At 35.2% G+C, this 71,483-nt stretch overlaps 6 protein-coding genes across 12 annotated transcripts in view; 4 read left to right on the top strand and 2 right to left on the bottom strand.

Moving 5' to 3' along the window:
- LOC107037719 (ER membrane protein complex subunit 8) overlaps positions 1-11,741 on the top strand; it is a 14,969-nt gene extending 3,228 nt beyond the window's left edge. Inside the window, exon 6 of one of the 2 annotated variants that reach the window (XM_015256416.2) lies at positions 11,285-11,741. The gene's annotated coding sequence lies outside the window, so the exon portion shown is untranslated. Of the gene's footprint in view, positions 200-11,284 lie in introns of those variants that run through there. The other variant, XM_015256415.2, reaches the window with a different exon arrangement.
- LOC107037718 (dual specificity protein phosphatase 15) lies at positions 2,625-18,998 on the bottom strand. Of its 2 annotated transcripts, none has more exons than XM_015256412.1 (8): positions 18,695-18,998; positions 13,217-13,512; positions 8,178-8,294; positions 7,986-8,110; positions 7,685-7,856; positions 6,319-6,497; positions 5,918-6,115; positions 2,625-4,165 (listed from the first exon to the last, which is right to left on the bottom strand). In XM_015256412.1, the coding sequence occupies exons 2-8, from the start codon at positions 13,235-13,237 to the stop codon at positions 3,928-3,930; spliced, it is 1,050 nt and encodes a 349-aa protein (XP_015111898.1). In that variant the 5' UTR covers positions 13,238-13,512; positions 18,695-18,998; the 3' UTR covers positions 2,625-3,927. The 2 variants fall into 2 exon arrangements, with proteins under 2 accessions (XP_015111898.1, XP_015111897.1); XM_015256411.1 differs by having other exon boundaries at positions 18,752-18,998.
- A 1,321-nt stretch (positions 18,999-20,319) lies between these two features.
- Positions 20,320-23,787, bottom strand: LOC107037680 (transmembrane protein 42). Its single transcript, XM_015256340.2, has 3 exons — positions 23,545-23,787; positions 22,154-22,300; positions 20,320-20,525 (listed from the first exon to the last, which is right to left on the bottom strand). The coding sequence occupies exons 1-3, from the start codon at positions 23,653-23,655 to the stop codon at positions 20,379-20,381; spliced, it is 405 nt and encodes a 134-aa protein (XP_015111826.1). The 5' UTR covers positions 23,656-23,787; the 3' UTR covers positions 20,320-20,378.
- A 2,068-nt stretch (positions 23,788-25,855) lies between these two features.
- On the top strand, positions 25,856-37,360 carry LOC107037745 (protein phosphatase 1 regulatory subunit 16A). Of its 5 annotated transcripts, none has more exons than XM_015256472.2 (8): positions 25,856-26,210; positions 28,508-29,074; positions 30,003-30,145; positions 30,220-30,345; positions 31,417-31,492; positions 31,562-31,779; positions 32,419-32,587; positions 33,968-37,360. In XM_015256472.2, the coding sequence occupies exons 2-8, from the start codon at positions 28,543-28,545 to the stop codon at positions 34,180-34,182; spliced, it is 1,479 nt and encodes a 492-aa protein (XP_015111958.1). In that variant the 5' UTR covers positions 25,856-26,210; positions 28,508-28,542; the 3' UTR covers positions 34,183-37,360. The 5 variants fall into 5 exon arrangements, with proteins under 5 accessions (XP_015111958.1, XP_015111957.1, XP_015111959.1 ...); XM_015256471.2 differs by having other exon boundaries at positions 33,875-37,360; XM_015256473.2 differs by lacking the exon at positions 33,968-37,360 and adding an exon at positions 33,700-33,874.
- Positions 37,361-40,541: 3,181 nt separating this feature from the next.
- On the top strand, positions 40,542-48,021 carry LOC107037651 (peptide methionine sulfoxide reductase). Its single transcript, XM_015256304.1, has 5 exons — positions 40,542-40,837; positions 40,924-41,113; positions 43,077-43,197; positions 43,666-43,802; positions 47,355-48,021. The coding sequence occupies exons 2-5, from the start codon at positions 40,956-40,958 to the stop codon at positions 47,590-47,592; spliced, it is 654 nt and encodes a 217-aa protein (XP_015111790.1). The 5' UTR covers positions 40,542-40,837; positions 40,924-40,955; the 3' UTR covers positions 47,593-48,021.
- Positions 48,022-49,871: 1,850 nt separating this feature from the next.
- LOC107037669 lies at positions 49,872-55,757 on the top strand. The gene is made up of 6 exons (XM_015256328.1): positions 49,872-50,044; positions 50,164-50,288; positions 51,714-52,025; positions 53,400-53,487; positions 54,275-54,410; positions 54,496-55,757. The coding sequence occupies exons 1-6, from the start codon at positions 50,005-50,007 to the stop codon at positions 54,704-54,706; spliced, it is 912 nt and encodes a 303-aa protein (XP_015111814.1). The 5' UTR covers positions 49,872-50,004; the 3' UTR covers positions 54,707-55,757.
- Positions 55,758-71,483: the final 15,726 nt, after the last annotated feature.

The following is a 71,483-nucleotide window of genomic DNA, read 5'->3' as shown; positions in this document are numbered from 1 at the left end:
TCTCCTTTCAATACTTGTCAATAAACCCTCACGACACATTTCATCGTGTTCCTCCAACATTTCAGGGAAAAATAAATAGATTGACTTGTTTTTACAAGCAATTGCTCGATGCAGGGCATAAAAAAACCACGGCATATTCACTATTAATTTATAACAATTGCAATTGTTCCTTCGATGAATAAATAACACTGTTAAAATATTCTCTTGAGTCGTTATTTTCACTAGCAAAAGTGAATAAATCTGTTCATTAATTTTTTTTTATTTGACATGAACATTTAATTGGTTTAAGAAAAATTAGAACAGTGTCATCTTCATCTCAACTATTTTCGTAAGCATTTGCTTCATAAGTATTGACTCACGATCAACAACAGCCTGATATTAATTCTCTTATGTTTCCGAAGATCTAAATCGCGATATCTGATATGCAATGAGAATTTTTCGCACTGATATACGTGAAAATATCTAGTGAATGATTTGACATGATCACTGCACGTCGCAGGACACTTCAGATGTATCAAAAATATCAATCACATCTGGTCCAGCCAACCATAAATTAACATCGCGTTTTTAAATTTATTTATTATCTCGAAACAGGTACTCCAATCAAATTGGAACCACTGGAACTCGAGAATCTTACGTTACACAGCCTTTATGATATTGCACAGTGGTTTTATGGTAATGGATGATCCCAATATCATTGAACACGTTTTGAATCCACGAATAATATTAATTTTTGTGGAAATAATTGATTTTTAAGGGCGAATGAGTCTAGATGGCCAAAGTAAATTACGAATAATGCTTGGTGATAGTGGGACTGGATCTTTAGGCGCATATGGAGAACATCATCGATAATTTAATAATGGAAAAGACAAAATGACGAGGAATATGATCAAGAATTCATTCCTCAGTGTTTTTTAATTTTGAGGAGATGATGAGTCACAAATAAAAAAGTTCTGGTAAAAAAATATGTTCTGAAAAATTGGAATTTCATGAAGAAATTGGAGACATTGGAGTTGCTGAAAGAATTTACGTAAATTAGAATAGTTTCAATTAGAAATGTGTGATGAAAAATTCACAATTCCCTTGAATTTTTAATTAATAATGAATTATGAAATTCAGTAGCAAAACTAACTCATTTGTCAAAGAATTTAAACTTCAAAAGTGCCTTCCCTTCAATTTCCACTGAATAATTGACCTGAAATGACAATTAGTAAACATTCACACAAAAAAACCTAAACGTAAATTACGTTTAAGAAGTCGTCTTTTACGCTTGAAGCTGAAGCGTAAATTACGCTCAAAATCGCACGTAAATTACGATTACATAAACGTAATTAGCGACGATTAAATTACGACGATTATAAATCGTAATTTACGACAATTATAAACGTAAATTACGCTTTCATAAACGTAATTTACGATTTCGCAATCGTAAATTACGCTCAAAATCGTCGTAAATTACGATGATTTTTTCGTATTTTTGATAAACGTAATTGACGTTTTAATAAACGTAAAATACGCTTTGTTGAGGCGTAATTAACGTTTTTATTTTGACCGTAGAATACGCTTTTTAAAGCCTAAATTGCGATTTTCGTGACGGAAAAAAAGCGACTAGACATCATATTGACGTTAAGTGTAAATGACGTTTATCAAAACGCAATTTACGTTTAGGTTTTTCTGTGCGTGGGAATTATAGTTGAATGAATTTTCCATGTGCGCCAAAATCGTACCACAACAATGACGATGATATGCCCTTCTCCATCCACATAATCATGTCCCTCCAATTACTCAATAGCACCCTAATCCCTAATCGACTCAATCAACGAATTACCCCTTAACAATCGGGCCCTCCACTCCCCTTTCCACGAATAAAAAACCCCCGATAATGTCTCCGCATTCCCGTAAATTAATCAAATACTATGACTACGCTCAACAATTTTCCTAATGTCATTACGTGGGAAACAACCACCGCCTGCACATCAAATGTGACTCAAATATGTTAATAACATTATAATAATTAATACGTTCTGTTTCGAGGCGAAGAAACTATTCGCCAAGCTTGACACGACTTACTATCGATTTATGCATCTATATAAATAGAATGTCTATCCAGTATCCCCTGAGGAGGGGTCACAAACAGTCATACTAACACAATTGAAATGATAACACGGACGAAAAAATTTAATAGAAAAACCTATCGAATTCGTTAGAAAATTCTATTGAATTTCTATTGAACCATTCTATTAGTTTTTGGCCTATTCTATTAAAATGTTCAAAAGAAAATAATCAATAGCAAAAGTCAATAGAATTCAATTTTTCTATATAACTTATTCTTTTGAGATATTTTCTATAGAATTTCCTCGGCTCAAATTTTCCAAGTTTTTTCGTTTAATTTTCTTGATGAGAAGAAAAGAAAAATAGAGTGAAAAAAACTTGGAAAATTTGAGTCGAGCAAATTCTATAGAAAATATATGAAGAGAATAAGTTATACAGAAAAATCGAATTCTGTTGACTTTCTCTATTGAATGTTTTCTGTCGAACATGTCAGTAGAATCAGCCAAAAACTAATAGAAAGTTTAATAGAAATTCAATAGAATTTTCCAACGAACTCGATAGGTTTTTCTATTAAATTTTTTCGTGCGTGAAATGATGGTAATTAAGGGTGCTTGAGATTATAATCGTGTCGCAGATACGTAATTCTCTTTCATTTCGATGAATGCACCCGGAAAAATGATTTATTCAAATGAAATAAATTTATTTGGAGTGAATGGATCATTCGTAATTATATTTTCGAAATAAATACGAGTTTATTGCTTTCCAGTTGAAATTTTGCTGAAGCAAATTGAAAAAAATTCGAATAGCTATGTTTAATTCATTCAAATCCACCATTTCTCCGAGTAAATGCCCATTTTTAATGGCAATAACCATCGATTTCTTCGCGATTTGTTCAACGCATTGTGCCGAGTGCTATAGCGCAATAATAGTCTAGCGGGGAACTTAGTCATTAGTCGTATGTACAGTTTCTTCTTCTTCAACAGTTATAAAATTTCTACAAACCCTCTTTATGTTTAGTTTATCTGGTATTCGGGCATAACAACTTGGCGGTATTGCTTCTAATGCTGTCATTCAATGAACCAACAATCATTTGGACGGTCTTATATTAAAAAGCAATTTTTTCGGTTTTTTTTACAAATTAATTCGTCGATTATTATTCTTATGGCTGTAGTTATGCTAGTGGTAACGCTGGTAGCGGGCTTTGTTTAGTTTCTGCATCTTTTGTGAGATAAGAGATGAGAAGGCGCGTGCGTAGCACGCGCGACCGATCTCGTATAACGCAAAAAACAAAACAAAATTCAAATTTGTTTTTACAAATTTTAGAAAGTTTCTATTCTGCGGCAAAAAACAGCAAAAGTCCTTGGATATCCCCAAATAGCATGGAATTAAGGGGAGAATACTATGAGTTTTAAAAGTCGCGAACGATTTCTCATACATTGAAGATCGATTATATATCTCTAAAAGTGAATAATTAGTGCGAAGAAATAAATTTTGTACCATTATTGATTGATAAATTATTTGTTTCTGCTTTCACTTTCATTTCTCATTACTATCGCAATGAAAACTACATTTGGTATTATTATTCATTACGAAAAAAATCATAATTCAATTTTTTAAATTAACCATTGACATGGTAATGAAATATTAATAATGGAAATTATTTTCCTGCCGATCTCTGTTCTAGCCATTTATAATCGATCTTATGAGAACGTCTGAGAAATCTCTCGCGACTTTTGAAATTTATAGTAGTCTCCCCTTAAAGAAAAATCAATTGACTTGAATTTGATGTTTCATCGATTGTCGATAAATCTTTGAGAAATTAAAGCGAACCTGAAGGAAAATCTACGAAAAATAATTTCCGAAGCTGTCATAGTGCTATGACATCGAGGAGCTGGATTCAGGTTGCGCCGGTAGCTGGGGGGTCTGTCGGGAGGTGCGTCGTGGCCAGTGCTGGGGTGACGCTGGTGGAGTTGTCCTGGGGGTTGCCGGTGCCGAGCCGGCCATGACCCGCCAGGTACTTCCCACTGCTCCAGATCGTCCTACTGTGTTGAGACTCATACTGCTACTGCTACTGCAAGCAACTGCCGCGGATAAATCCACCCTCGACACCGCTCTGGAAACAATAGTGCATTGAATTTTTTTTTTAGTCCATTGTCAGGTGTCATTGTTGGTTTCCTCGTTCTCAGGGACATTGTGTTTAGATTTTTCTTTTTTATATTTTTTTCACTGTTATTTGGGTTGAAAGAGGGCATTCTCTCAGCGGTTTATAGACATCTTTAAGATATTGAGATTTAATTACGTATTATAAATATTTCGATTTAATTGAGTCAACTGAATAATTAATTATTGATTATTAATTCAGTAGTGAAGTAAACGAAGATAAGTCGACTCATCTCCCAGTTGAGTTTTTGCGGAATATTTCCAAATCTAAGGGAGATAGCGAAATTTTCGTAATCACATTTGTTGTAGCAGTCAATCGGCTTCACAAAAAAGGTTTTAACAAAAATTTTGCCATCTCCCTTAGATTCCGAGATATTGTTTGAAAACTGGTCAATAGTCACAATTGACTTAACTCCTTTTACCATTTCGCGACTGAATTAAAGTGAATGAGAGGAAAAGAGCGATGAATACAAGATGGTGTGATTTAAAAACTATACAAACACACTGGGGTGGTTTATCACCCCGCCATTTTGTCTGAATCAAATTCACTTAGTTAATAACTAATTGATTAAAATTCAGAAAAGACTTTTCAGTTTCATTCAATCAATTTTGACTGGCAAACTAGATGGTGAGGGCATATATACATTTGGGAACAATCCCGCAATCATTTATATCTTGACAATTGATCAATGTTTCCCCTAGAAGATATTTTCGCAATAATCTACAATTCCTTGTTAAATTTGATCCGTCAAATTTATCGACGAACGTTTATTGAAAATTTAACAAATGGTTGTCGAATGAAATCGAAAAATCTTTTTCTGAATTTCTATTAAATAGTTGTTAAATTTCACCAACTAGTAATAATTTTCTCCGTGATAATTTAATGAAAAAACTACGATTTTTTCCAATTCTGCAGGTAGAAAATAAAAAAATCGAAGAAATGTCCATAAATTGAAGAACAAATCGCACGCGATAAGTTCTGATGTTGTGATGGTTTTGGGTCACACACTGAGAGCAAAACGACAAAATTGTCAAACAAGTCTCACTTGTGCCAAGAAAATATTTTTTTTTTAATTCTCAAAAAAGGATTTTTTTGTGCCAAATATGCAGAGAGTGCGCCGGAGTGATAAATTTTTGTCGCAAAAATAGATTTAGTAGTTCAAAAAAAATTGCATTCTCTGTACACGCAAGAAATGTCATTTCCAGCACTACTCCTTCGTTATTCGATACTCCCATACGTATTTTGCTCCCGAAAAATCTTTGTTTTATGCGAAACAAGGGATAGTAGTTTTTCGTTTCGGCTGTCTAATAATCACAAACAACAAATGAACCCTTAAATGAAACAATAATAATGATATGATAGCAATCTTGTAACTTAAGGATAAAATATTTGTTGATAAATTTTCCTCGATATGAGATATTTTTATCCTGAAAAGGCACCGTCTAGTGTGAATTATCCGCCTCTCGAGCCAAATATTTCGTTGCTGTCGAAAGCAAAACAATTATTCACGTTTGAGACTTTCAAATTCAAACCAAACAAATTCTTTTTTGGCAATTTTCAGCTAGCGATTTTGTTGGCCCAAACACGACTTGTTTGACAACGTGTTTGTTTTTCCCTCAGTGTAGTCCCAAAACCATCACAACAGATATTACAAAAACGTTCGAAAAAATGAATTTTTTGATACAATTTTTTTTTATTCTGTACCGTGAGGATGGCGCAGAGCCCGTGTAACTGTTAAATCCAGCAGGTCCACTTCTCGGCCTAATAGCCGAAACAACACTAGATGACCTTGGCATTGCTGGTGAGGGTGGGGCGGACGGTAAAAGACGAGGGGTCTGCGGGGGTGTGCGACCAGAGCCCGAGCTACCCGTACTACTCGTCGATGATTTTCTCCTCAATTGTCTGCGGGGTTAAGAATTTTTTTTTCAACAAACATCGAAAAAAAAAACTTAACACGAACTGAAAAAAAAAAGTAAAAATAAAGGAGTAAAAAAAATGATGCTCTCAGGGTCTCGTCCTTTCATCTACGTAAAGCTCGGGGAGTTTCCTCCCCCATTGCGATACCTCATCAGTGCTTTTTTCATCACTCTGACATGATCCTTTACCTTTTTGAGGGCTGCCGACACAAGCCAGTGGGGCACTGCCTTCCCATTGCGCATTTTCCCTCGCAAACCTCGCGCGCAAGTGCCAGAGTCTCGTAATTCCGGAGAGTGGCTCTACAAGCTTCTGCATCGGATGCAGTTAAAGCGAGCGAGGGAAAACGTTCTTTGAGTCTCTTACGTTCCTTAAGAAGAAAAATTTCAAATATTTTTTTGCGTTTTTTCGAGTGAAATCGTTGGGTTTTAATGAATCAACATTGGGGAAGAATTTGCGGTGAAAAAACAATAGTCATCAGTAATAAATTTAAAATCTAATAAGAATATTGTCATGTATGTAATTGAAAAATCACGTATTTCATCGATTTTCTTATAATTTTATGGGAAAAAATGATGAAAACTGAAAAATTCAGTTCCAATACAGAGGAAAATATTTTTCAATAATGATTTGTTGGAAATTCCAGTGAATTGCGAAATTTACGCCTTATTTTAAATTGAAGCTACACTGTTAGAACATTGCTCTTGAATTTTCAAGTAAAAAATCTTGAAATTTTCAACAACGAATATTCATTTTTTTAATTTTTAACGTGATTTGCCGCTAGGGGTTTGCCACTGGCCGTTGGCCGAAGGTCTTCAGCCTGGTATTTACAGAGATATTTAGTTGAATGTTATGATAATGTACCGTGTGCAATAGAGATTTCTTCTACATTGTAAAGTACATGGGATGAACAACGAATAATTTATATGGAATTTCCATTGATCTTGTTATTGATAAATCAGTCAATTTTCTTAAATATTCACTGAAATTTGATTTATCAGGTTCACACGACAATGAAAATTACTGAAAATCGTGAAAATTCAGGCAACTTCTTCTGAATTTTTAATCTCTTGAAAATTCCATGATCATTCATCATAAAAAACTTAATTTTATTGAATTTCCAAGATAAATCCGAAATTCCGTGAGCAATTTAGTTTGAAATTGAATTCAAGTTCCGAATAATGGCAATTAAAATGCATCTGTTACTTAAATTTCAAAAAATTTCCAACAGTGAATTTAGCTGGCATTTTCTCCCAAAATGAATCATCATTTCAGTAGCGAAGTGGTAAAACGGTTCAAGTCGACTCATCTCCCAGTTGAGTTTTTGAGGAATATTTCCGAATCTAAGAGAGCTAGCGAAATTTTCGTAATGACACTTGTTATAGCACTCAATCGGCTCTACAAAAAAGGTCATAACAACAATTTTGCTATCTCCCTTAGATTCCGAGCTATTCATTGAAAACTGGTCAATCGTCAAAATTGACTTGTACCGTTTTACCACTTCGCTACTGATTTCTTACCCCAACCCTTGAATTCCCCAGATATTTGAATTTTTACCTCCTGCAAACGAGTAGCCTCAAAGTCCTGCAATTGCTGTTGAAATCCAACATTTGGATTAGCAACAGTCCGACCTACTCTAACTACCTTGAGTGCCTCTTTCCACGAGAGATTCGTGATGCTCATGATATAGGCCACCGCAACTGTCACGCTCCTAGACATTCCAGCCAAGCTGTAAAATCGATTCCCATTTTAAATCTCCTCCGTTCCCCCTTTCCATCCCGTAATGAAAGAAAGCCAGAAAAAAAACAAACAAACAAAAATACACCAAATGATCAGAATGATTTATGCCCTCGATTACCAGTGTATGAGGACGTTTCCACCCCGGAGTCGTGCTGCATGGATAAAGTCATTGCAGAGGGGAAAGTATTGGGTCAAATTCTGATCGGGAGTATCAGCTGCCAGAATGCACAAGTAGTGTTTATCCTAAAAATACAAATGTTAATTTATTTGGGATATTTTTGGGGAGGACTTGCCGATTGGTTTTACTCACGGAATGAAGACGACGGGCTGCATCGTGGATGGCCAATATGTGGGTTATTTCGAATTCCTTCAATTGGGCCTCGTCCTTACTGTCTCGGTAGTTGCCTACGTAGAGGCCCGGCAACACCTTCAAATACAGTGGAAAAGAAATTCTGAATGCACGAAAAACTTTCAGAAAAACCTAGCGAATTTCGCTGGAAAATTTCTGTAGATTTGTATTGTATTTTCTATTGTTTTATATAGGCGTTTTTTTTAATGGAAATATTCAATGGATAATATTCTGTAGAATAAATCAATAGAATGAGATTTTTATGTAAAATATCCCACAAAAAAAAACTTAAACGTAAATTACGCTTAAAGTCGCCGGAAATTACGATTACATAAACGTAATTCGCGACGATTATGAGCGTAATTTTCGATTGCGAAGTCGTAAATTACGATTTATAATCGTCATAATTTACGACAATTATAAACGTAAATTACGTTTTCATAAACGTAAATTACGATGATTTTTTCGTATTTTTCTAGAGCGTTCCGTAATTTTTATCTGAATCTCGTGTGAAAAATTACGATACCGTCACTTAAATTTTCTGAGTCGATTCCGTTATCGGTGAGTGAATTGAGTTCCGTAATTTTTACTGAACCTTTCTCTCCGTGTAAAAACGCGTCCTACTATTGTCATAATATGTTTTATCGATTAGTAATGCCCGATAAATACAAAAAACATTACAATGCACCCGTTAATTCTGCAAATTCAGAAGTGATGGTGCAGTGGGTAAATAGGGACTACTCAATTGAGAGGTGATTCTCTCGAATAAAAATAAACTCTCAAACACGAGTCGATCGATGGGAAATAAAATGCTGGGGTGGTGAATCCCTTTATAACTCCGATTTGCATATAAATTCATTAGACCGTTTGATCGAATCACTCCGATAGAACAACACAAGCGGACGATTGGAATTGTCGAGTCGAATGGGAGATTTCCAATCAATCAGGAATTTCTCGACGAGTGCTGGATGTCGCGTCATTCAAATGATTCGTCCTCTTTCTCTGGGATTTTATCCTACGATTTTACTATTTTATCGTGAATTTGCACAACAATTAACGGCGATGACGAATATATTGACTTGTTGCAATTCATTCGAACGCTCCCTTCGACTGACTTTAAATGTACATCAGCAAACAATTGCCAAGTGCATTCGAACCAAAATGATTTGAATGTTTCAAATATTTCTCTACCAATTTCAGTTTTCAAAAAATAAAAAAAATATTATATTTTACTGAAAAGAATTATTATTATTTCAAATAATTGATTTTTCAGTTTTATAATTATTACATTTCATTATTATTATTACTATTATTATTATTATTATTATTATTATTATTATTATTATTATTATTGTTTTGAATTTATTTATTCTCATAAATTTTTTTTACATTAAAAAATAAAAAAATAAATAGACCAATTTCAATTTCTATTCACGCTTTTACTTCATTCCTGTACAGATGATGATGTCACGAGTCTAATATTCTCATTCAATCTTGCACTCCTAAATTAGAAAAGCCGCAGACATTCATCTTTATTCGTTAAATCTGTACTTCTGCGGCGGCCAAAGGAAAGAAGGCTTTTTTTATTTTAAATCGAAGAATGGCACTTGAGAAACTTAAGATCTGACCTGGATTACCAAGTGCAGTAACCCAATTCATCAAACAATTTTTTTTCCTTTATCGATACCGGAAATCTGGAAGTTCCACGCACGATATTTGCTTTATAATAACGAGGAAATAACTCTGATAAAATTGAGATAAACTTCGGAATTTATTAAAAAACTTTGAAACTCATGAGGCTTTTTTATGGGAAAATGAGGAAACTGAAAATTCTCGTTGCCGGGAAAATCCTTTATTTGTTTGTCATCAAAAATTTTCACGAGAAAGAATGGAGGGTGGCTGAGAGCACTTGTGAATTGCTTAGAGGATTTTGCCACGTACCCGAGGAACTGTTACACTCGTTTCTCATGTATTGCTCTCTTTGACCTGATTTTTTAGCACTTTTTCGCCTCGTAAAATCCTCGGCGCTCTCTTTGTCATGACTTTCAGTCTTTCATGAGAAACACTCGGTCTTGTGCTTGGGGATTTGGGGAAGTCGTCAATAAACCGTGGTGCCTCTTCACGCACGAAAAAATTTGATAAAAAAACTTGGCAAATTCGATTGGAAACATCTATTGAAAAATCTATTGATTAGTCTCTCCAAAATCTTTTTTCTCTTTTTACAACCACACGGAGAGAAATGTTCAGTAAAAATTACGGAACTCACAATTCGCTCACCGATTGCGGAATCGACTCAGAAAATTTAAGTGACGATATCGTAATTTTTCACAGGAGATTCAGATGAAAAAAACCGAACGCGCTGGAACAATTTCGTAATTTCTCCGGAATTACGGAAAAGATACGTAATTTTTATTGAATATTTCTCTCCGTGCATGTACGCATTATCCCACTACACGAGAAAAACAAACACGTTGTCAAACAAGTCTTGTTTGGGCCAACAAAATCGCTAGTTGAAAATTCCCAAAAAAGAATTTGTTTGATTCGAATTTGAAAGTCTCAAACATGAATAATTACTCTGCTTTCGACAGCAACGAAATATTTGGCTCAAGAGGCGGATAATTCACACCAGACGGTGCCTTTTCAGGATGAAAATATCTCATATAGAGGAAAATTTATCAACAAATATTTTATCCCTAAGTTACAAGATGGCTATCATATCATTATTATTGTTTCATTTAAGGGTTCATTTGTTGTCTGTGATTATTAGACAGCCGAAACGAAAAACTACTATCCCTTGTTTCGCATAAAACAAAGATTTTTTGGGAGCAAAATACGTATGGGAGTATCGAATAACGAAGGAGTAGTGCTAGAAATGACATTTCTTGCGTGTACAGAGAATGCAATTTTTTTTTAACTACTAAATCTATTTTTGCGATAAAAATTTTTCATTCCGGCGCACTCTCTGCATGTTTGGCACAAAAAAATCCTTTTTTGATAATTTTCAAAAACTATTTTTTTGGCACAAGTAAGACATGTTTGATAACTTTGTCGTTCTTCTCTCAGTGTAGGCACCACCAGCAGTTCGACGAGGTGCCTCATTCTTCCAGGTCATGGCGATCGATTCCCCGGTGACTGGACTTTGACGTTTCATAGGAAAAACCTGAGTGTTAGAGCCCCTTTTCCATATTGATCATCACCAACTCGAGCATTTCGATAATTGATTAGTGTTCTTGCCCCTGGTCTTGCGACTCCCACTGGGCATTAAAAATAATTCATCAACCCTGGAATATCAGCACCTCTGGTGTTACGTGGAGTTGACGGCTACGGATTAGGCCGCAGAGGTGTCAGTGTCAATTTCAAGGTACATGGATGTTTGATCAGCTCTGGTACCTCTGAGGTCTTACGAACACGAAACTGTCGTTTCCGTTTTCATCAGGATTGTGTCCAGGGGAAATTCGGGAGGACCGGTTCAATTTTCAGCGAACGTTCGTAGTCATTTTTTCTTGTTACGGAGTCTCCACCGGTAATTTGATTATGTGAAGGACCGTTGGCTCACTTTTGTCAATTATTTCCGTTCATTTTGACAAGGGTTACACCATTATTTCTACACTGATGAATAAATGTGGAGAATCAAACGATCAGTATAGGGGAGGTTGGGGTAAAACGGACACTTTTGACTTTTTTTTTATGTTAATGAGAGGTTGAAATGTTGATAAAATTTAATATTTTTTTTTCAATACAAAGAACACTTCTTTCCCTTTATGACGAGCCTAAACTGAGCTCAATTGATACATTTGTTTCTGAGTTATGAATAATTTTAAAAAAGTCTAAAGTGTCCATTTTACCCCACCCTCACGATGAGTTTTGAAATTGAAGCTTCCATTGAAAAATCGATGATTGTTCAACACGAAAAACCCAATTAACGAGAATTCTTTAGAATTTCACTAGAATCCCCACAGAATCTCCCGAGAATTCCAGTAGAATTTTCTAGCGAATTTGCTAAAGTTTTCTATTGAATGTTTTTCTAGCAGTGTACGGCGAGAAGGAATAACACGCCTACAGACGCTTCACTAGGTTGTAACAATAATAATTGGAAATCTCAAAATTGAATGAATCCTGAATGAAATTTGTCACCTCAGACAACTGGAACCAATGAGGAATAAGCGTGACAGATTTGCGAGATATCGATAGTTATCGACTTTAAGTGTATGTTCTTTTCAGAATAGGATCGTGCGATCGCAGCAGGACGAAATTTGGACAAGATCGCGTTATGCAGTAAAATCACTGCAATACGCAAGACATCATTCTCCGCATAGGAACGAAATAACAGAGAAACTGAAACAGCTATAGAAGAATTGACTCAAATCATTTGATGAATTCGAATGCGCTTGACAATCATTTTTCGCCATAACTTGAAGAGATAAATTAATCTAATCTCCCAAAAATATACTACAACCCCAGGATTTGACCCAACTTTCGTGACATATGGGGACAACTAAAGAATCTTGCGGTGATAAATCATCGATGGAGCGTCAGCCTGACCCTGGCAGTCAGCCAGAAAAAAACGGCGCCAAGAGCGCGCCAATAAAAACCTCAACTTGCAAAAAATGTTCCACAGCAAGTCAACAAGTCGCGAAATTTTGATAATGACTGCACATGCACTAATGAATCGTTCAGATAGAGATCATTAACGGGGTATGATTAACATTAATCCTGCCAGAAAATCAGAAGCGAAGCGGTAAACCGGGTCAAGTCGACTTCGACTATTGCCCAGTTTTTGACGAATATCTCGGAATCTAAAAGAGATAGAAAATTTTTTGTCATAACCTTTTCTGCAGAACCAATTGAGGGCTATAAAAAAGGTCATGAGAAAAATTTCGTTATCTCTCTTAGATTCCGAGATATTCATCAAAAACTGGCCAAAAGTCAGAATCGACTTGACCCGGTTTACCGATTCGCTACTGAAATCGCGATCATGAATAATAAAAATATTATCTCACCTTGTTCATACCATTCCCCATGGCTCGCCCGGGGTTTCCTTCCAGCGCTGTTAAGAATCTGTCGCCGATGTCCACGCGGTATACCCGCGATAACAATTAATCAATATCACGCTCAATGAGCCGCGTGGTTCATCGGTCTCCCTCATCCTTGTATTACGTTAGACACTTGTGACTTCACTTCGCAGGCATCACTGAATATTTTCAACTCAATTATCATGCACATCGTTTCGATTCGCTCAGGATTGTCTGCGGATGTCTCGGTTTAACTCATCACTCGACTCGTTGATCTCTAACGTCTGAAAAAAGGAACAGTATTTCGCATGCACCGAGAGGAGAAAATAGAAAGGACGGAAAATATTGTCATCGGGTAAATTCCCATGACAATTCCGAAAATTTTGAAAAAAAAAATCTTGTAGTTCAAAAATTGGAGACCTTGAACTGTTTCTAGCATTTTAAGCGTTTTCGGGCAAACGAACAATAAAAAAATTAATTTGCACTAGTTATTCGTTTTCAGATCTATATAATCAATCTTCAACGTATGAAAAGTCTCCCTCGAATAACCCACGACGTTTAAAACTCATAGTAGTCTCCCCTTAAGTCACTTTAGTCTTTAGTTGAGTTTTCCAGAAATATTTCCGAATTTAAAGGAGATAGTGAAATTTTTATAATAACCTTTTTCGTAGAGCGGATTGAGTGCTACTAAAAAGGTCATGAGAAAAATTCTGCTATCTCCCTTTTATTTCGAGATATTCATTGAAAACTGGCCTATACCCCAAATCGGCTTAAGGATGTATTACACCCTTTTCGCCAAAATTCACGTTTTTTTAATTTTTCTGGCAAATCGTTGATCGGATTGACGTGAAAAAATATACCGTTTTTGCGTTTTATCATTACGGACACTTTTGACTTTTTTTATGTTAATGAGAGGTTGAAATGTTGATAAAATTTAATTTTTTTTTTCAATACAAAAAACAATTCTTTCCCTTTGTGACGAGCCTAAACTGAGCTCAATTGATACATTTGTTTCTGAGTTATTAATTTATTAATTTTAAAAAAGTCTGAAGTGTCCGTTTTACCCTACCCTCACGATGAGTTTGGAAATTGAAGCTTCCATTGAAAAATCGATGATTGTTCAACACGAAAAACTCAATTAACGAGAATTCCCTAGAATTTCACTAGAATCCCCACAGAATCTCCCGAGAATTCCAGTAGAATTTTCTATCGGATTGACGTGAAAAAATATACCGTTTTTGCGTTTTATCATTACTTAATGACTCACGAAATTCCATGATCATGCAATCATTTTCCTGCGTTTTTTCTAAAACTTTTCGGAAATTTACAAAACTTTAGAAAAAATGCAGGAAAATGATTACACTACCATGAAACTTCGTGAGTCAGTTAATAACGATAAAACGCTAAAACGGTATATTATTTCGCGTCAATCCAATCAATAATTTGCCAGGAAAATGAACAAAACGTGAATTTTGGCCGAAATGGTGCACATCCTTAAACCGTTCGACCACTTCGCTACTGAATTAGTCCCTTTCTAGAACTGTTTTCCCAGCATGTCATCAATCATTGTCGAGTAATTTTTGTACACATTGTTTGGAAATGACTGAAATTTTTGGATGCGCATCAAGAAATAAACCAAGTTTAGTGATTAATACAGCCTTGAAATCAATGTGACAGAAACCACAGCCGTGACTTTGTCACTGGATAAACGGTCACGGACAGTAGCTCTAACGATTGATGACAAAAAACTGTTGCCACGTGGCGCTGGAATTTCTAATAGACCGCAATTTCAACTCGCAATAATAAACTAATAAAAAGTGGAAGAACTGTAAAGTGACACGATGTCACAATAAAACGAACTATTCCCTCGTCCCTCGGATCGATTTAATTCACTCAAATGAAGGAAATTATCGATGATTTTTTTTTTCTAATCTCAACCATCTCCCGGATTAAATGGATATTCCACATGGAATAGAGTATTACCCCTCGCTGTCAATCATGCCGGCTACACGAAGAAAATGAAATTGTGTCATCGATCCCCCGAATCGACTGCAGCAATAAAATGGAAAAATTCGCGGCATATTTTTGTCAACTCAGTTGTTATTTCCGAACTTTAAATACGTGAAGTTTACATGTGCTGTTGCGCACTCGTGTCTCATCGATTTTCCCGCGGAAAAACAAATGTAAACACCTGCTGTCTAGCGTGCCAAAAATTCTTCCCCGGCCCTTTGTTTCATATTTACGGGTTTGGTGAATGGCTTTGTTTGCGGGCCATCGGACACCTGAGTCATTCGATACGGGGGGTCACCAATGCGGTCATATCTGCGGCTATTTGTTCACGGGGGATTATGTTTTATTCACGCGTAATTGAAGCATTGAGGTCACATTGAGTTGATAAACAACGGGGCTGTTTCAAGGGAACAATGGGGCTTTTTTAATTCAGTGAGAGGTAGGAATTATGTCACGAATTTTATAAATAAATAAATAAATATAGATCTGAAAACGAATAATTAGTGCAAAAAACAATTTTTTTTATTGTTTGTTTGCCCGAAAACGCTTAAAATGTTGAAAACAGTCCAGAGCCTCCAATTTTTAATCTACAAAAGATTTTTTTTTTTAATTTTCGGAAAAATGTGCAGAACAACAATTTCGAGCCAGTTTTTTGAAATTCGACTCCTACACAGTTGATTTGTTTTTTTTTCATATAAAAAATTCACTATTTGTGTAAAAAAATACAAAAAAACAAATTTAGCCATGTAAGAGGCGAATTTAAAAAAAATAGCTCGTAATTGTTATTTCACATATTTTTCCGAAAATTTTGAGAAAAAAAAATCCTTCGTAGCTCAAAAATTGGAGATCCTGGACTGTTTTTGGCATTTTAAATGTTTTCGGGCAAACGAACAATAAAACTTTTTTTTTTTGCACTAATTATTCGTTTTCAGATCTATATAATTGGTCTTCAACGTATGAAAAGTCTCCCCTTAAATTGTTTGACCACTTCACAGAGTGACAATCAGGGATAGCCAATTTTGTAATATTTTATTACGGTTAAATATTGTAGTCATCAACTAGATAACATCACTCTTGAAATTTTTTGAGTACTTAAATATCATCAATTTAAAAATTCAAATTTTGAACTATTTTATCAACCAACAATCGAGGTAGGAAGATTTATGATTACTTGTGAAATCGAAAATCCCCTTTCAAGAAATTTGAATTATTCATTCAGCAGTAAATTTACAGTTTCATATCAACTATTTTTAAATATATCATTATTCGTAAAAAATCAGATTATTAATATTGTATTATTGTTGAAAAATTGAATCAACATATTTTAAAGTAGCTATTATTTATATATTTAGATATTTAGATTATTAAGATTATTTAGATTATTTAGATATTTTCAGTTTTTTAATTTTTCAATTAAATTGCATGGAAAAAAATTGAAAAAAATTCATACTTAGTCCAGTATTATCTAAATTAAATTTCGCAAAATATTGATATTTTTTCAAACATTTCCCTCTTATAAATAAATAATAAAACTTGTTTGCAAAACGGTGGATTATTTTTTATGAGGTGTCAAAAAAATTCTTGATTTTTTCACATCTAATGAAAAAAAAATCAGATTTTAATCTTTGATTACATTGAAAATGTTGATTGTCACATAAGACACTGGGTTAAACCCTGATTTTTAAACATTTCTTCTTTGAAAAACCAAAACGATAATTAAATTGAGAAAAAAATTAGAATTCCGAATCTAATCGAGTTTTCTGCAACTTTTTCGCAGTTTTCAATAATCTTTGAATTTACCGTAAGGGTAGAGCTACTTTAAACCTTCAATAAGGGTCAAATCCTTGTAATATTACAGAAATTTAATACTGATGGGGATCCCTGGTGACAATCAAGAGAAAACGCGCTGGGGTGATGCGTAACCCCATCCATGAGATGCTCAAATTACGCTCAATATTTTCTCAAAAATTGATAGAAATCGGGAAAATTCAGATGAATGTAATTTATAATTTCCAATTAATTGAGCATTCATGGTAATTTGGTCCTCAATATTCATGCATTTCCTTTTAATTTCCATTGAATTCTGTAGCGAAGCGGTAAACCGGTTTAAGTCAATTTAGACTATTGGTCAGTTTTTAACGAATATCTCGGAATCTAAGGAAGATAGTTATGTTCGTGTAATAACCTTTTTTGTAGCTCTTAATTCGCTCTACAAAAAATGTTATAATGACAATTCCGCTATTTCTCTTAGATTCGGAGATATTCCTCGAAAAACTCAGCGAAGAGCCAAGTCGACTTGACCCGGTTTACCGCTTCGCTACTGAATTAATCCCCCGATTCACCTAAAAAAATAACATTTTTACACCTGCGGTTATTCTGCTCATATGAAACGTCGTGACCACACACAGGGTGTGGCATAACTTATTTATTTAATGGAGCGCACAAGTCAATTGTCCCCCCGGGTCTCCCACATTGTGATTTACCGCCCAGTCGCGACAATAAATCCTCCCCTTTCAATCCTTTTTTTTCCGCGAACGGGACATTGAGTAACCTCTCTCCCATTTTTACTGAAACCCCGTTCTCCTTTCAAAGATATCTAAAGTGTCCCATTGAACGTGAAATGCAGATTGCCGGAGGGTGCACAAACGAACGAAACCCAGTGGATCCTCGAACTTCTTGAGCTCATCGAATAAAACAAACTTTGTTGCTTCGCAATACTCGGAGCTAATTGGATTCCACGCTCTCAAATTTGCATCACAAAGCTGTATGATTGAGTGAATTATATATTCAAAGAAATAGTAAAAATAGCCAGTGGTAGTATTATAAAAGTAATATGAGAGGAGTGAAGTAAATCTGTTTTACGGAATCGCAGCGAAAAATTAGGCTCTATAATGGAATGAATTGTCAAATTAAATTGCATTTGATTGCATGAAACATTTACTGCATAAATTCACCCAGAGAAACGATTTATTTGAATTAAATGCCTGGGTTTATTCAAATATCTCGTAATAATGAAAAAAAACTATTATTAGGGAAGAGTGGGGTAAAATGGACACTTTAGACTTTTGTTTCAATTACTCATAACTCAGAAACAAATTTATCAATTGAGCTCAGTTTAGGATCATCACAAAGGGAAAGAATTGTTCTCTGCAATGAAAAAAAAAAAATTAAATTTTATCAACATTTCAACCCGTCATTAACATTTTAAAAAAAGTCTAAAGTGTCCATTTTACCCCGACCTCCCCTATATTTCACTGAAAAGAATTATAATTATTTCAAATAATTGATTTTTCAGTTTTATAATTAGTTTTATCATTATAAAGCTTTTATCCACATTTAAACTTAATTTGCTAGGCATTTTCATTCACGAAAAATAAATATTTTGATGATACACGGAAATTCATTTTCTGGGAATGAAATCATTCATTGAAATAGAAACATGAGTTTGTGAATTACCCCAGCCTGAAGGGGAGAGAATGAGACGTGATTGATGATTGAATCTGTGGGTCCTACCCCAAGAATCCGTTGTTGGGTCTCCAGAGGCATCAACTGATCACAAAAAACCACAAAAAAATCGACTTCTCCAGCGAAACCGGCCGATTACTCTCTTCCGTTACAAAACACTTGGAGTTAAAAATAATCTCGCGGAAAAATGGAGTTGTATCGTTTTGATATCGCGCGTGATGGCGATTGTCACGACCAGTACGGGAAATACAGTCCGGCTCGAGTCGCGGTGGTGGACTCCTCGTGCCAACTCTTGTCAGTGGCCAGTGGGTGCCTGATTGAGGGTGGGAGGGTGAAGTAATGGTTAAAGTGAGACTTGCACGGTCCAGGTTTAGTCTCGTTCCGACTGCCACCTACGCAGGCGCCGCTCGATATCACTCCCCTCCGTTCTTGGGGGGTAGTTTGGGAATCTGGCGGACTGGGTCGACTGCAACTGGGGTACACTTACGATGCAACTCGGGTGGAGTGGATCGGGTTGATTTTACCGTTGGGCTGTGGGATAGAAAAATAATTGCCACAGGATATTATTTTTCTATCCTACACTGAGAGAAAAACACGTTGTCACACAAGTCTCGTTTGGGCCAACAAAATCGCTAGTTGAAAATTGCCAAAAATAGTATATTTCGTAACGAGTGCAAAATAGCATATTTCTTCACGAGTTACGAACAATATTTTTCATCACGCTGTGCGAAGAAGTAACTTTTTAGGCACGCCTCGCGTGCCTGAAACGTCCCTTTTCCACACATTGTGATGAAAAATATCGTTCGATACTCGTGGGAAAAGTGTTTTTGGCTCGTGGGAGGTTTATAGCACGAGCCGAAGGCGAGAGATTCTACACTGAGAGAAAAACAAACACGTTGTCAAACAAGTCTCGTTTGGGCCAACAAAATCGCTAGTTGAAAATTGCCAAAAATAGTATATTTCGTAACGAGTGCAAAATAGTATATTTCTTCACGAGTTACGAACAATATTTTTCATCACGCTGTGCGAAAAAGTAACTTTTTAGGCACGCTTCGCGTGCCTGAAACGTCCCTTTGCCACACATTGTGATGAAAAATATCGTTCGATACTCGTGGGAAAAGTGTTTTTGGCTCGTGGGAGGTTTATAGCACGAGCCGAAGGCGAGTGATATAATCCCACGCGCTAAAAAACATTTTTTCACGAGTCACGAACAATATTTTTCATCACAATGTGGCGGAAATTGGACTTTTAGGCACGCGGAGCGTGTCGAAAAGTTCACTTTCCGTCACAGCGTGATGAAAAGAATTTGTTTGGTTCGAATTTGAAAGTCTCGAACATGAATAATTGCTCTACTTTCGACAGCAACGAAATATTTGGCTCAATTCCCCTTCCTTACTTAATCGTAAAATTTTCTACATATGACTATGAAAACTATTGAACATTGCGGTTTTTAATTGAATTCGAATTCAGGACACTTGAAATTCGCATGCCACTGTTTTTTTAAATTTTACCTCTGGTTCATCAGAGTAAACATAATCATATATTAATAATTTATAAAGATCAATTAATGGATGTCACACCATCGAGTTGATCGAAATGAATTCTTCAACGAAACGTTTCCTGACGATACAAAAGTTTATTACATTTCAAATACATAAAAAGAGTTCCACAAAAATTATTCAATTTTATCCTTATCGTCACTCTTAATCCCTTTATCAGCTGAGGAGTAACAGATGAGAATTAATCCAAGAAGCACCAAGGACGTTCCACACCACCACAGCATCGATGTCGTCTCACCAAATGCGAGAAACCCCACCAGTGCCTTGAACAGTTTTCCAGTGATAGGCATATCAATCAATCATAATTACCGTTAAATTGTGAAGTCAATTTTTAACATGAATCTTAAAAATTTTCAATATTAAAGTAGCCATCAATTTTAAATTTAAATTTCGAAATATTATATCAACCAATAATTTAGGTAGGAAGATTGACGATTATTTGGATAATTGAAAATCAAGTACCTAAAGTTAGAATTAGCTTGTTAACTAAAAAAATTACATTTTAGTATTATCAAATATTTTATTCATCATCAATCGAAAAACTTAGCTAATAAATTCTATAATATTTTAAATATAGTTCAACTTTGAACAATATAAGGAAATAATCCTTTTTAATATTGTCAAAATCTAATATTATCGCCTATCCCTGCAGTTTTCCATAGATCAGAGTTACGGATGTTTAGCCATTTTCGGCAAATCTTATTTTTTCATGTTCAAGGAGAATTCTATAATTTTTTTGGCTGATAGAATATACGAAACTAACTTCTTTGATCTTAAAAAAAATTAATCGCAATAGTCTCGCCGGAAATAAATAAACAAATTTTTCCTTATAGGGGAGGTTGGGGTAAAACGGACACTTGACTTTTTTTTAAATGTTAATGAGGGGTTGAAACAAAGAACAATTATTTCCCTTTGTGACGAGCCTAAATTGAGCTCAATTGATAAATTTGTTTCTGAGTTATGAATAATTTAAAAAAGTCTAAAGTGTCCATTTTACCCCACCCTCTCCCACACGGCCTCTTATGCGATTTATGTTGAAATTGTGCAAAACTACTGAATCGAATGGCCAGAAAAAAATTTGGGGTACCCGCGCAAATGAGGAAATATTTGAAAGATTCTATCCCACATAAGCGCATGTTAGCGCATGCGTTTGGTGGATTTTGTCCACTCCATATCAAAATAATAAACGTGGCTTGGTGGGTTGAAATTTTTATCAAGATGAAGGGACTCACTTCGCCTCTCAGTTGAAAAAAAATCAACGTTTCTTGATTACTTGCGATTTTGAATAAACATCCTTAAAACGTCAGTGAGAGAAATAAAACGTGTCCTGAGTCAAACAGGTTCTATCATGCATTACTTCTATTTGTTTTATGCAATAAAATGTATTGTGAGTTGACGCCTCGTTGTGCATGTGCTCGGGCCTTTCACTCGCTCTGGGTGAGTTCTCGGAATTACATCACCCGGTATCAGCGCATAAAAATAAACCCGTAGCGCGTGATAACAATCGCTGTATTTTTTTTCCAACATAACAGTATTTTGTTCCTGCGTTCTATAATTTTCTTTATTGCTGGGGAACGTGGCATTGTCTAATCGTTAGTGACGGGACAACTCTCAATATTTTCTTTTCGTAGAATGCATTCACTTGCGCAGTAGGGAAATTTTAATTGGAAAGAAAAAGTTTAAAAATCTTTCAGTTCTTCAGGATTCGTTCAAAAATTTGAATCGCACGCAATTTCGAACTAATGGGTGCGCGCGATTGCGCCTTTAGGGGACTCTGGCCCCTCCCACTTCTCACATTCGACCAATGAGGGGCTTCGACTCCGGTTTTGTGACGTCATGACGACTGAAAAATTGCGCTCCGATTTGCTAATGTATCACGTGATTCACTAACCGAGCAGAAATAGTTGGTAGCAGCGCTGACCACCGTGGAAGGCAAGGATGATCCGCAACCTTGAAGACTCCTCACAAAAAAGGTGCAACCAGCTGTGTTGAAGAGAATCATGACTCCGAATAAAGTAATCTTGAGGAGTGCTAGTCCCTACAAAGTTGAGAAATAAAATTCAACGTGACTACTGGCAATTTTGTCGTAGAAATTTCCGGTTTTCAATTGGAAATTCAAGCGGAGACTGAATTTTCAGGTTTCTGGGGGTAATTACGGTCGAATGGAGCAATATTCTTTATGGGACATGGAATATTCTCGTCGAAATATTCAGAACATCTGAAATCGCGCTGTAATTTCATGACACAATGCAGCAATTTCGTGGACAATTAAAGATTGGTAGTCTCAAGAGAATGGATTGTATAGAAATAATTTTTTTAGTTAACAAAATTTTATAAAACGTGACGTACAACATAAAAAAATGAAATAAAGTATGCAATAAACCTGAAAATTCAAAAACATTTAACATTTTCAGCTGTTTTTTCTCGAGCGTTGAAGATCGATTACATGTGGCTGAAAACGAATAATTAGGGCGAAACAATTAATTGCTTATTGTTCGTGTACCCCGCACAGGCGTAAAATGTTAAAAATAGGCCAGCGTCTCCAATTTTTGAGCTACAGAGGTTTCATTTTCTTCCAAATTTTTGAGAAAATTTGTGCAATAATAATTACGAATTAGTTTTTTGGAACTCGACTCCTACGCAGCTAATTTCGTTTGTTTAAAATAAAAATTTGCGTCATTCATGTAAAATAGGCAGAAAAATTATCCTTAAAAAATTTAAAATATATATCGATTCTTTCAGAAACATTTTTCGGACTATTTTACGGGAATGGTGCAATTTTTTTAGTAAAAAAATAACGAAATTCGCTGTGTAGGAGTTGAATTTCAAAAAACTAATTCGCAATTGTTATTGCACGTATTTTTCAAAAAATTTCGAAAAAAAGAAACCTCTGAACGAGAAAAAATTAATTTTTTTGCACTAATTATTCATTTTTAGACATATAGGGGAGGTTGGGGTAAAATGGATACTTTTGACTTTTTTAAAAATATTAGTGACGGGTTGAAATATTAATAAAAATTGATCTTTTTTTTTAATACAAAGAACAATTATTTCCCTTTGTGATGAGCCTAAACTGAGCTTTATTGATACACTTGTTTCTGAGTTATGAATAATTTTTAAAAAGTCTAAAGTGTCTATTTTACCCTGCCCTCTCCTATGATCGATCTTCAATGGATGAGAGATCGCAATTCAATAGCCCGCGACTTTTAAAACTCACAGTAGTCTCCCTTAAAATTTTATAAAAGTGAAAATTTGAATACATGAGTTTCTCCCGCCACTCACCATCGATCCCATCTCCACACTCCCAGCCAGTTTTCCAAAGAGACTTCCCGTAGTCGCGAAAATCCCAGCGACGACGGACAAATGAGCCGAGCCCCCCCTCAGCCCCTTCATTGTCGCTCAAAACCTCGAGATATAAAATCCTGTTATCCCACCGGAATAAGAAACAAACTCAACGAGATGCACCGGTTCTTCCCGGACTATCAGCTAACCTCTCCAACACGCAACACAGATGTGAATTCACCTTGACGCAGTTGCACTGACCCACCGAAACAGTCCGATTGTCGCATTATAAATTCATGAATTCAATTTTGAAATTAGCGAGGTCGTCACACCGCTAATTCTCGAATACAAAAATAGCGACAGAGGAATGAATTCAACAGGGAACACGGGTTAATCGTAAAATACAGGAGTCCTCAAGGACAGAATTATCGCACAAGAATTCAATGAAATTGAAAAATATGACGACAATTCAGTAGCAAAGTGCAAAACGGTTCAAGTCAATTTTGACTATCGGCCAGTTTTCAATGAATATCTCGGAATCTAAGGGAGATAACAAAATTTTTGTTATAAACTTTTTTATAGAGCCAATTGAAAGCTACAACAAATGTAGTTATGAAAATTTCGCTATCTCCCTTAGATTCGGAAATATTCCGCAAAAACTCAACTGGAAGATGAGTCGCACTGTTTTACCACTTCGCTACTGAATTATTCTCGCGAATTCATCTGCATTGAACCTTCAGGCGAATAAACGACCCCAGAAATACTAGATAAATCCTATTAACATCCGGATTAAATGAACAATTAACGGAATAAAAGGTCTGAATCCCTGACGGAAATGATGTTAATCATTTCATAAATTTTCTTTTGGCCAAACGAATTTAATTATTCAATCCCTTTACAAACGAATGAAATAAAATAAAAAAAAGCTAGTAAGAGAGAAAAAAGAAAAATCAAATATATAATGAACTCAATAATAAACAAAAAAAATTCCAGTTGAAAAAAAAATCAACAATTCATTGAACGAAACGTTATAATCGCTAACGGAAATGTTAATTAATTATTCGCCTCGATCCCCCACTAATTACCCCGCGTCGTGAATGTCCATTGATTTTCCCTCTCTCCCCTGCGCTGGAAAAACGACTAAAACAAATTAATAAAAATGTTTAGCAAAAACCTATCGAATTCGTTAGAAAATTCTATTGAACTTCTATTGAACTGTTCTATTAGCTTTGGCCGATTCTATTGAAATCTTCAATAGAAAATATTCAGTAGAAAAATTCAATAGAATTCAATTTTTCTACTCAACTTATTCTATTGAGATATTTTCCATAGAATTTCCTCGGCTCAAATTTTCCAAGTTTATTCGTTTGATTTTGATGAGAAGAAAAGAAGAACAGAATGAAAAAAAATTGGAAAATTTGAGTCGAGTAAATTCTATAGAAAATATATGAAAAAAATAAGTTACATAGAAAAATCGAATTCTGTTGACTTTTTCTATTGAATGTTTTCTATTGAACATGTCGATAGAATCAGCCAAAAGCTCTTAGAAAGTTTAATAGAAATTCAATAGAATTTTCCAACGAATTCGATAAGTTTTTCTATAGAATTTCCTCGGCTCAAATTTTCCAAGTTTATTCGTTTGATTTTCTTGATGAGAAGGAAAGAAGAACAGAATGAAAAAAACGTGGAAAGTTTGAGTCGAGTAAATCCTATAGAAAATATATGAAAAGAATAAGTTGTATAGAAAAATCGAATTCTGTTAACTTTTTCTATTAAATGTTCTCTATTGAACATGTCAATAGAATCAGCCAAAAGCTAATAGAAAGTTTAATAGAAATTCAATAGAATTTTCCAACGAATTCGATAGGTTTTTCTATAGAATTTCCTCGGCTCAAATTTTCCAAGGTAATTCGTTTGATTTTCTTGATGAGAAGGAAAGAAGAACAGAATGAAAAAAACGTGGAAAGTTTGAGTCGAGTAAATTCTATAGAAAATATATGAAAAAAATAAGTTATATAGAAAAATCGAATTCTGTTGACTTTTTCTATTAAATATTTTCTATTGAACATGTCAATAGAATCAGCCAAAAGCTAATAGAAAGTTTAATAGAAATTCAATAGAATTTTCCAACGAATTCGATAGGTTTTTCTATTAAATTTTTTCGTGCGTGTCGCTGTTCACCGAAGTAGCCCCGGAGAAACAAAAATTGTGAAAAATAATCAAACGCAATATTATCAACGCAAAGGTGTCCGGGGAAGGGTGGCGCACTGATCATGCTTACAGGTAGTTTAAAAATGGCCGCCGCCAGGTAAAACCTATACTCCGTGTGTGCGTTGGCATTAACAAAAGCCACCCAATGGTTATTCCCTGGGGTGAATTAACCCATTGCTCCCCTCTCCCACGATTAAAATTCGGTTAATCAGTGGTTGATAACAGAATGGGGCTCGCAGCACTGCTAAACAGACGGTAGTCCACTCTATTTCGTTTGTTTTCGTTTTTTTCGCGTTTTGTGCGGCTGTCGGCCGATAACATTCCACACGGTTGCGATCTAAAGAGGTAAACCGGAGTGAGTGAGAGGAGGCGAATAAGACGAACCCGTATAAAGATAGAACACCAAATAATCGGTGCTGGACATGGAGTTTATTTGGTGATCCCCGGAAATTTTTGTGAGTAGTTTTCACCCATTATTTTATTGTGCACCTGTATCCACGGGCCCGGGCGCATGACACAAATCAGTCTCACCTGCGGCACCTGAATATGAAATTTTTTTTTTCTCCTGCAAAATAATTGTTTGCACGAAGGCATTTCCATTCGCGAGGGGAAATTGCTTTCTTTTTGCGGTTTTTGTGGAGTTTTTTTATTGTTTTTTTTTTGAGCGAATGTAAAAAGAGCGAATTGTAAAATAGGGGAAATGAGGTAGCTCCAACTGTTTGTACAATTTTTTTCTACACGATTTAATAACGGAGAGATAAGGATTGATGATAATTCATGATAAGTTCATTGATTACACAAGACTGGAAGAGTCTATTTCCCTAGGTGCACATTTTGTTGAATTTTTATGGTGATTTAGACGCCGTAAATTATTGATGTGCATAGCTCAATGCGAGGAGAGTCCTCGGAAGTTTTTTTTTTATTTTGTAAGAAAATTTTATTAAACAACTGGGAATGAAAGCTAGGGCATTCGATGGAAAATTCTGGTGGATTTTTATTGAACTTTTATTCGAAAATCCGAGCACCTTTCTGCGCTTTCTTAAAATGGAAAATATTTTGTAGGACTTTGTGTTTTGTGGACTCATTGGGGTCCTCTTCAGGGTGAATACAATTATAAACAATCTGTGGAAAATAACAGAGAAAGAAACTAAAATTATAGAAAGCAGTTAACTACATAAATTATATATAAATAGTCAAATTGAGAGAAAGATTGCAAACATACCAAATACAATTCATTAGCCCATGACGAGCCTTGTCAATAACAGCCAGATTGTAGTATAAATTATTGCAATCGAAATTATTGGGCTAAAGTTTTTTTCATTCTATTTTTCTTTTCTTCTCATCAAGAAAATCAAACGAAAAAACTTGGAAAATTTGAGCCGAGGAAATTCTATAGAAAATATCTCGATAGAATAAGTTACATAGAAAAATTGAATTCTATTGACTTCTTCTACTGAATATTTTCTATTGAACATTTCAATAGAATCGGCCAAAAACTAATAGAACAGTTCAATAGAAATTCAATAGAATTTTCTACCGAATTCGATAGGGGAGCATGGGGCAAAATGAAACAGTGGGAAAATCTCGTCATCTAAAGGAGATAGGACATTTTTGAAGAGGACCTTTTTTGTAGCTTGTAAAATTCTCTACAAAAAAGGTTTTCATGAAAATCCTCCTATCTCCCTTAGATCACAAGATTTTCTTGCTGTTTCATTTTGCCCCACCGTCCCCTAGGTTTTTCTATTAAATTTTTTCGTCCGTGAATACTTCAAATTTCTTGAAAGGGGATTTTCGATTACACAAGTAATCGTCAATCTACCTACCTCAAATTACTGATTGATAAAATACTTGAAAATTTGAATATTTGAATTGACGATACCCAAGTACTCAAAAAATCTGAAGAGTGATGTGATCTAATTAAGAGCTACAAAAGTAACCGCAATAAAATATTACAAATTCGGCAATCCCTGGAAAAAATGTTATAAAAATGTTATTCCGTTGGAAAACGGCTCTCGGCATCGACTAAATAAAACCAAAAATATTCCTCACCGACTCGACTAAAGTATGATTGAGTCAATGTTTTTCATGAATTATCTCAGTGCCATAAAACGTGTCCTGACAGGAGAGGCTTAGAGAGTACAAATATACTCTCGAGCAGACTTGTTGATGTGGCAAGTCTCCCCAAGACATGTACTCCGTGAATACCAGGAAACTGTGACAAACTCAAGAGCACTTGGAACATTAAAGTCGTAAAAAAAATCCATAACAATACCTATTATTCATAAACTCGTGGTTATCCAACATAAACAATTACCTCAAATGCGTTGGGAGAATGAAGAGTAGATTGCACTTGGGTCCGAAGCGTCTTGCTAAACTCGCTAACAAGGCGAGTTTGCAGTCAGGTACTTGAATCACAGTATAAAAAATTCCAAAAGACCCCCGAGTCAGCGTTTATTTCCACTCAGATCCGGAAGCACATGTGCAAATATTGTCAGATCTCCAAGAGAACAATTTAAATTTGAAAACATAAAAAACCCCCACGTCCTTGGTATTTTGTGAATCAAATCGAGTTGCATAAGCATTTGTCATTCTCTGGCGTGTTCATTCACTTGGGGAAGGCATTTGGTAGAGAATGGGGTTCTGGATGTGGACGGAACGAGGTAATGCCCCCAGTCTGAAGAGTAGAATCAAAAGACGAGAATTTGTTGATGAATTTGTCTAGTGCAATAAATATTGTCCCCTTGTTTATCAGCCAAATACAGCTGCAAGAGTCACAAGCACATAGTCATGGAGCACGCTGATCTGGTATCAGAGATGGTGCACGTCGAGAGACTGACGACACAGGAGAGACTTCACCTGGCGCGTCACCGCAGGCTTCAGCAGTTGAAGGTATGGAGACAGAGGGAGAAGGAGTGGCTGAGGCACCAGACGAGGCACTCCAGCAACAAGAGGAGCATCTACTTCGACGACTCGGTGATGCTTCTGGAGGCAGCTGCCAGGAATGACATTGATGAGGTCAGGAGATTGCTGAAGAAGGGGGTCAATCCGGACTCAACGAATGAGGATGGATTGACTGCCCTGCACCAGTGCTGCATCGATGATAATGAGGAGATGATGAAACTGCTGACTGAATTTGGGGCTAATGTTAACGCTGAGGATAGTGAGAAGTGGACACCTCTGCATGCTGCTGCTACTTGTGGGCATCTCCATTTGGTGAGGTATTTAATCGCCGCTGGGGCTAATTTGCTGGCTGTCAATGCTGATGGCAATATGCCTTATGATATTTGTGAGGACGAGAAGACTTTGGACTGTATTGAAGGTAATTTTTTTATTTAACTGTTTTTAACATCCGATTTTTTCAATTAAGGCCCGGGTGGACTATCTTTCGAACGTTATCTCGATGTTTTTTTTCAACTTTCGTCGTCTGAAATTGTCAATTAAGTCCTGCATCATGCAGAAGTTTTGAAAAGTTATGAATGAATAATAAAAAAAAAGTAGAAAAAATTCATAATTTTCATGCACTCACATTCCCACATTTGAATTCAATGATTATATTGACAACATCAAAACAACAAAACTCAATTTTAATGTAAATTTTTCTGTTGGAGATTTTTTTGATTGAATTTTTTTTCTGAAAAAATTGCGGCAACAATCGCAAAAATTCAGTCAACAAAATCTGCAACAAAAGGATTTTCAGTATAAAACGCATTCAACCAAGGCAGTGTCATCCTTGTGACCCTCGTGACCCTAGTGGCTCCTTTTTTTTATGTGACCCTTGTGACTTCGTGACCTTAGTGACTCCTTTTCTGTGACCCTTGTGACCTTACCTCAAGTTGGGAGAGCACCTGATACATAATCGGAAAGTCTCGGGTTCAAATCTCAGTCTGGACTTTCGAGTTTTTTCAGTAAATTTATCTTGTCATCTAATATTGAGAATTATCCTGCGTCCCCGCATCAGTTCCCCTACTCCAGAATCCTATCCAGCAATATTCAGTGACGCCACAAGATGTAGAACGCTATATAAACCTCCGTCTTCTGTGAAGAATCTCTGTAGTTGAGAAGAAATAATGGAGATGGATTTTTTTCATTATTTTTCCCGTAATCCTGGGGAAAAATGATGCTGCAAACATCAGTTAAATCGTGGCGCCAAAGGAATCTTAATCATGCCAAAAATCCGCCCTCAATCAATCCCTGTGACTGCATTTTCTACTCAATTTTACCTGAACGTTTGCTTTGCCCGCAACCAGGGGAAATGGCTAGTCGAGGAGTGACCCAAGAGCTAATCGACGAGACCCGAGCAGCGACTGAGATGCAAATGCTCGTGGATCTCCAGAAATTAGCATCTGTCGGTGGGGATTTAGAGTACAAAGATCACCAGGGAGCAACACCCGTACGTCTATAATTATCCCTCTCGTTTATCGATTGAGGAAGTGACTGAGTAATCAGGGAAATGGTTTATTCCAGCTCCACATTGCAGCAGCCAATGGCTATCTGCGAGTCGTTGAGTTCCTTTTGGACCAGCACGTTTCCACGGACGTGGAGGACAACGATAAGTGGCAGCCGGTGCATGCTGCTGCCTGCTGGGGGCACGTGAGTCACTTTCTCTTTGAACTGAACATTTTTTTAAAAATAGCTCTACCCTTACGGTAAATTCAAAGATTATTGAGTACTGCAAAAAAATTGCAGAAAACTCGATTAGATTCGGAATTCTAATTTTTTTCTCAATTTAATTATCGTTTTGGTTTTTCAAAGAAGAAATGTGTAAAATCCAGGATTTAACCCAGCGTCTTATGTGAAAATCAACATTTCCATTGTAATCAAAGATTAAAATCTGAATTTTGTTTCATTAGATGTGAAAAAATTAAGAATTTTTTTGACACAAAAAATAATCCACCGTTTTGCAAACAAGTTTTATTATTTATTTATAAGAGGGAAATATTAAAAAAAATATCAGTATTTTGCGAAATTTAATTGAGATAATACTGACTGGGTATGAATTTTTTCAAATTTTTTTCATGCAATTTAGTTGAAAAATTTAAAAACTGAAAATATCCAAAAGTACAGCGTAGCCAGGCCGAAGGGTAGAACTACTTTAAGATTGTTCGATTAAACTTTCTCTTTGAACTGAACATTTTTTTAAAAGTAGCTCTACCCTTACGGTAAATTCAAAGATTATTGAGTACTGCAAAAAAATTGCAGAAAACTCGATTAGATTTGGAATTCTAATTTTTTTCTCAATTTAATTATCGTTTTGGTTTTTCGAAGAAGAAATGTGTAAAATCCAGGATTTAACCCAGCGTTTATGTGAAAATCAACATTTCCATTGTAATCAAAGATTAAAATCTGAATTTTGTTTCATTAGATGTGAAAAAATTAAGAATTTTTTTGACACAAAAAATAATCCACCGTTTTGCAAACAAGTTTTATTATTTATTTATAAGAGGGAAATATTAAAAAAAATATCAGTATTTTGCGAAATTTAATTGAGATAATACTGACTGGGTATGAATTTTTTCAAATTTTTTTCATGCAATTTAGTTGCAAAAATTTAAAAACTGAAAATATCCAAAAGTACAGCGTAGCCAGGCCGAAGGGTAGAGCTACTTTAAGATTGTTCGATCAAACTTTTTCCCCTCAATTTGTGTGGAATGATTTTTCCAGTTGGAGGTTCTCGAATTACTAGTACAAAACGGTGCAGATTTGAATGCTAAGAACAAACACGAAGAGACACCAGCAGGTGATGTGCGATGATAGAAACGTACCTTATTTTTGAAAAATGAAGGATACGAGAAAAAGTTTTTTACAGATATCTGTGAGGATCCGGAGATTAGGGAGCGAATCGTCGAGCTGAAGACCGAGCAGGAGAGCAAGAAACTTCGTGAAGCACAGAGCAGACGTATCCGAAGATCGCAGAGCATAAACACAAGGACGCAGAGTGTCAGGAGAACTTCGATCAGAGATAAAGTGCTGACGACCAAGAAGGATGCGCAGGAGGAGGCGAGGCTCAGGATACAGGCGCAACAGGTAATTTTCATTGAACACTAAGTAGATAAACAACATCATTCAGTCTTCGTAGAGGTATTATAATAATTTTGATCAGAGAACCGAATTACCACAATTTCTAATTAAAGAACTAAATTCTCTCTCCTCTTGATGTGATTAGTCAAACGATAACTCATGCATGCGGATGAACTAAGCTCATCCAATCTGAGGCAAGACTCACAACTTTCGCAACAAAAAAAAATCACAATTCAGTAGCGAAGTGGTCAAACTGTCAATTTTGACTATTGGCCAGTTTTCAATCAGTACCTCGAAATCTAAGGGAGATAGCAAAATTTTGCTCATGACCTTTTTTGTAGAGCGAATTGAGTGCTACTAAAAAGGTTATTACGAAAATTTCGCTATCTCCCTTAAATTCGGAAATATCTCTGGAAAACTCAACTAAAGACTAAATTGAACTTTGACTTGAACCGTTTGACCACTTCGCTACTGAATTTACGTTTCAATTTGTTCTTCATTTTTCTTCTTTCGCGTTTGACGCAAACTTACTGCTGTACGTATATTATAAAACACTTTTTGCATATAAATAGGTTATTCTAAATAAATTTGTTTTTTATGATCTGATCCCATGGATTATTTAATCCCTGAAAAATACTCTTTCAGACTTATGCAGGACCAACATCTACGGATGCACCAACATCAAACAACGCAAACACCCAAGAGGCTAAAACCGATGATCCAGACTCAGCAGCACTGACATCATCAGTACGCCGGGGACCAGAAGGAAAAGACAATGATTCATTCGTGAATGAAGACGTTGACAAAGACACAGGTACAATTGGCAGCTTTTCTTGTTTGCATTGGTTGTGGTTTTGTAGGATATTGTGGTAAGAGGTAGCTTCCGCGAGGTTTTTCGTTTATAAAATCAATCAGTTATTATTTTCCACAAGAATCAACTAAAAAAAACATTTTTATACCGCAAACGTGATAATTAATATCAACAATGTTCAGTGGAATTATTTCATTTGAGAAAGAGACATAAAGATCGATATTTTCGTACGAATAGATATTCCAATAATTTATCTGTGTAAATATCGTCAATGTTTTTTATTCAAGAGATATCCCATCACTCATTCACCTGCTCTCTTTTTTCTTTCTGTTCTGTTACCATCAAAAATGCGTGCGCCTACCCCTCTTCAATCACTCGAACAAAAAAAAATTATCTCAATTAAAAAAAAAATATTCACGAGGTTAGTTTTTTACGTAACTTTCTTATTTCTATAATAACACTGAAGACTAACTATCTATTTTGCAATTGAAATAGTGGAGGAGAGCATTGTAATGCTTGAATATCTTCAGTGCGTATTTTGATCATTGAGATTGCTCTTTTGGCATGGAAAATTCAATTTTTACGTCACTAAAATTGTTTATTTAAAATTGAATAATTCATTGTGCTTGCAAATGAAATTATAATCAATTGAAAATGTTTATTTGTCACATCATGAATACTCGAGCTTAACTGTGAAACCAACTCTAGCTTTTTATCGTTAGCATGATTAGAATTCCATTCATTAGTTTTCAAAATCAAACAGATGTGCATGTTCACTTGGAGAATGTCATTTCACGTACGAAAAAATTTATTCTGTCAAACATTTCATAGAAATATTGATGAAAAATTAATATAATTTTCAAGCGAATTCGTTAAATTTTTTCGTGCGTGTTAATTTAACATTATTTAAATCATTAAACTGTACATAGATATGTTTTCTTCAATTCCTCTCAACACCTATTTGTAATTATAATCATTTAGAAATGACATGTAATATTTATGTCTATAAAAATTGTAGATATGGTTTTTATAACTAATTTATTGAATTAGAAATAGTTATTTAATCACAATAAATAAACAAATGTATTCTGTATATCTCGGCTGGCACAACCTAGAATGGAAAAAAATTGATCAATTAGCAAGAGTCAACAATGCAAGAATGAATGAAAAATTCAGCATGAACTTTTCTGATGAAAAGAAAATTGGCAGATGAGGTTTCTAATCAAGGGATCAGGGATGAAAAGTACAATGAAAATTGGAATCAGTAGATTGATATGTTTGCCTTGGCAGTGACAGGGTCAGACTCACCTGTCGGCAGCCAACAGCCGATATACACAGCTGAGAGTGATGCTAATGGCAAGATCAACATACACGTGTCTGTAGTTTTCGTCAAATCGTTGTCCGATCTGAAGAAACAACGCGCCCAGAGCCGACACACAACGCCAACCCTTGACGCTAATGGCAATGGGGTACCTGTACCTGTATCATCGAAAGCTGATAATGAATTAACGGTCAATGATTTTCATCGGTTCTCGGGAAACACCAGTGACATCATTGGGGATAATCAGAATGAGCAGAGATGTTGCGTTTTAATGTGAGTCTGATTGTTTTTTTGTTGGGGGGGCTAGTGTTAAGGGAGTTTTTTGGGGATGGGATCGTGCGAAGATTTTTTTACACTGTTGGAGATGATTTTGGAACTGGAGGTTTTTTTGAGTTTTAGGAAATTAAGCTGTTGTGAATTAGTGAAAAGTTGAATATTGATTTTGGCTGAAATTTTCAGGGGATTTCGTCACTCGAAATTTAGTGTTTTGTAGAAAAATTAATGGAAATAGGAAATTTTAGGGAAAAATTTTTTGTTCCTCTGAAAAATGCGAGAGAAATATTCACGCCTTCTGGGAAGAAACTCTCATTTCATTCTGATGCCCTGAATAAATCTCAAAATTTATGAAGAACTCTCCCCAATAATTCCATTCGCAAATCTCCAACCCATCATTCAGAAAAAGAAATAATCAAAGAAAATAATTTACCAAATAGACTTGAAATTATTTGTACCGCTGTGCCGAATTCTGTAGCTAATCTCGTTCTCATTTGAATGTCAATTCATCGACTTTTATACACTTCAGTAGAGTAAACATGGGCTTGAATATTTTGACTTCCAACGAAATAATCGAAGATAAAAACTAATCAATGTGATTCTTGAATGGAAATTAGTTATATTTATAGAACGTTCAATTTGCCGTTTATAATTGTTGAAGTATTATTTCTTTTCGATCAGAAGGAAAGTAAGGTTTATCGTACTTAATACGTTGGCTCATTCGATTTGTAAAAATTTATTGAACTCGTTCATCCTAGCATCGTAGCATGAAGGTGCAGTTTTTAATGTTGCACGTACGAAAAAATTTCATAAAAATATTTCTATTCAATTGTTTATTAATTTTCTTACCGATTCTAGTGAAAACATTCCGCAGTTTATTTGCGCATTTTTTTTCAGTATAAATTCTCAATGGAAAATATTCTATAGAAATTGAACAGAATTTTTTTTACCGAATTCGTTAGGTTTTTCTATGAAATTTTTCGTACATGTGGGAGTAAGCATCATTCCGCAGTCTTATCCAACTTGGCACAACTAGAATAAACGTTAGATTTGTAATCAAACGTGCATGTATATAATTTCTACTTCTTATTTATTTTTATGATAAGTAGGTTATTCTATTCCAATGAATTTTCTTAGTTTTTATGAGGAGTTAGCAGCATGTCATTCGCTATATTCACGATAAATTTTGTTCTGTAAATTTTTAAATCAATCTGTGGAATTTTTAATGTTGAAACACAGTATTGAATTGTGTAAAGGTGATTGTTGTGTTGGGATCGTGAAAAATGAATGAAAATTATTGTGATAAAATGGAGGTTTCAGCGTTAGTCATGGTGTTTATCTCTAAATTATGTACAATCGCGTGTAGAAAACATTTCATAAAAAATTCTATTGAACTTTCCATTGGCCACAGACCAATTCTAGGTTTTTCTATTCGATTTTTTTTTCAAAAATTCACTGTTAAAAGCCCTGAGAACTAGTACGAAATCAATCACGTCGCCTTTACACAAGAATTTTTCTATAATTTCGATGCTTGCTACTTTAAGAAAAAAATCGTTGAGACATCCATCTAAGCCTACAGGTATTCTCTCGCCGAGAGCAAATCGCAGGTTGAAAAAAAAAATTGCTCATTCATGATTACTTTAATCGTTGATACATAGTAGTACTTAATGAATAAAAAATTCTATGATCAATTTATAGGAAAATATGTTGGCTCAGTGAGCCGGAAAAGCGTTGTGATTTATAGATGCGCGAAAGCATATTTTTTATAATTTTTATTGAACTTATATAGTATTATAGAGATAATTGTCAATATCTTGCGATCAGCGATTGTAAAACCGAGGAATCGTCGGGGTCGTTTATAGCTCGGTTCTCCTTAATTACATCCTGACACTGTCACAAAATGAACATGATTGATTACAAGATATCAACATCACTCAACTGTGGATTTTTACGAATCTCGAGTCAATGGCACATCGAGTTGATGAATTTCAGAAGTGCTTCGTTGAATATTATGTAAATGGATTACCCACCATTTACTTCTTGTGGAGATATTCCTGAAAATAAAATCTTGGGGGAGAAAACATTTTTCAATATTTATCGCATTGATCAATGTCTGATCAAAGAACAGAATTACTACAATTTCTAATTAAAAAACTGAATTCTCCCGCAGGATTATTTTGTCTAGGACATTTCTTACTAGAATTAAATAACGTGGAAAAAAATAGAAGCCAAAGTCTCTTTCACTTCACAGTTCACGGAACTTTCGAGGGCCTTCATCACCTTGAAAACTTAGTTGAATATGTAATTTAAGCGATTTTCATCAACTTCAAACTCTTCCATAAATCACTTTTCGGTAGCTGAAGGAGCAATTTGTACGAGTAGTGGATTAGCCAAATGAGTATTGATCAAACATTTCGCTGTTTTCATTTCTACTCGTCATTTCAATGTTCATTCCTTCTTAATGTGATTACTCAAACAATAACTAATGATTAAAAGCCATTCGTTTAGTCGATACAGTGTACGATTGTCAAAACATTAATCCAAGTAGTTTCTCATATTAAATGAACAAGAGGTTCAAAATACTATTTAGAAAATAGAAGACATGGAAAAAAAGGAAAAAATTTTGCAATTGCAGGGGAGTTTTTTTCCATTTGAGAGATAACTTATAAAACGTTCAACTTACCGAGTGTCAGGATTTGTGGTAATTTTTCGGGGGAGGAAACAGGCAAAAAATCATCTAGACAACAGTTTCCCAATTGTATTGGAGTCTCAGTCATCACTGTGCATCTAGTTTCCAAACTCGAGAATAATTTATTGGTTAATTACAGTTAATTGGCCCTCTAAAATTACCACTCACAACATATACCGCACGAAACTCGATTGCATCATCCAACGGATATCATTATCCATCAGTGATCAATTACTAAAAACAATAGGATGAACAGAAGCTTTTATTGACTGAGATTAGCATTCCAAATGTTTATTTATAGCGCTAAATAAGTGAACGGCAACATTCCAAGATATAAACTGAATCAAATAACCGGACAAGTCTGTTTCTGTGAATCGAAATAATTTGCCTTTTTTACAAAAAACAAAAATGTTCTTTCTTGTACTTACGAATTATTAAATATTATATTTATGTACTGTATATACCCATACTAATATATTACATATCAGAAGTATTATTTCAATTTTTTTTATTTCGTCATCAGTCGATTACCACAATTCAAATTCCTCAAAAATGATTATTGAGATGATTTTATGAATTGCGCGCATTCAATGAATTTTCTCCAACATTTGCCACTTTTTGCCATATAATAAAACTATTCCCACAGATGGTAGTGCACGATTCATGCCATTGACCTAGATATATTCATGTCACGCACAGAAAGTCTACACTGAGAGAAAAACGACAAAGTTCTCTAACAAGTCTTACTTGTGCCAAGAAAATAGTTTTTTGAAAATTATCAAAAAATAATTTTTTGGTGCCAAATATGGAGAGAGTGCGCCGGAATGAAAAATTTTTTGTCGCAAAAATAGATTTAGTAGTTGAAAAAAAATTGCATTCTCTGTGCACGCAAGAAATGTCATTTCTAGCACTACTCCTTCGTTATTCGATACTCCCATACGTATTTTGCTCCCGAAAAATCTTCGTTTTATGCGAAACAAGGGATAGTAGTTTTTCGTTTCGGCTGTCTAATAATCACAAACAACAAATGAACCCTTAAATGAAACAATAATAATGATATGATAGCAATCTTGTAACTTAGGGATAAAATATTTGTTGATAATTTTTCCTCTATATGAGATATTTTCATCCTGAAAAGGCACCGTCTGGTGTGAATTATCCGCCTCGTGAGCCAGATATTTCGTTGCTGTCGAAAGCAGAGCAATTATTCATGTTTGAGACTTTCAAATTCGAACCAAACAAATTCTTTTTTGGCAATTTTCAACTAGCGATTTTGTTGGCCCAAACAAGATTTGTTTGACAACGTGTTTGCTTTTCTCGAATAAATCATACCCTCGTTATCGTAATTAATTACTTACAATCTTGCCATCGAATCCATCGGTAGTCATTCATAAATTTCCCATCAGCAGTCGTCGCGCGAATCCGAGGGAATGAAACAAATTAATACAAATGTTGTGGCACGTGTCGCCTTGCTATCATCTTTAACAATGAACGAAATACGTTTCAGGTATTTTTGCCGATTAGATATCGCGATTTATCAAACTCTTGTGGGGTTTACACTCATCATCAAACGCATCATCAAACGCATCATCAAACCAGTTCGTTCTTCTTATCACAACTTAATTTTCCACATTTATCGGAAGCGCTGAAACAATTAAGATCAACAATAGACGTTGAGTGATTCGAAGCTAGTATGTAGATCACTTCAATCCGGCTGTGACTCCCGGAGTAGACGATGATAAGACGTGCGGTCGATGGTGCGAAGATGCTGAGTTATCGAGCGTCTCGGATTACATCAGACGAACTCATCTCAATTGTTTCGGTGATCCCTTGAACTCCTCACAATTACCCTTTTTCTGATGCAAGATTCGAGTCTGTTTGAATATTACGAGATTTCCAACACGTGTTGAGGGATATAAATATCCGATACATTTGGGGGGATTGATACGATGAAAATATTCTTATCTAGGTTTAATTCATAATGAAATTACGGGTGACAGGTGAATGGACTGCATTGTTTTATCTCCGCAGAAATATTTATGAAAATGAAATCTTGGGAAATGAAAATGATATGCAATTTTACAATATTTAGCAGAGTATTGCAAAATATTGTCTGATCGAAGAACAGAATGACCACAATTTCTACTTAAAGTAGCTCTATCCTTACGGTAAATTCAAAGATTATTGAAAATTGCAAAAAATTGCAGAAAACTCGATTGGATTCGGAATTCTACTTTTTTTCTCAATTTAATTATCGTTTTGGTTTTTCAAAAATGAATCTAGGTTTAATTCATAATGAAATTACGGGTCGCCAGGTGAATCGACTGCATTGTTTTATCTCCGCCGAAATATTCCTGAAAATGAAATCTTGCGAAATTAAAATTATATGCAATTTTACAATATTTAGCAGAGTATTGCAAAATATTGTCTGATCGAAGAACAGAATGACCACAATTTCTACTTAAAGTAGCTCTATCCTTACGGTAAATTCAAAGATTATTGAAAATTGCAAAAAATTGCAGAAAACTCGATTGGATTCGGAATTCTACTTTTTTTCTCAATTTAATTATCGTTTTGGTTTTTCAAAAATGAATCTAGGTTTAATTCATAATGAAATTACGGGTCGCCAGGTGAATCGACTGCATTGTTTTATCTCCGCAGAAATATTTATGAAAATGAAATCTTGGGAAATGAAAATTATATGCAATTTTACAATATTTAGCAAAGTATTGCAAAATATTGTCTGATCGAAAATTCAAAGATTATTGAAAACTGCAAAAAAATTGCAGAAAACTCGATTAGATTCGGAATTCTAATTTTTTTCTCAATTTAATTATGGTTTTAGTTTTTCAAAGATGAAATGTTAAAAAATCAGGATTTAATCCAGTGTCTTTGTGAAAATCAACATTTCCATTGTAATCAAAGAGTAAAATCTGAATTTTTTTTCATTAGATGTGAAAAAATCGAGAATTTTTTTGACACCTCATAAAAAATAATCCACCGTTTTGCAAACAAGTTTTATTATTTATTTATAAGAGGGAAATGTTTGAAAAAATATAAATATTTTGTTAGTTATAGTTTTTCTATTAAATTTTTTCGTCCGTGCGAATTGTGAGTTCCCGTAATTTTTACTGAACATTTCTCTCGGAGTTCAAAAAAATCAATTTTCTCTTCAATTTTCTCGTCAATTTTGGCTAAACATCCTCAACAAGAGATTCACAATAGAGTTTGAAAAATAGAATACATGGGAAAAACCAAAAGGAGAAAATATTGGGATCCGAGGGAAATAATTGGAAACCACGAATGGAAACATCAGTAATAGCTTTAATATTAATTTCACGAAGTTTACATCAATGCATGAAAGACACCAATAAAACTAAAATAATTGTTTTCAAACATCAGACAACCCTAGTTATAAAACCGATAAGATAACGATGCAGAAACGATGAAAGTCACGGTCATAAAGTTGCACCGTCTCCTCCTCAAGTGCATATTTTAATTTACAATCGTGACAGTCTATTTATACAATTGTTTATTTTTGCACATCCATCGGATTTTCAAAGACGAGGAAACGAGTGCACGAGACTGTTTCAATCCGTTTTCGCGGGGAACTTTTGTTCTTTTTATCTTTTGCGAAATGAGACAGGTGGGGGAGGGAGGGAGGGGGGCGAACCTGTTCGTAATTGGTGCGCCCAGGCGAATTTTGGTGTTACCGAGAAAAACGTTTGACGAATAATTACGCCACGAAGTTGGATCGTGAAGAGGATGATGAAGGAGGAGGATGAGGAAGACGAGTGATTGGTCTCACTCGACGACTACATTGAGAGAAGGAAGGGGAGGGCCTCGATGTGACATAAAAACTGGGGCTGAGGAGTTTGACAGTCAGTTTCGATCATCACGGAGGTCCCGAAGGTTCTCTTCAGAGGCTTCAGCCGACAGTCCAAAGTCTTCGGTGGAAATTTATTTATTTGTGAGTATCTCGAGGGCTCGACAGACTCCTGAGTATATTTATTCACTCGTTCATTGCTCGAATAAGATGGGATTAATTTGCTGCAGATTTTTCGTCGAATTTTATTGGGAGAAGAGAGATGCCGGGACAAGTGGAGGAGCAGAAAGTGAAACGCGCGACATTTGGCATGGGTTGTTTCTGGGCAGGTGATGCACTGTTCGGGGCAACACCTGGTGTTGTTAGAACGTGCGTTGGGTATGCGGGGGGCAGCAAACCTTCGCCAACTTATAAGAATATGTAAGTGTTGAATGCAAATATTCGTTTGACTAGATTATATTATTTTATATTAATTTATTTTATTGTTTTCTTTCCAATTTTTCTTCGCGGTTAGATTAAATTGAATTTAGTGGATTCTATTCCCATTGTAGTGTACAAATTGTGGGAACAGTTTTTCTCATTTTCAAATGAAGAGATATTTGTGTTAAATAATATCAGTATAATATAATAATTCCTCTCGATGAAATCAGATCATGAAAATGAAATTTTTCGTGCAGGGAGAGATGATCAGCAAGAAAATAAAAGAAAACGATTTTTTATTTTTCTGAAAAATTTCAAGACTGTTTTTTTTAATGACGAAAAAATATCAATATGTTTCCTTTTTATGATTTAATTTCAATGGAAGAAAGTGAAAAAAAGAACAGAGATACGTGATCAGCAAGAAAATAAAAATTTCGATTTTTCAACGTCTCCGGAAAGTTTTTAAATTGATATATTTTTTCAAATAATCAAAGAATACCCATCAATTCAATTTCTAAATTGAATTTAGTGGATTCTATTCCCATTGTAGTGTACAAATTGTGGGAACAGTTTTTCTCATTTTCAAATGAAGAGATATTTGTGTTAAATAATATCAGTATAATATAATAATTCCTCTCGATGAAATCAGATCATGAAAATGAAATTTTTCGTGCAGGGAGAGATGATCAGCAAGAAAATAAAAGAAAACGATTTTTTATTTTTCTGAAAAATTTCAAGACTGTTTTTTTTAATGACGAAAAAATATCAATATGTTTCCTTTTTATGATTTAATTTCAATGGAAGAAAGTGAAAAAAAGAACAGAGATACGTGATCAGCAAGAAAATAAAAATTTCGATTTTTCAACGTCTCCGGAAAGTTTTTAAATTGATATATTTTTTCAAATAATCAAAGAATACCCATCAATTCAATTTCTAAATTGAATTTAGTGGATTCTATTCCCATTGTAGTATACAAATTGTGGGAACAGTTTTTCTCATTTTCAAATGAAGAGATATTTGTGTTAAATAATATCAGTATAATATAATAATTCCTCTCGATGAAATCAGATCATGAAAATGAAATTTTTCGTGCAGGGAGAGATGATCAGCAAGAAAATAAAAGAAAACGATTTTTTATTTTTCTGAAAAATTTCAAGACTGTTTTTTTTTTTAATGACGAAAAAATATCAATATGTTCCCTTTTGTTCCCAGAAAGTGAAAAAAAGAACAGAGATACGTGATCAAAGATGAAAGCGATAGCAAGAAATAAAAATAAAGAAAATCTAAAACAATGAGTTGGAAAGAAATTGATTCAATTCAAGCAACTAAAATAGGCTATGAATAATATACAATGCAAAAAATAAGCAAAATGACCGTTCGGAAGCATATTGCTAATTTATTAGCAAAAATAACTTGGGGAGAATAGGGTAAAATGGACATTTTAGACTTTTTTTAAATTGTGCATAACTCAGAAACAAATTTATCCATTGAGTTCAGGTTAGGCTCGTCACAAAGGGAAAGAATTGTTCCTTGTATTGAAAGAAAAATTATTAAATTTCTTCGACATTTCAACCCCTCATTAACAGTTTAAAAAAAGTCAAGTGTCCGTTTTACCCCAACCTCCCCTATACTATACGCAATACAGGAGCAACTTCTCACTTGTTTTAGAGACATTGAATATTTGAATATTTCTCAGTCTTCACGAAAGAAATATTTACGAAATTTGGTGATTTTGTAGTGAAAAAATGAGAATTTAGTCTGATAATTTCAGGAGAATGAAAACTTCAATTCGTCGAGACGTGTATTTTTTTCGAACATGAACCATGAACAATATTTCATTTATAAAATCCATAAATATGAGTATCCCCACTGGTACCAAAAATTCTCTCCCATTAGTTTTCAATTTTAATCGAAAAGCCTCGTGTGAATTGAAATCTTACAAACAAAATAATCTCGTTCACAGAGGTGATCACACTGAGGTCATCGACATCGAGTACAACCCATCAGTGATCTCCTTAAATCAGTTACTTAGCTTGTTTTGGAACAACCACGAGTACGGTCTCACAACGAAGATCAAGGCCCAGGTAATTCATAACTCCACATTCCGCATGTCGTAGTTATGCTAATTATTTCCTGTTCACGTGTATGTCGACGAGAGCCATCAGCAGCGATCTCATTATATAATCGATCTATAAATAATGACGCGCACGACGTGACTCGACTGTTGTGATGAAATAGTGATTAATTCAATAGCGAAGTTGTAAAACGGTTTACGTCGACTTATCTCCGACTTGAGATTTTGATGAATATTTCCGAATCTAAGCGAGATAGCAAAATTTTCGTTATTACATTTGTTGTAGCTCTCAATCGGCTCTACAAAAAAGGTTATAACAACAATTCTGCTAGCTCCCTTAGATTCCGAGATATTCATCGAAAACTGGTCAATAGTCAGAATTGATTGGACCGTTTTACCACTTCGCTACTGAACTCGTCTGGGAATCGAGCTCAACGGTTTATGCGTAATTGTAAATATCCGGTATTTGTGCTTTCAGTATGCATCGTTGATTCTTTATCACGGTGAGGAGCAGAAGGCGATAGCCGAGAAGTCTCGCATTCATGAGCAACGAGAGCGTGGGGAACATTTGACCACTGATATCAAGGCTTTTGAGAAGTTCTATCCCGCTGAAGAGTGAGTATTTTTCAGCTATTGGGGAGGGTGGGGTAAAATGGACACTTTTGTCATTCTCCCAATGTTCATAAGTCAGAAATAATTCAGTAGCGAAGTGGTAAAACGGTAGAAGTCAATTTCACTATTGACCAGTTTTCAATGAATATCTCGGAATCTAAGGAAGATGGCAAAATTATTGTTATAACCTTTTTTGTAGACCCGATTGAGAGCTACAACAAATGTGATTACGAAAATTTCGCTATCTCCTTTAGATTTCGAGATATTGATCGAAAACTGGTCAATAGTCAAAATTGACTCATCTCCTTTTACCACTTCGCTACTCAATTGACGTGAGCATTTCGTATGTCGTAACTAATGCATGCAGATGAACTCAGCTCATCCAATCTGAGGGAAGACTCATAACTTTCGCAAAAAAAACACAATTCAGTAGCGAAGTGGTAAAACGGTAGAAGTCAATTTCACTATTGACCAGTTTTCAATGAATATCTCGGAATCTAAGGGAGATAGCAAAATTATTGTTATAACCTTTTTTGTAGACCCGATTGAGAGCTACAACAAATGTGATTACGAAAATTTCGCTATCTCCTTTAGATTTCGAGATATTGATCGAAAACTGGTCAATAGTCAAAATTGACTTATCTCCTTTTACCACTTCGCTACTCAATTGACGTGAGCATTTCGTATGTCGTAACTAATGCATGCGGATGAACTCAGCTCATCCAATCTGAGGGAAGACTCATAACTTTCGCAAAAAAAACACAATTCAGTAGCGAAGTGGTAAAACGGTAGAAGTCAATTTCACTATTGACCAGTTTTCAATGAATATCTCGGAATCTAAGGAAGATGGCAAAATTATTGTTATAACCTTTTTTGTAGACCCGATTGAGAGCTACAACAAATGTGATTACGAAAATTTCGCTATCTCCTTTAGATTTCGAGATATTGATCGAAAACTGGTCAATAGTCAAAATTGACTTATCTCCTTTTACCACTTCGCTACTCAATTGACGTGAGCATTTCGTATGTCGTAACTAATGCATGCGGATGAACTCAGCTCATCCAATCTGAGGGAAGACTCATAACTTTCGCAAAAAAAACACAATTCAGTAGCGAAGTGGTAAAACGGTAGAAGTCAATTTCACTATTGACCAGTTTTCAATGAATATCTCGGAATCTAAGGAAGATGGCAAAATTATTGTTATAACCTTTTTTGTAGACCCGATTGAGAGCTACAACAAATGTAATTACGAAAATTCCGCTATCTCCCTTAAATTCGGAAATATCCCTCAAAAACTCAACTGGGAGATAAGTCGACTTGAACCGTTTTACCACTTCGCTACTGAATTGTATTTTCCGGAGAAAAAAAATCACTCCATTCCATCGAAAATTAAATGAACTATTGAAAAAAAAAGATTGAAATAGGATATTGGGCATACCTACAGATAACTCCGATCTGAATTGTCACCTGTCCCGAGAAAACCGAAGACTCAGTATCGGATGATTTATTTGATAACTGCGGAAATGATTTGAAGTACCGCTAGCTAAATTACTCAAGCAGATTACTGTCATCGTTCACTGAGATAAAGTGTGAGTGTCTAGTTATCGAGACATTGACATTCTGTCTGGCGTCTCTTATCAGGCGCCTCAGGCACCATCTCAACTATTCTATGGAGTTGTCACTTCCGTTGACGAGGGTTTGATTTATGATGGTACTGTTAGAAATTTTGGTCCTTGAATTCTTTGGGTTCTGTGGATTCTACGATTTCATTAGTCAATTATTTTTCATTATATTCCATAACATGGCATTATACTATATTCTATTATCATTATTGTGTGGGACATCAGACGTTCGTGATCATTCACATACGAATCAATTCCACAGGAGAACCTGTCGAGAGAAATAAAATTTAGTAGAAAAAAATTATAAAATTCAGGCCGCGGAATTTCTATTAAAAAATGCTTTAATAGAATTTTTTATCAGTTTTTTGTGCGTCATTTCCTCTACAAGATAATTCTAATAATGTAATAATAATAATCATTGGAATAATCTAGTCTAACAGTCATTTAGACTAGAATAAATACCTACGAAATAAGAATTCGTCAAGCTAATGAAATGTCGAATTTAAATTTCAGTTACCATAAAAAATATCGTTTGAGATCCCACCCCTGGCAATTCAGTAGCGAAGTGGTAAAACGGTAGAAGTTAATTTTGACTATTGGCCAGTTTTCAATGAATATCTCGGAATCTAAGAGAGATAGCAAAATTTTTGTGACAACCTTTTTTGTAGACCCGATTGAAAGCTACAACAAATGTTGTTACGAAAATTTCGCTATCTCTTTTAGATTTCGAGATATTGATTGAAAACTGATCAATAGTCAAAATAGTCAAAATAATTATAGAATTCATGCTGCGGAATTTCTATTAAAAAATGCTTTAATAGAATTTTTTATCAGTTTTTTGTGCGTCATTTCCTCTACAAGATAATTCTAATAATGTAATAATAATAATCATTGGAATAATCTAGTCTAACAGTGATTTAGACTAGAATAAATACTTACGAAATAAGAATTAGTCAAGTTAATGAAATGTCGAATTTAAATTTCAATTACCACCAAAAATATCGTTTGAGATCCTACCCCTGGCAATTCAGTAGCGAAGTGGTAAAACGGTAGAAGTTAATTTTGACTATTGGCCAGTTTTCAATGAATATCTCGGAATCTAAGAGAGATAGCAAAATTTTTGTGGCAACCTTTTTTGTAGACCCGATTGAAAGCTACAACAAATGTTATTACGAAAATTTCGCTATCTCTTTTAGATTTCGAGATATTGATTGAAAACTGATCAATAGTCAAAATAGTCAAAATAATTATAGAATTCATGCTGCGGAATTTCTATTAAAAAATGCTTTAATAGAATTTTTTATCAGTTTTTTGTGCGTCATTTCCTCTACAAGATAATTCTAATAATGTAATAATAATAATCATTGGAATAATCTAGTCTAACAGTGATTTAGACTAGAATAAATACTTACGAAATAAGAATTAGTCAAGTTAATGAAATGTCGAATTTAAATTTCAATTACCACCAAAAATATCGTTTGAGATCCTACCCCTGGCAATTCAGTAGCGAAGTGGTAAAACGGTAGAAGTTAATTTTGACTATTGACCAGTTTTCAATGAATATCTCGGAATCTAAGAGAGATAGCAAAATTTTTGTGACAACCTTTTTTGTAGACCCGATTGAAAGCTACAACAAATGTTGTTACGAAAATTTCGCTATCTCTTTTAGATTTCGAGATATTGATTGAAAACTGGTCAATAGTCAAAATAGTCAAAATAATTATAGAATTCATGCTGCGGAATTTCTGTTAAAAAATGCTTTAATAGAATTTTTTATCAGTTTTTTGTGCGTCATTTCCTCTACAAGATAATTCTAATAATGTAATAATAATAATCATTGGAATAATCTAGTCTAACAGTGATTTAGACTAGAATAAATACTTACGAAATAAGAATTAGTGAAGCTAATGAAATGTCGAATTTAAATTTCAGTTACCACCAAAAATATCGTTTGAGATCCCACCCCTGGCTCCTCGAGTCCCTCGGCCTCACCTCGGACGAGCTAATCATAACATCTCCCCTAGCTGCCAAACTGAACGGTTATGTAGCTGGTGCAGCAACCCTAGAGCAATTCGAGAGTGACCCTTTGTGCAAGGGTCTCAATGAGAAACAGTATCAGTATTTGAAGAAGTGCATCATCGAGACTCAAGGGGCCGGCCTTTACTGCTAGCTCCACGAGAGAAAAAAATAAGAAGAGAAAACTGTGGACTCAACTGATGCAATCATCGACAGAGTTTAAAATGTATATTCATTATCATTCTTTTAAATCCAGTTTCACATCACTCAAAATATTCCAGGGGAGATTTATAATGTTTGAGAAAGGCTGTGAAAACAAGAATATTGAAAATTTATCAGACGCATTCTCCCTTCCTTTGCTGAAGATTAACGACTCTTTGGTTTAAACAATTACTCATTCATTAATACCCGTTCGTGTCATTATTTTTATCGTTTTGTTAACGTTGAAGTTGTTCTTAGTCTTTAGGTGAATTATCTCGGAAGAATAACAGTAATTAGGATTTAATCAAGCCTGTGTATTATTAGGTGAATTTTTACTCAACTTTGTGAATAAATTCTACAATAAAAATAATGGAGCTGTTAATTCCCTACATTACTTTATTGAAATCTTTGCTGTGTTTGCCGGAGAAACCCAATTTGCTCGTGCGATAAAGGCGGCTGTAAATTATATGTCGCACGTGACAGCGTAATTGCAGGTGTAAAGTTGTTGCAGAGGCAATTTAGAGTTTAACAGGGGGATTTGAAAAAGTGTAAAAGTTCAATCGCTGGTGATGTTTGGAGGAATACGGGAGATTAAGGGATCAGAATTTTTTGTATTGACTCAATTTACATTTGCCCTCATACGAAAATTCAATTGCTTAAGGTGAAGAGTAATAATAATTAATAATCGTGAATTTTCCTTCTAAACAATATGAATTTCTCCAGTTTCTCTCTGAATTTGTTGTTCAAAGTCATGAGAGTTGAATATTAAGGTCCGGTCTGTGCGGGTAGTAACTTTTTTTGTAACTTCCCTCCTCCCCCGTGTTTTGCGGCCGACTCCGAAGCTTCATATCAAAATTTGCACAATTTCAAAATTGCAGGTGTAAAGCAGGGATATTAAATTTCTGTAATATTACAAGGATTTGACCCTTACATTATTGAAGGTTTAAAATATGTTGATTCAATTTTTCGAATAATATAATATTAATAATCTGATTTTTTACGAATAATGATATATTTAAAATTTGTTAATATGAAACTGTAAATTTACTACTAAATGAATAATTCAAATTTCTTGAAAGGGGATTTTCAATTACACAAGTAATCATAAATTTTCCTACTTCGATTATTCGTTGATAAAATAGTTGAAAATTTGAATATTTGAATTGATGATATTTAAGTGCACAAAAAATCAGTTCCGTAAAATTTCCTACAACCACATTTCGCTCCGGAATTACGGAAAAGATACGTAATTTTTATTGAATATTTCTCTCCGTGTATTTGATTTGTGAATTTTCTATCCTATTCTAGGATAAAATTGAATTTGTCGATTTCCCCATTACCATAAATGAATAACGAACGGATCTGCTCTATCAACGATCCACGCAGAGGAAACCTGAGGTACCAACGTCACTGCGATCACAGATGGCGCAGAATGTTCCAATCGCGGAATTCATCTTCGAAATATTCGAATTTAAATTAATCTCACCACTCCGACATCTTCCGTAAAACATTCAACCACTCTATCAATTACGCCGAAACAAAGAGTATTTTACGTTTATAAAAAATACGAAAACATCATCATAATTTACGACGATTTTGAGCGTAATTTACGATTCCGAAATAGTAAATTACGTTTATGAAACCCTAATTTACGTTTATAATTGTTGTAAATTACGATTTATAATCGTCGTAATTTACGATTTCGCGATCGAAAATTAAATTCTCAAAAATACAAAAAAATCATCGTAATTTACGACAATTTTGAGCGTAATTTACGCCCCAAGTTCAAGCGTAAAAGACGACTTCTCAAACGCAATTTACGTTTAGGTTTTTTTGTGCGCCCGTATGAAAAAATCGTATAGAAATTTTCCATACGAATTATTTCGACTCATAAATGTTTCCATAAATTTTTGTTTGCATACGAAAGATGTCCAAACACTCCAGAGAAAAACGTAGAGAAATGTCGCAGGTCCATACAAAAAATTTCTCTACATGTGGCAGTGGGTCGTAGAGGATCAAACCTATGGAAATCGTCCAGATATAATTTCTATGAAAATATCCGTACAGAAATATCCGAATATCACATACGAAAATCCTATAGCAATTCTGTAGGCGATCCATGCAGAAAATTTCTATACGATTTTTTCATACGCGATCTGGCGCATGGCTAAGACACACATTTCTATTGATCGACTGCGCGATTCGCTCCTCCACCATGGAACTTCTCTCCCCTCTCACAATATCAGCGTTCTCTCTAGCACGGTGAAATCCTACTGTCAAAGGACTGTCAAGTGTGTAGAAAAACGACTCCTGCAGGTCCCACCGTCATCCTCGCCTCCTGCACTGGTGTTCTCGATAAATCATCATGATTCACTCAATCATTTCCAGAAAATTCGTCATTCTCTGTGAGTAATTAGATTTTCTTATCGTTCGAAGGATTGTCGAAGAAAAATCACGAGGGAAATCCTGGATAAAAGATTTTCTACTCTGAATTGACTCACAACTTATTAAATTTTCATTCAAGGGTGCCTCTTCTCCACTACCCTCAGCGTACCCTCATCATCGCCGAAGAAAAGTTACGACGAATTATACACGACGAGTAGACCCAGCAGGACAATCGTAGAATTGAAAATTACTCCCCGGCCAATAGTAAGTTGAATGAAAAAATACTGGAGAAATGTCACACCTAAAACCGCCACTTCTGTGCCAACTACGGAAATCGGAATCGCTTGCTCAAGACATGCAAGTGAATGAAATTGCAGTTGAATTTTCACTTTGAAAAGTAATAGAAGAAGAGGACACAGTTGTCAGACTACATAGGGACAATCGACACCCCGTGGACTCTCTCCCTATTACCTCACTCGCACGTCACGAGTTTACTCAGATGCTACTGCTCCCATTCACCTGTTCGTGAGTGGGCTATGACCACACCTACACATTCCACGAAATGTGATATGCTAAGTACCGAGCCTCCGTATTGGTTTTCTAAGGGTGCAAGTTATTCCAACAGTAAATTGAATTAAATAAACATCATGCGATGTTGTTGACTCTTGAGGTCAATTCCAGATGGGTTCGTGGATTAGTTCAAGGATTAATGATGAACTTCAGGGGTTGCCATATCCATTAAATTCAGGGGTTGCCGTATCCAATAATTCAGTAGTGAAGTGGTAAAACGGTATAAGTCAATTTTTTTTATTAACGCCTCTGGATCCAGGGATGGGTCCATTCGGCTTAAAAAAAAAATTAGTACATCATTTAGTACAACGAGTCTTGTTTTAGCATATTTTATACTTTGATTTTGCAATTTTTCAAAAACTTGGAAATACATTTGATATCTTTGTAATTCATGACATTGAGAATTTTTTGTATAAGTCAATTTTGACTATTGACCAGTTTTCAACAAATATCTCGGAATCTAAGCGAGATGGCAAAATTTTTGTTATACCCTTTTTTGTAGAGTCGATTGAGAGCTATAACAAATCAGTAGTGAAGCGGTAAACCGAGTTAAGTCGATTTTGACTATTAGCCAGTTTTTGCTGAATATCTCGGAATCTAAGAGAGATAGCAAAATTTTTCTCATGACCTTTTTTATAACGCTCTATTGGCTCTACAAAAAAGGTCATGACAAAAATCTTTCTATCTCTTTTAGATTCCGAGATATTCGTCAAAAACTAGCCAATAGTCAAAAACGACTTAACCCGGTTTACCGCTTCGCTACTGAAATGTAATTACGAAAATTTCGCTATCTCCGTTAGATTCAGAAATATTCCTCAAAAACTCAACTGGGAGATAAGCTGACTTAAACCGGTTTACCACTTCGCTACTGAATTTTACTAGAAGAAATTTCAAGAGGAAAATTCAACCAAAAAACTTGAAATCTATTGACTTTTTCCTATCGAATATCTAATAGAATCTGCGCAAAAAAAAAACGATTCCACCGAGAATTCCCTCGAATTTCAATGGAATTTTTGTTTTTATTAGGATTTCAATGGAATTCCCATAGAATTTCCAGAGAATCAATAGAATGTTCAAGCGAATTCGCAAATTCGTTCAATATCAATTCGTTTCTTTCAGCCGAAGAGTATGGGCTTATTGAAGACTACAACCGGTGAGACTTCGACTACCACAGCAGCCCCGCAAGCTCCCAAAATATTGTCGGGAGGTCCAGTCCTTTATAGGCTCAATAGCCCCGATGGACGTGCATGTATTCTGCTTCAAGTGGATGCACTTGTTTCTGCCAAGTATCGCACAACCTTTGGCGACGAGCGCACCGCAAATATTTATGTACCAGATGATGCCACTGTCACTGGAAACTGTGAGAAGGAGAACTTTGTCACTATGTCACTCAAGTGGGATGCTTATGTGTTATCCTGGAGCTTTGCTAAGGTTGGTTCATCTCCTTTCTTCCCCTGAGGGGAGGTTCACCTCGGGAAAAAATCCTTTGCATTTTTCAAGAAAAGAACTTCAAAAACACAAAATATATTCCCCACGAATATATTACAGATCGAAACGTTGGAATTGAATCTAAAAAATCATGAAAACAATAAATGCTTGAGGATTTAACGATTATGCGGCCTAATGGGTTGAAACCCCCCACGAATTTCATTATATATTCTACTTCTTCATTGAATAATTTTGTTGTTAAAAGAAAATGAACTTTAGTCGAATATCTATGCGTATTATAAAAATCCAAATTGACTTCTGATGATAAAAATTTGGTACTCGAAATTAAGACTTCAAAATTAAGAATTACAAGGGTCTTGAGGGTTTAGAATAAGGGTTATGAGGGTCAGAATAAGGGTCATAAGGGTCACGAGGGCTAGGATATGGGTCACGCGGGTCAGATTAAAGGTCACAAGGGTAGAATAAGGGTACAAATAGGGGTGACAAGGGTCAGATTAAGGCTTATATGGGTCAGGTTAAGGGTCACAAGGTTAAGGGTCATATTGAGGGTCCGAATAAGGTTAACAAGGATCAAAATAAGGATCATGGGCGTCATATGCGGATCATATGTGGGTCTAATAATCTCATATGTGGAAATAAGAATTATGAGGGTCAGAATAAGGGTCATAAGGGTCATGAGGGCTAGGATATGGGTCACACGGGTCAGATTAAAGGTCACAAGGGTAGAATAAGGGTACAAATAGGGGTGACAAGGGTCAGATTAAGGCCTATATGGGTCAGGTTAAGGGTCACAAGATTAAGGGTCAGATTGAGGGTCCGAATAAGGTCAACAAGGGTCAGAATAAGGATCATGGGCGTCATATGGGGAGCATATGCGGATAATATGTGAGTCTAATAATCTCATATGTGGGAATAAGGGTCGTGAAGGTCAGAATAAGGGTCATAAAAGTCGGAATAAGGGTCATGAGGGTCAGAATAAGGGTTACGAGGGTACAATAAGGGTCCAAATAGGAGCCACAAGGGTCAGATTAAGGCCCATTTGGTCAGGTTAATGGTCACAAGAGTAAGGGTCAGATTGAGGGTCCGAATAAGGTCAACAAGGGTCAGAATAAGGATCATGGGCGTCCTATGGGGATCATATGGGGGTTAGCGAGCGAAGCGAGCGGGGAGTGTAGCCCCCTAATCCGTAAAATAAAAAGTTAAATTTTATGAAGTCAACAATTAGAATGTTTCTGAAACGCCATCCTATTTTCATTGAAAAAAATAAATTCATCAGGCATAGAACATTTCAAACAGTTTCACTGAAGTCATAACTCAGAATATAAACGGTGTAAATAATCCTCCATTTGTTTCCAGACTCCGGGGGGTGAGAGGTGGTATGTCGATAAAATCGAGTTGACTTATAACTCCAGTGACCGCCACTTCGAGCATATCGATCAACCCAGTAAGTTGAATAGATCTCAGGCGGGATCGTATGAGTGAGCTTGAATGAAAAATTTGGGTTTCAGATCTATCGACGATTTTTAATTCAGTAGCGAAGTGGTAAAGCGGTTTAAGTCGACTCATCTCCCAGTTGAGTTTTGGAGGAATATTTCCGAATCTAAGGGAGATAGCGAAATTTTTGTAATTACATTTGTTGTAGCTCTCAATCGGCTCTACAAGAAAGGTTATAACAAAAATTTTGCTATCTCCCTTAGATTCCGAGATATTCATTGAAAACTGTTCAATAGTCAAAATTGACTTGTACTGTTTAACCACTTCGCTACTGAATTACTTTCTAAATCACCTGATTTCTTTATGATTTCTACTGATTTCCGGTGATTTCTAGAAGTCATTAGCAATCGCTACCGGAAATGGTAATCACTTGATTTTCAGTGATTTTTGGTGATTTCTTCCTTGAGTTCCAATCAAGTGATCCGTTTCCTGAGTACCCGGAGTGCTAGATTTTTCTATCATTTTTCCATGTGATAACACTACAAATATTAATGTCTGAATTTCACACACTTTTTGTGGACCTTTTTCAGGCACTACAAAACGCCTGAATGAAATGAAAATTCGTCTGAATTTCAGACATGAATTAAGATGTTTGGGCGCCTGTTCGTCTGAAATTTAGACAGTTTCATTCAGACGTTTTTGAGTGTCTGAAAAATGTCTCCAAAAGGTGTGGGAAATTTAGACATTCGTTTTTGCTGTGAATGCCAATGGTCAAATACCCCCTTTTAAAATTGCAGAAAAAACAGTTCGACTCAGTACCAATCAGAAATACAATCCAACGCTGTTTCCAACCCCCGTTGGGAAGTCCTTCACCTGCGAGGAGATTGATCTTCCCCTTTCAGATGGAAAAAATAATGCCACCCTTGAACTGAGGTAATTGATACTTGAATTGCAAAAGTTTACACTCCCAGCAATGGAACTGTAATGGAATTTTAAAGTAAATAATTACTTGCCACAGAGAAATACAACTGCAGCCATTCAAGTTCAAGACTAACGACTTTGCCGAGTCTTTTTCCTGCAAATCATTGAGCGCACGAGCCGGGAGGGATGAGACAGCACCGGTGGCTGTTGGATCGACCCTGGCCGCTGCGGTACTCTTAACTATCACTGGCTATGCTGGATGGCGATACTTCAAAATTAAAAAGGTCAAGTACGATACGATGGAGTAAATTTTTACTGTTAAAACTCAACGGAACAGACGTCAAAATGAGATACTAAATTCCTAAAATTCTTGGCCTTAGTTTTAATCGACATAGAATTCATATAGATTTTCGAATACAACTGAATATTAGGACTATGTGGACTTATGGATAAAAATCATACTTCAACTGCTCGTTGAATTCAAAATTGTCAACATTAAAATAAGAAATTACACTGAAATGAAAGAATTTTCATTATGCGAATCGTCAGTGGTTCGAGTTGAGAAAATTGGTTGTAGTTTCTACTAAGAGTTGCGTTTAAAATTCGTATCTATAAATTAATATTTATAATCCATTAATTTATATCCACGCGACGTTTCTTCCTATTTTCATTCTGATGTGAATACTTTCCACGTTTTGTGAGCATCACAATATGAATTATTATGCCAGTGTAGTTATACGTGCTGCATTAATTATCTATTGTTGTTAGTTTAAATAACTTTTATTTAATGAATTGTTTGGTGGTAATTTTTCTAAATCCCTCAGATCACACATAATGATGAGTTTTTTCTCTTTAGTTGCATTGAATCATCGAATCAATTTTCTATGACATTCTATTTTCCTTTTTTTCTCAATAGTTTTCAATTTTCATAAATAAAATAGTCAATACGATTTAGAACTGATTGGAAAAATTAGTTGCTAATCAACTCTAATTGAAAACATCACATATAATAATATGATTGAAAAGAGTTCTTTAGTTCTCTTGAATTATTGCGTCAATTTTCTATTAAATTCTATTCCTCCTTTTTTGTCAACATTTTTAAAATTTTCATAACTGCACAATAATCATCAATACAAAGTATCTGAAAATTTTTATATTTCGTGGGGCAATGATGAGTTATAAATAATTGAACAATTGAAATTTTTACTAATTACGATGAAAAAATTGGGTATTGTTCAAATTGACCTCTCATCAAACTTCCACCACTTCCGTTTACTAAAACTAGAAAATTTCTCTCATAAAATAGTCAATACGATTTAGAATTGATTGGACAATCCAATTGCCTGAAATCAATTAAATTGTAATTAATTACCAAATAATATTAATTAATGATTAATTATTTTAATTAATTAATTAATTGAAATATTAATAATATCAATTAATATTATTATTAATGACATTAATTGCCTGAAATCAATTAAATACTAATTAATTACCAAATAATATTTATTAATTATTAATTATTTTAATTAATTAATTAATTGAAATATTAATAATATCAATTAATATTATTATTAATGACATTAATTGCCTGAATTCAATTAAATTCTAATCAATTGTCCAATCAACTCTAGTTAAAAACATTGATTCGTTTGTTATAAGCGAAATACAAGAAAATCGCAAACTCCAATGGTTGTATGGATACTAAAAAATATGAAGAACAGTTGTGAACAGACAACGTGCGTACCACGTTTTTTATCATAGTGAACAATCATCAACCCTCTCATGCAAGGACGCCAAAGACAAAATCGATGTGAGTGAAGTAGAATGCGTGTGTTCACAGAGGGAAAAATTTAATAGAAAAACCTATCGAATTCGTTAGAAAATTCTACTGATTTCTATTGAACTGTTCTATTAGTTTTTGGCCGATTCCATTGAAATGTTCAATAGAAAATATTCAGTTGAAAAACTCAATAGAATTCATTTTTCTATATAACTTATTCTATTGAGATATTTTCTAAAGAATTTCCTCGGCTCAAATTTTTCAAGTTTTTTCGTTTGATTTTCTTGATGAGAAGACAAGAAAAATAGAATAAAAAAAACTTGGAAAATTTGAGTTGAGTAAATTCTATAGAAAATATATGAAAAGACTTTTTCTATTGAATGTTTTCTATTGAACATGTCAATAGAATCAGCCAAAAACTAAGAGAAAGTTCAATAGAAATTCAATAGAATTTTCTAACGAATTCGGTAGGTTTTTCTATTAAATATTTTCGCGCGTTTTAGACCGTTGTAGGAAATTCAGGGTGCGCCACAGCCTGAAGGACGAGCACTTCGTGCATGAGGGAGTTGAAGAAAAAATTATTTAGCATCGTCAATATCAGCATATCAAAACACTAATTGTGATGAAAAAAATCTCATTGCCTACGTTTCATCAGGTATGAAATAATGTATTGTACAAGTGCTTAAGTGGCAGTTTTCCATGCGCAAGTAGAGCATATCATGCCCATCACTAGTGTATAAAGTGATATTTTCTGCACTTCGTGATGAACAATGTCGTTCTATTAAATTTTCACTCGTTGGAGGTAACATCATTGAGGCAAAATATGGTTTGACACATGTGCGGCGCTCGTGCACCGATAGAAAGGATTTGTTATTGTTAACGAATGGATTTGGTTGGAGCCGAGGGTCTATCCGGTCTCACCAAATGTTCATTCATTAATAGTTAACGAAATATACTGCACCGATAGAATGCCGCATTTATTCCAAATGAGATTCGTTAACTATTAACGAGTGGTAAAGTTGAATATGACCAAATAAAAATGCAAATATAAAAAATATTCGTTAATTAATAATCAAGTAATATAGTTCAGTAATATGATCGTATTATTTTTGCTCATTTCAATATAGTTAACGAATGGTTCACTTGAAAGGTGAAAGCCGAGTCAAACAAGACTTCTCAATATGCATTCGTTAACTATTAACGAATGAACATTTGGTGAGACCAAATAGGCCCTGGCCTTCAACCAAATCCATTTGCCAACAATAACTAATCCTGTCTATCAGAGCATTCACTTTTTTGGGAGAGAGTAGCCAGATTTTTTTTCTCTTTCTGTCGGGAATGTGTGACGTTTAAAGTCGTGTGAAAGTTTAGCTTTACGCACTTGAATTTGGTTTACGTGGCCCGAAAAAACGAGGACTTTAGATCCGCTGAACATATCCAAAGGGGAGAAACGGTATCCGGTTAATTCATCCCAGGATAATTCATCCCAAACAATTTCATCCCAAGACAAATTCATCCCACGACAGTTTCATTCAATTTTTTTATTATTACTGTTTGGATGAAGAATACGCTTGGCTGAAGCGCGTGACTTATCGGATTAATTTTCAGGTTTTGTACTGATTTTGTAAATTGATGCTGTGGTCTGTTACTTGTGGCCTATCTGGCGAATGTTAGTTGAGATGGATAAGAATGATTTGACCGTTTTTTTGCAATGTTTCCTGTTAATCCGTTGATCGGTTGTGTAAACAATACTACGAGCGAATCGTGAAGTATCTGATTGATTTTGATGTTGTGTTCAGTGCCTTTTTCCTGGGAAAATGAAGTTAATATTTTTCTCTCCCTGAATTATTGTTGTGACCGTGAAAAATTCCATTGGAATTTGATGTTTGGGATGAAATTGTCGTGGGATTAATTTGTTTTGGGATGAATTTATTTGGGGTGAGTTGGCCGGGATGAATTCACCTAGAACCGGAGAAACTATTCAGGTCGATATGGAATCGGTAGAGAATCCAAGCGCTTCCGGTGCGAAAATCTATCGTTTTTTCGCCGAGTCCTATTGACGTCTATCGGAAAGTTCAATAGCGACGAAATATGTAAAAAATGTTCTATTGAGAACTTGTTGACAGAAGGTCAGGCTGGAATGATTCTTCAAAGTTACTCCTTAGATTTTACAATGTTTTTAGAGAATATATTTCCAGCATCTTATTTCACAGAATTTCCTGGCGGAAGCGCTCGCATTTACCGTTGAATTTTTCTTATGCGTGATTATCTGTACAAAAATATCTAACAAACAGTAAACGTATTCATCTCCAAGCGATGTGAATTAATCCCGGAATCAGGGATTTTTGGAGAAATAAAAACACTATGATGTAATTGTCAAGGATACGACGTTTCGCTAAATTCGTACAAGATACTCGACAAAGGTTCTAGAATAGAGTGGGAATGCAGTTGAGATATTGCAGAAATTTTTGGAAACATGCACCTACGATCTAGAACTTAATTGCACATTAATTGAATTTCAAAACGAATGGGCACTCGTTACAGTTCTTAAAAAAAATTAAACGCATTGTTCATAAAACTTGGTAAAATATATATTTTTTTACACGTATTGCACCATGTGTTAACGTCCGTCGACTCACACTTTTTATTGAATTTTACTTCGCTCGCGGATTACGTTTCGAAACGTAATTTTTACGTTTTTTTTCTGGTAATTTTTATTGAATTTTTCTCCCCGTGTGTTAAAAATTGATTTAAAATTCCTTGACAATCAGATCATAATGTTTTCATTTCTCCAAAACTCCCTGACTCCTGGATCAATATAACAAATTGAATAAAGCCCTGTGAGGCAGCTAAGCCGAATGGCTATGAGTCCCTGAAAATTTCTCCAAATATTCATTCCCACACGCATAAAAAGAAATGCCTATAGATGGTGCTTGAAATGACAGACTCGAAACTGTTTTTATCCACTCTATTGTGTTTCTAGAAATATTTATAGAGAAAAAAAGATTCTCATTATCCTATTATTCAATTAATTCAAGAAATTGCAAAAAGAAATGAAATTGCATCTTGAAATCATGTAACGTCGATTCAATTTTTCGAGAGTCAATAAATCTTTGTCAACTCTTCGTGAATGAATAAAATACTCTGTCTACTCACTAAGCTGGTTAAGAAAAACATGTTGAGATTTATTCACTTGGTTAATATCCATGAAAGCAGATGAATGTATATTATACATATGATATCCTCACTATTTTTCCCTCAATTAATTGCGGGGAAAAAACCATCGTTACATTATTCGATGCGTGCAGGTGTGATTAACACGCATAATTATATAATTTTACCTGTTTACATGTACATATTTATTGTCATGAATGAAATATATATTATATATTCGCATAATATATGCGTAAATGATAATTAAAGTATAATATAAACCTCTGTCTTCCAAACGCATAGTAAAGGAGAAGAAGCAAGATTTGAAGAAAAAAAACATTTGAAAATATAATTATTGACATTTGATGAGCGATATACAAGAGAAACATAGTTATGTAAATAATATCAATATTGTGCAGATGGATTATTTCGTGTTTGAAAACAATAAATGGATTGTGGAATGATCGGAAGAACTCATTCATATGTTGCAGGAATTTTATCAAACCCCAGAAACAGTGAAGAATGTCAGAAATACCCTCAGGTTAAAACATAATGACGTTCATGTACGCAACGTCAATTTCTATAATTTTAAAAATTCGTCAGAAAATGGAGACGCGCGGTAGCGTATCGGCCAAGGAACAGTTTTGACTCATTATTTTGTTTAATTCTTACTGAACAGTAGAAATTTTTGAAAAATCGTAAACAAATTAATGAAATGTCAACAGATTGATGACAAACACTACTAAAAATGATGGAATGTTCATAGAAAAGTGGGTATTAATTCACAGGATTATCAGAAATTCGAAATCTTCTAATATCTAAAAAAAAAAATCTGTGAATGGAACGTCTCAATTCAACTCAATATTTCTCTCCGCACGATTAGCATCTCCATTCACGCTGAGCCAAATTGCATAGTTACTACCAGATGCTTCAAGCTGATTCCAAAAAGAAGCATGAAAAAAAGTTGGCAGTAGTAGCAATGGCAAAAGGGCGTGAAAAGTACAGTCAAGCGGGTTTATACCCCTCAAGAATCCCCTCTCCATCACCGTCCCCTCACCCCACCTTCCTGCGTCGACACGTCCCTTTGCGTAACGCGTGTACATTGTCAATGGCTTATTGTCGTAATGCCCATTGTGATTCGAAAAGTACCAACAATATGAGTGAGGAGAAAGAGAGAGACAACTGCCGGTACAAATCGTATTGTTAACCCCTCTCTTGAATGAGAGATCCTGTTGCCCACCACTACTTTACTCCACCCAGTTGTCAGCAGGCCCCTTATTTTCTACCTTTTTCTTTCTCTTTCTCGTTCTTCCCCCTCCCTCTTCCCAGGTTAATCCTCGGGCCAAATCATCGATTTCCAGCGATTTGTCTAGTAACGCGAGAATGATTTTTTTCATCGATTTTTCATTATTTTCTTGAGATTTTCCATTCAAAGTAACTCTACCCTTACGGTAAATTCAAAGATTATTGAAAACTGCAAAAAATTGCAGAAAACTCGATTAGATTTGGAATTCTGATTTTTTTCTCAATTTAATTATCGTTTTGGTTTTTCAAAGAAGAAATGTTTAAAAATCAGGGTTTAACCCAGTGTCTTAAATGAAAAGTATATTTTTTACGAGAATCCCAAACGTAAAAAGTCGTGGGTAGATCCCGGACAATCCAGTCCATCGACGCCGGAACAGAACATCCACTTAAAGAAGATTTTCCTGTGCATTTGGCGGGACATGAAGGGTGTGCTTTATTACGAACTCCTGAAAACAGGTCAGACGGTAACTACGGAACGCTACAGCCGACAACTGAACAAACTGAGCGAAGAACTTGATCGGAAAAGGCCATTTACTGGGCAAGGAAGCAGGCAAGTCATACACGGAGAGAAATATTCAGTAAAAATTACGTATCTTTTCCGTAATTCCGGAGTGAAATGTGGTTGTAGGAAATTTTACGGAACTGTCACGGAATTTTTTCAGAGCGTTCCGTAATTTTTATGACTCTCCTGTGAAAAATTACGATATCGTCACTTAAATTTTCTGAGTCGATTCCGTAATCGGTAAGCGAATTGTGAGTTCCGTAATTTTTACTGAACATTTTTCTCCGTGTACTGCTGCATGACAATTCTCGACCTCACGTTGCTCGCGCGACTCAGAAGACTCTCTTAAACTTGGGATGGGAAGTTCTCCCGCACGCGGCATATTCACCAGACTTGGCCCCATCCGACTATCACTTGTTCCGGTCCATGCAGCACGCCTTAGTGGATAAACAGTTTAAAACGCTGGACGATGTGCGTAAATTCGTCGATGACTTTATCGCCTCGAAGCCTGCAATTTCCTTCCGCGACGGCATTCGAATGTTACCTGAGAGATGGCGCAAGGTCATAGAAAACGATGGACAATATTTCCAAGATTGAGTTCGTTGTTCTCAATTTTTTTATATCAAATAAATTTACTGAAAAATCTGTAAAAATTAAGTCACACACCTAATAATTCAAATAAATCATGGAAATTCATTCTGCACCGCCGACGCCTCATTTTTCCCTCTCCAAAATGCGTGGAAAACATGATTTACCGCCGAGGGTGCAAGAGACATATTCATACCGCAATAACTAACCTTAAGGTTATACAGGGTGGGTTTATAACGCTCATCACTGTGCAAGGGGCCAGCAGCATCCCCGCAGTGCGTCGGTGTCCCGTGTCTCCCATGTCGGCTTGTTATCCGTAACGCCCCATCGTTATCTGCAATTACCCTCTCCCTAAACCAGCCTCCAACCTATCCCCCTCCACCCTCCTGCACCTAGTTTATAAATTATAGAGCCATCCACCGAGAGGTTTGTATATATGCGTGGGCTACGTTAGGGATGAAGAGGTTTACATCTGTCATCAAACGCAACCCAATTACATTCAATTATCCACGGATAACGATGTATATTTTTCACATTATTATTTACGATCCCATCAATTAATGATCACGTGTTTTCCACATTATTACCGTTAAATTAAATAAATTAATGTCATTTCGGGGGTAATTACTGCAATTAGAGGGACAATGCGGCGCTTGTTGGCATTCACGTTTGATTATTCTGTTACAAATTTGTTATTTTTTTTATCCTTGGAAAATAAAAATTCCCCGAGGGTCAAATCACAGAATGTAATCGACGAAATCATTTGTAATCATGTAATCACATTCTGTGCTCCTGGTAATCACGATTATCATATAGGCAATGGTAATCAATGTAATGAATTCTGTAATCCTGGGTAATCGATTACATTTTGTAATTTCCCAAAATTCAAAAACCTAAAAATTTGTTCAGAACAAATTTTTCTCGTCCATTTACACTGAATGGTGTCGGTGGTTTCCTCACAATAATCGGTTATACCTGAGCGTAAAATCTGGGAATAATGAACTCACCCCTGTGTATTTTGACAGGCTGAAGAGGGTAAGACCACGGGGGAGGGGGCACGAGGGGACACTCAAAGTATCAGCCAAGAGATGACAACATGCGACATAATCAAATATTTTCATTTGTACTTGACTCCTCACTTTCTCAGCCTCCGTTTTAACTTTTTCCGAGTCATCTATCACACAGGTATAGTATTACTGGCGTTTTCGCGTCGCTCAGTTTCCAGGAGTTGGTCCTAAAAATAAATCTAAGAGAGTCATGATTATTAAATTCCCACAGGTCGGACTTGCCAGGGGCCTTTGTCAGGCCGTGTAGCATCCGCAGTTGATAAGGCACGCGTCCTTGGTGACTTTGCAGTGTCAGCTCCAGGGGTAACGCGAACTCGACGGTTACAAGTTGAGTTTCTACGTCATCAGAATATTGACAAATTTTTTAATATTTAATATTTTAAATATTGACAATTATCTGCGCTGTTAGAAAATTACTCCTGACAATTTTGAGTTAAAAATCTTGAAATTTTTAACAATCGCTCATTCACAAGAAATTTTTATGTATTTTGCTATTGAAAAATCAGGTGAATTCAGGAGTGTTCAGTGGAATGGCAATTTTCGGGACTACATGATAATGAAAATTGTTGAGTAATTTGAAAATTCAAGCAGCAATTTCCCTGAATTTTCAAAGCACTGACAATTCAGTTGGATGTGAAGTTCAATTTCCGCAATGAATTTAAAAATTCTAGATGTCATTGAAATATCAGTGATAATCTACACACCGAAAAACCTAAACGTAAATTACGATTTGATAAACGTAATTTACGTTTAAGGTATGATGTCTGGTGGCTTTTTTTCTGTCATAAAAATCAGAATTTAGGCTTTAAAAAGGCGTATTTCACGGTCAAAATAAAAACATTAATTATGCCTAAACAAAGTGTATTTTACGTTTATCAAAACGTAATTTACGGTTATCAAATCAAAGCTTATTAAGCGTAACATACGCTTCAGAAAGCGTAAAAAACGGCTTCCTAAGATTAATTTACGTTTAGGTTTTTCTGTGTATAACATGGAAAACCTTGACTATCCTGAATTTTAAACCTGAATGAGAGATTTCAGGAACGATTTGATTTTAAATTGAATTCAAATTCACAAGTCACAACATTGAGAATTCAAGTGCAACGCGGAGAGAAATATTCAATAAAAATCACGTATCTTTTCCGTAATTCCGGAGCGAAATGTGGTTGTAGGAAATTTTACGGAACTGTCACGGAATTTTTCCGGAGCGCTCCGTAATTTTTATCTGAATCTCTTGTGAAAAATTACCATACCGTCACTTAAATTTTCTGAGTCGATTCCGTAGTCGGTGAGTGAAGTGAGAGTTCCGTAATTTTTACTGATCATTTCTCTCCGTGAAGTATTGCTTAATTGCCAAAAAATTTTGAGCAGTGTGCCTTATTTTTTGCTCTTCATTCAGAGAGGATTTTTCCGTCTCTTTAAAAAAAAGGTGGAATTTCTGCGTGGCAGCGTGTTGAGGGGCGTGGCCCTTTTTCGGTCGAAAAATGTGTCCTGCATATAGCGGATTTAATAATGGAAAGCATTGAGGCACCAGAAGCGCGTTAACAAAGCGAATCGACACTTGAATGTACTTCAATGCTTTCACACCACGGGTCAATGGTGAAAAGAGCATCGGGATATTTTAGCCCGTGGAGTTTTTGTGTCTCATTTCAACCTGCGGAAAATCGATTGAAATAAACGACTTTTTCTCAAATTTTTCGGTTGGAATTTATGAGGTGTGGATTAAAAACAGAATCACAGCAACTGGAGAAATGTTTCATCTGGGAAGCGATTAAATTGAGAAATTGCGAAGAAAAGTAGATTTCGTCTTGAAATTAGGTGATGTACCTTCATATTAGAATGCGATGATTTCATCGTTCACACAGAAAAACCTAAACGTAAATTACATTTTGATAAACGTAAATTCCGATTTATAATCGTTGTAATTTACGATTTCGCAATCGAAAATTACGCTCATAATCGTCGCAAATTATGTAATTGTAATTTACAGCGATAATTTAAAAAATCGATGTTTTTCTCATCACACAGGATTTTTGATTAATTTAAAAAATTGTATTGAATATTTTCCGTTGGCTGCAATAACTGTTAAAAATGTAAATTAAAAAAAAAATTAAAAAAACAATAGATGACTGGACTTGTTCACTTATTATTCATAACATATATAATGAAGAAAATAATTACTCCTGATTGCGGATAAATTATTATTCTATTTATTCTCAATCAGTCAACATTATTATTCGGCAAAAAAATGAAGAATTTCGTTGGGTTGGTCAGAAACATCGGTGTTTGGGCATGAAAAATCGATGTATTCAATTAATCAACAAACATCGCCCATCCCTTCATTGAAGAAGTGCTGTAATAAAAAAAAATGCGACGAATTCGAGCTATTGTTTAGATATTCACTTAAACGATAAAAATAAATAGAATTTGCTGAGTATCATGTAACCACGTCTGTCCAAGATAAATAGTTGAATGGGATGGACGTCAGCGTAACACGACGACCGGAGAAACCTGGCGGTCCGAGTTTTCTCACAAAATTCACCTGACACGAGAATGATCATTCCCGTTGATACGGGTAAAAATAGGAGCAGCAAAGATGAGAGCACGTTAAAATTCACCCAAATAAGTTTTTAAAAATACTAATCGGCAAAAACCAATCTTTTGTGTCACAGAGATGGGGATTTCACCTCTTGATAAATCTGGCGTGATAAGAAACGATCGGGTTCAAGACACCCGGTGGTGGGATTAACGAGAGAAACCCAAGCCCACCGACCCCTATGTGCTGTTTATCAATCAGAGAGATCGTCATAATTGGCGAGCCAAGTGACAGATATGATGAACATATGCCCCCTTGGTGCGATGCATATTATATATTGGGTGTGTAAGGGTTTCCTTGTGGTGTCACATGTTCAGTTTTCATCCCCTGATAATAATTAGCCCCACCCATAAATCTCAAACGTCGGCGTCTCCCTCCAACCTGTTTCTCCTACAATAGATTTTCTTCATGCATTTTTTCGACGATTGCCAACGTGTTCACATTCCAATTATTTTTCAAGGTGGAAGCAATCCTTCGGGATTGAGATGATTTATTTTCATCCAGAGGTGTGAATAATTCAAGTTTAAAAAATTATTTTTCTGTGCTGCTTCTCACGATTCCTCGTCTGGAAATTGGTATTGCATACACTGTTGGAAAATCACTCCTGAAATTTCAAATACAAAAACTTGGAATTTTTAACCCTAGACTGGTCACCATGCGAGGAAATTGCCGCAACACGTCGTTTTATTCACCTTGCCATCGACTGGTTGACGGGAAAAATTTGAGGAAAATTGAATTCGTCAATTGAAGTATCTGGAAAATTCTAGTTTTTTTTTTCAATATTGTATCCTTAATTCTGGGAGAAAAAAATTATTTCCAACAGGTGAACAATCTTTTCCCGTGTTCAATGAAATTGCCTGTTGCGCGACGTTGCTGGGAACTCGCTAAACGCGCCCGGGAAGTGTAGAGTGGATTCGGCAACGCTGGAGCCTAAATAACGCGGCGGCACTCTCCCCCGAAGGTGACTAAAGCCGCATTTTCCCGTTAGGTGACCAGACTAAGGTTAACAATCACTCATTCACACAAAATTTTTATGTATTTTATTACTGAAAAATCAGTTGAATTCTGAAGTTCTGATTCAATGGAATCGCAATTTTCAGGTCGACATGATAATGAAAATTATTGAATAATTTGAAAATTCAAGCATGCCAGCGATGTTCTTCACTCAAGAAATTATTTTTGTGTTATTTTCCATTAAAAAACTCTCGAACAATTTTCTCCACTTCATTTTCTAGTGAATAAAAAGTGTATTGTGCTATCGAGATCCGAGCCTAATCCCATATCAGGTTATGCGCTCATTAGCAATCCTAAAAAGTAGCGTAAGATTTTCAAGAATCATTGTTGGAAAATTACTCCTGAAATTTCAAATACAAAAACTTAAAATTTTTGATAATCACTCATTCACACGAAACTTTCATGTATTTTATTACTGAAAAATCAGTTGAATTTTGAAGTATTCAATGGAATCGCAATTTTCAGGTCGACATGATGATGAAAATTATTGAATAATTTGAAAATTCAAGCATGTCAGCGACATTCTTCAGTCAAGAAATGATTTTTGCGTTATGACCCATTTATTTTCCATTAAAAAACTCTCGAACAATTTTTTCCACTTCATTTTCTACTGAATAAAAAGCGTATTGTGCTATCGAGATCCGGGCCTAATCCCACAGGTTATGCGCCCATTAGCAATGCTGAAAAGAAGAGGAAAAAAAGAGGGAGATAAAGATCGGAGATTTGTTGTGTCGCGAGAGGCGTGCAGCCGTGAACGCATCAACACAGGTAGTTGGAGGGTTTTGCTGGGTCTCTTTAGCTAATACTCCAAAATATGCTCTTTATGTGTCACTGACCATTTTACGCCGGGTGCTCGAAAAAAGAGAGATACTCTCACCGCTCTCAGATCGACGATTGCTCATTTTCCATCTCCACATTTTTTTTAGTTCCGTCAATAAGAGCCCACGGGTGAGTTCTCTTGACACATGTGAAAGACGACCTGCAGAGGCCCTCACCACGATTACACGGTTAGTTAGATATACCCTGTTATTTCATGTCACGTATCTAATATTGCACTTTACCGCTTTCGCTACAATCACAGGTGTTTGCACTAGGGGAGATCACGTCGTATTGAATTAATTCCGGCGAGTTGAACTTGTCGAGGAGATGATTCATTAACTGGGAACCTATGGGGGGTAAGAGTGATTGGTAGTGTGTAAAACAGTCACGACAATGAACATGATTTCAAATGATTCAAGATGAAACAATTCAATTTTTGTGGACAATTTGGTCTAGTAAGATATTTTCTGTGGAATTTCCTCGGCTCAAATTTTTTCGTTTGGGGTTTGATTCTCTTGATGATAAGAAACGGAAAATAGAATGAAAAAAACTTGGAAAATTTGAGCCGAGGCCATTCCGTAGAAAATATCTCAATCGAATAAGTTGTAGAAAAAATGGAATTCTATTGCCTTTTTCTATAGAATATTTTCAATTGAATATTAAAATAGAAATCCAATAGAATTGTTTAGCGAATTCGCTGTTTTTTGATCAATTTTTTCGTGCGTGAAATTTTCGACTGGACTGAAATATTTCAATGATTTTTTGTTGCTAAATAGTTGAAAATTATGTTGCAGAGACAATTCAGCAAATTATTTTGCCTATAGGAGAGAATAAAAAAATAATTCAGTAGCGAAGTGGTAAAACGGTTCAAGTCGACTTATCTCCTAGTTGAGTTTTTGAGGAATATTTCCGAATCTAAGGGAGATAGCGAAATTGTCGTAATTACATTTGTTGCAGCTCTCCATCGGCTCTACCAAAAAGGTTATAACAAAAATTTTGCTATCTCCCTTGGATTCCGAGATATTCATTGAAAACTGGTCAATAGTCAAAATTGACTTCTACAAATACAGAAGTCAAAATTGACTTCTAAAAATACGAAAAAATCATCGTAATTTACGACGATTTTGAGCGTAATTGACGATTGCGAAAGAGTAAATTACGTGTATGAAAACGTAATTTACGTTTATAATTGTCGTAAATTCCGATTTATAATCGTCGTAATTTACAATTTCGCAATCAAAAATTACGCTCATAATCGTCGCGAATTACGTTTATGTAATCGTAATTTACGGCGTATTTAAGCGTAATTTACGATTTTGTAGTGGTAAAATACATTTATGTAATCGTAATTTACGTTTAGGTTTTTTGTGTACATAAATTTTGATTGGTATTTCCCACTTTGAGTTTCAAAATAACTGTGATTGCATTCGAGACAATTCAAATGTAAATGCATTCCAAAAATAAATCAATCGCTAAACATAATCTCTGGGTGTCTCATATCCATCGGATGATTCCCCCACTTAACCCACCATCACCGATTTATATTGTTCACCGCATTAATTTCAAATCGCGACACCACTCCACTGCACCGTCCCACAAACGAGCGTCAGGAAATTTGACACGTTATGAACGATTGCATGTAATGCCTAGTGGTCTCACGGGCCTCTCGTCTTTTATGACAATCGATTTTCGCTCTCCTCCGTTTTATCACACATTCCGGAATGCCTAATAGGAATATTTCAAATAAAATAACAGGATTGACGTGAATAATCGGGAAAACAAGAATATTTCGACTACAAGGAGAGAAACGTTGGATAAAAATTATCTCGAAAGTCGTGACAAATTTTAATATACGAATGGTGATCGTGGAGCGAAATGGAATTTTTTGGAAACGAACAATAAAAAAATTTTTTTTTGCACTAATTACTCGTTTGAAGATCTATATAATCGATCTTCAAGGTATGAAAAATCTCACTCCAATAACCCACGACTTTTAAAACTCACAGGAGTCTCCCCTTAAGGGTGCCAAATGAATTTGTCGATGACCTTGAAAATTGACATTCACCAACAAAGTTATAATTTTTTTAATTAATAGTATTAGACAGATGGTGAACATCGGAGACAATTTTAAAATTTTAGAACTAATGGATATCGAGAAATTAAATAAACAAAATCAGTCTTATACACGGCCTCTTATGGAGTTTCGATTAAATTGAACGTTTCAACCCCCTAGGAACTCAAGAAAAATTTGAAAAAATTTGAAGATATGGGGAATGATGTGTTCAATGTGATGGCGACAAAAAACAATGGGGTACCGGGCTGAATAAGAGAGATATTTCAACCCGCCGTACCCATTTGATCCCATGCTTTCTCGAGGTTCGTCACGCGAAATAGAGGATTTTCCACATTTATTTTCTCGATGTCTAGTTCCGGTTGCGGGTTTGAAATTTCGTCGGATGGATGAGTACATATTTCTCCAATGATGGAGGGAAAGAAAAAATGTTTTTTGAATCTTTTTTCAAATTCACTTGGCACCCTTAAGGGGAGACGGAACCCCTTTGTCTACATCAAATCTTAGAATTGTGTTTTCTCCTACAACTATTAAGTTTTATCTATGAAACTACTTTATCGACTCGATTATCGCATTGTTGAGTCAATGAAGTAGTTTAATAAATAAAAAATAATAATTGCAGGAGAAAACACAATTCTAAAGATTCATATCAGTAGCGAAGCGGTAAACCGGGTTAAGTCGATTTTGACTTTGGGTCAGTTTTTGATGAATATCTCGGAATCTAAGAGAGATGGCAGAATTTTCTCATGACCTTTTTTGTAACTCTCGATTGGCTCTACAAAAAAGGTCATGACAAAAAAATTTCTATCTCTTTTAGATTCCGAGATATTCGTCAAAAACTGGCCAATAGTCAAAATCGACTTAACCCGGTTTACCGCTTCACTACTGATATAAACGCAGGGGTTCCGTTTCCCTTTAAAGTGAAAAAGTACTGGAAATGGAGGTTGCTCCACGATTACTTGACTCGTTTGCCAACTTTTCTTCGACTTTTTTCTCCGTGCACCCAGACGATGAAGTTTACTCTGTAATGTGATTTTGAAGTGCGTAGGAGAGAGCCAGGGGATTTTTTTAAAAAGCCATTTTGGAATGCAATTAAACGCAGCACCGTGAAATCTGAAGCTTCGCGAGCTTCATCCCTCCACCCTCATTCTCAACCGTTCACCTATACGCCAACCATATTTCAAATACCTGTGTCTGGGTTTGTACTTCACCCTCATCCTGTGGGAAATCCGTTTCAAACAACAGAGATTTAATTCGAAAAGAGACTAGATCGAAATCGCGGAATGCACTGTTGGAAATGTGTTGAAATTTTATTGAAGTATTGTGAATAAACTCCAGTTGAGTTGTTGAGTGTTGCGAGAAATAATAAATTTAAAAAATAGAATTCGTGGGAAAAATCATCAATGATGAATAACTTTTCTCTTCAATTTTTTAAATTTATTTTTTCTCGCTACACTCAACAGCTCAACTGGAGTTTATTCACAACACTTCAATAAAATTTCAACAAAATTTCAATTGATGTGTGTAAGAAATTGATCCATCAAATTTTTCCTTAAATTATTGTTTTCAACAATAGTCTCTATTTCGACTAGGGTGTTTTGACGTAACACGCCATTTCGGGCACGCAGAAAGGTAAATTATTTATTACAAAAATTTCACACTGAGGATAATTCTCATATTGGGTAGAGAATTCTCATTAATTTTTTTTTTTCGCGATTTTTTCATTACCTCATTAGACTCTGTGTTAATTTTTCACTTCTAGATTAATAGAAATAATAGAGAGATAAAAGAGAAGAGAAATAATAAATTTAAAAAATAGAATTCATGAGAAAAATCATCAATGATGAATAATTTTTCTCTTCAATTTTTTAAATTTATTTTTTCTCGCTACACTCAACAGCTCAACTGGAGTTTATTCACAACACTTCAATAAAATTTCAACAAAATTTCAATTGATGTGTGTAAGAAATTGATCCATCAAATTTTTCCTTAAATTATTGTTTTCAACAATAGTCTCTATTTCGACTAGGGTGTTTTGACGTAACACGCCATTTCGGGCACGGAGAAAGGTAAATTATTTATTACAAAAATTTCACACTGAGGATAATTCTCGTATTGGGAAGAGAATTCTCATTAATTTTTTTATTTTCGCGATTTTTTCGTTACCTCATAAGACTCTGTGTTAAT

The sequence above is a fragment of the Diachasma alloeum genome, unplaced genomic scaffold (assembly GCF_001412515.2).
Source record: "Diachasma alloeum isolate Michigan unplaced genomic scaffold, Dall2.0 Dall_scaffold_00269, whole genome shotgun sequence".
Lineage (NCBI taxonomy): Eukaryota > Metazoa > Arthropoda > Insecta > Hymenoptera > Braconidae > Diachasma > Diachasma alloeum.
The sequence above is the reverse complement of the archived record's forward strand: the minus strand, read 5'-3'. Positions and strand labels throughout refer to the sequence as shown.

Bases quoted from the DNA above. Each gene is read 5' to 3' on its own strand.
- LOC107037718 (XM_015256412.1), bottom strand. From the start codon at position 13,237: ATGGGGAATGGTATGAACAAG. The intron at 7,857-7,985 runs GTAATCGAGGGC...TCGATTTTACAG, and splicing joins GGAAACGTCCTCATACACTG to CTTGGCTGGAATGTCTAGGA. The intron at 4,166-5,917 runs GTACAGAATAAA...TATTGTTTCCAG, and splicing joins GGCTCTGCGCCATCCTCACG to AGCGGTGTCGAGGGTGGATT.
- LOC107037680 (XM_015256340.2), bottom strand. From the start codon at position 23,655: ATGAAGGGGCTGAGGGGGGGCTCGGCTCATTTGTCCGTCGTCGCTGGG. The intron at 22,301-23,544 runs GTGAGTGGCGGG...TCAACTTTGTAG, and splicing joins GTGTGGAGATGGGATCGATG to GGACTAGCACTCCTCAAGAT. The intron at 20,526-22,153 runs GTTAGTGAATCA...AAACTGTTCAAG, and splicing joins CTACCAACTATTTCTGCTCG to GCACTGGTGGGGTTTCTCGC.
- LOC107037745 (XM_015256471.2), top strand. From the start codon at position 28,543: ATGGAGCACGCTGATCTGGTATCAGAGATGGTGCACGTCGAGAGACTG. The intron at 30,146-30,219 runs GTACGTCTATAA...GGTTTATTCCAG, and splicing joins ATCACCAGGGAGCAACACCC to CTCCACATTGCAGCAGCCAA. The intron at 30,346-31,416 runs GTGAGTCACTTT...TGATTTTTCCAG, and splicing joins CTGCTGCCTGCTGGGGGCAC to TTGGAGGTTCTCGAATTACT.
- LOC107037651 (XM_015256304.1), top strand. From the start codon at position 40,956: ATGCCGGGACAAGTGGAGGAGCAGAAAGTGAAACGCGCGACATTTGGC. The intron at 43,198-43,665 runs GTAATTCATAAC...TTGTGCTTTCAG, and splicing joins CAACGAAGATCAAGGCCCAG to TATGCATCGTTGATTCTTTA. The intron at 43,803-47,354 runs GTGAGTATTTTT...TTTAAATTTCAG, and splicing joins AAGTTCTATCCCGCTGAAGA to TTACCACCAAAAATATCGTT.
- LOC107037669 (XM_015256328.1), top strand. From the start codon at position 50,005: ATGATTCACTCAATCATTTCCAGAAAATTCGTCATTCTCT. The intron at 50,289-51,713 runs GTAAGTTGAATG...CGTTTCTTTCAG, and splicing joins AAATTACTCCCCGGCCAATA to CCGAAGAGTATGGGCTTATT. The intron at 54,411-54,495 runs GTAATTGATACT...TACTTGCCACAG, and splicing joins AATGCCACCCTTGAACTGAG to AGAAATACAACTGCAGCCAT.